Source organism: Bombyx mori, chromosome 13 (genome assembly GCF_030269925.1).
Source record: "Bombyx mori chromosome 13, ASM3026992v2".
In the NCBI taxonomy this organism is placed as follows: Eukaryota; Metazoa; Arthropoda; class Insecta; order Lepidoptera; family Bombycidae; genus Bombyx; species Bombyx mori.
Window position 1 is genome coordinate 7,353,900 of NC_085119.1, and position 56,101 is coordinate 7,410,000.

The following is a 56,101-nucleotide window of genomic DNA, read 5'->3' on the forward strand; positions in this document are numbered from 1 at the left end:
CAAATCGTATAAATTTTAGGAACTCTATGTCCGCTCGCTTATTGCCATTTCAAAGCGAACGTGTTATTGCCTTCAGACACGGAATAAGAAGGTGTTGCTTATAATTTAACTGAAGCAAGATTACGCGGTAATGTAGGCTAAGGGCTGCTCGGATTGCTGTATTTCCTTAATAGTCTGCATTTACCCGCGCCGACAATTTGTGACAAGAGCGTGAGCTAAATTGTCGTCTGAAGGAAATAAACTAATTTACTCGCGTACAATATTCGCAAGCAAAACAGTACTCGAAATATTAAAGGTCTACTGGGACTTATTAATTGATTAAACTAGAGGAGGAATGAACGAGAAAAAATATAATTTTAGAAATGAATCATTTGAATGAAACATTTATTTAAGGTTGTACGTCTACGCTTCAATGCAAATGCTGCTTACTTTAGGGAAAGCGTAATATCGCATTTCTACGAGTGAGCACGTATTAGATCTTAAATCTTCTCTCGCATTAACTAAGACAGTCGCACTCTCGGGGATATTTTAATAATGAATTCTTTTCAACGGGCACGTAGTTAATACCGTCGTTGGTGTTTTAATGAACTATGTGATAAAACGTGTCATTGTTGCGTTCGGCATCGCTGTGAGGACGCCAGTCTCCCAACGCAGAGTTTAATACTTAGCATTAACACTATCGCTCGTGCACTCCGGATTAACAGCATACTTTATGAACTTCTGCATGCATTTCACTAGAAACAATTATGATTTCAAAATAAACATTAAAAGTTTTCGTTGTGGCGCACTTTCATTGCAAAATACAACTTTCAACGTTCAAATATTTTATAGTTTATACTAAAAAAAAAGAAGCTTCATCTTTATTAACCGTTACTGAAAATAAATCGAATTAACATATTATAATATTAATACTACACTTAACAAAATTCAGTTCAAAAATAATAAGGTAAATATTAAATAAAAATAGCAAATTTCAAGGACGGTGTAATTTTCCTTCCAATTCGAAAATATTCTTTTGGAGGGATATATAAAAAAATCAAATTTAAAAACTAATTTGTTGCTGTTGGATGGTTCTAAGCTTCAGGACATTAGTCGTAAATAATCTTCAACTACAACTTCAACTTTCAACCTAATGTCTCCAATGCAATGGTTACATTTACATTGTGTTGTATAATATGTTTTGAGTGAGCGTTAGCACATCTGTCTATTTACTAAAAATAAAAGAGTACAATGTAGTATGTCCGTTTCTGTTGTTTATGTGTGATTAGTTCTATATTATATTGCTCTCACTCCAGATATATTCCATTATAAAATAATATATTATATGTGAGAGTTTTTATTTATTACTATATCATACAAAAACCAGCGACTGAAATTTACTTCAAAAATAGTTTATAAAAACCTGGATAATTAATAATTAAAAAATAAATACCTGCACACAATATACTTTTTATCATGGTAATTGACATGATCTGGACATCGCTGGGTATATTTGCTATAATAAATAAAAGAGTTGGTTAATTTATGAAATTACGCATTAACAGATCTACGAGTCCACTGGTACTTCATGGACGAGAAAGTGACACAAGGATAATAAAATACATTAATTTTTTCTAAATTAAAAGATTTAATATTACTGAAATGGCGTAGTAATTTCAAAGAAGTTTTTGAAGTCGTCGTGGCCTAAAGGATAAGACGTCCGGTGCATTTGTGTTGAAGCGATGCACCGGTGTTCGAATCCCGCAGGCGGGTACCAATTTTTCTAATGAAATATGTACTCAACAAATGTTCACGATTGACTTCCACGGTGAAGGAATAACATCGTGTAATAAAAATCAAACCCGCAAAATTATAATTTGCGTAATTACTGGTGGTAGGACCTCTTGTGAGTCCGCGCGGATAGGTACCACCGCCCTGCTTATTTCTGCCGTGAAGCAGTAATGCGTTTCGGTTTGAAGGGTGGGGTAGCCGTTGTAACTATACTGAGACTTTAGAACTTGTATCTCAAGGTGGGTGGCGCGTCTACGTTGTAGATGTCTATGGGCTCCAGTAACCACTTAACATCAGGTGGGCTGTGAGCTCGTCCACACATCTAAGCAATAAAAAAAAAAAAAAAAAAAAGCACTCAAAAATAAATCTTCCTATTTTTTTCATTTTTATGTACACATTTGAAATAATATTTCGGGAATTAGGCAAGCTAAGCTCATTCAGAAAGTAAAAAAAAATCAGTTGTCTGTAAAGTCGGTTTACTGACGATATTTGAACGTGACAACGTCATAAGAAAATACGCCTCAGAGCGAGGTAACGCCGCATGAGTTATGTTTTTTCGTGCGTGCAGCCGGCTCCATCGAATTATAAGACGTTGTCACGTCAAAAATAAATAAAAAATAAAGTGAATTACGATATTAAATATTTTGTACGCGTAAATAATACCGATATTTTGAGCCAAGGCATGTCAGTACAGTGAGATGAATCAGCAACTATTTCGTTGAAGCACCCGTAGTTTATGGATGTGCAATAATCCGTCTGCTCAGCCGCAATGCTTGCTTGGAATCCGTCTGTCTGTACCAGGGCCGTCGTAGTGCGTAACCTAGTAGTGCAATGTACATTGTACATTGTATATTAATACGGAGCTTGCATTCCTCTTGCTCTAAATTCAGTAAACAGAAAATTCTCTCATTATAATCATTTACCAAAATCTTAATCGATACATACTTCAATGACGAAATGATGTTTTTTTTTTTATATTTGACTAGCTGACCCTTGAGACTTCGTAGTGCCTCAACCGATAAATAAAAGACCTAAACTTTTGTATAAAATAAACTTAAAACAAATAAAAGGAATCCGTCCGACGAGGGACACATCAAAGGAAAAACAATATTGTTATTTTTATTTAATTCTGAGCATTTTCATATTTATCTACCTTTTAAACCTTCTCTGGACTTCCACAAATAATTCAAGACCAAAATTAGCCAAATCGGTCCAGCCGTTCTCGAGTTTTAGCGAGACTAAAGAACAGCAATTCATTTTTATATACTACATTTATATATATATAGATTAAAGATTAATAACGAATATGCCATGTGAACGATGTGTAATTATTAATAACGAATTATCGAATCAAATAATCTGTCTATTTTCCTAAATGAAATAATATTTCACTGTGTTAACTAGACGAAACATTTATGTACAAGAAATTTGGCGTAAAACAGAAGTGAAATAGGAATCGAACCCGTTCATGTTATAAATTTGTATAATTTGTAATGGTGGGGTGTATCGATCGCCTTAGATCGCTATAGTGGACAAGCGACATAGGGATTGTTTAGTGGGTTCAACTCACAGCCCCAGCTCGTGGGGGATTATCGAGCATTCCAGAATAATTTTGAATTCTGCGAAAAAGCAGTCATGCTTTACGGCTTAAATAATAAAACAGCCGTTGTAGAATATAATTCAAATATATAAAAAACAGTATTGTTAATATAGTAAAAATTATGTGTGGTGTCGTGGGACACCGGATAGGAACGAAGTTCCTTATTATAAAAATATTAATTTTAAGTTCTATTCGAGGTATAAAGAAAATAAAACTGGAGGTTTCGCAACAACCCATGGTCATTCGGTAACGTGCAAACTTATTGTGGTACACTTCATTCACGGTTGTTTGCATAAGAGTTAGTGTATTGCGCAAACGAACGCTCTGAGATCGTGGTCAACGAATGATAAAAAAATGTCATTTTTTGTACTTTATTACAAAGTTAAGTCGTACACTGTGTGCATTATTAATTTTTACGTTATTACAAAGTTAAGTCGTACAGTGTGTGCATTACTAATAAAAACCTTACGTTACGGACGTTTTTTCCCGGTTAGGGTACCAAACCGCATCGTCCCATAAGGAACTTCGTTCCAAAAAAATATAAAATATTAGCCTGAACAGTGAGTTAACATCAAAGCGAATTAACTGGAAGTTAATGTCCGAAGTACGTGTTAATTTAACTGGAGGGCCGGTGACGTTTCTGGACATCGCGTCGGCTGCCGACTGACACCGGTCGACCATAGGTTTGAAGACGGTCCGGCTCGCGGCGCCGACAATTGAATCATAAAGGTACACGTGACCCGTTCCCTTCGTCTGTCGGGCCAATTGTATCCAATACAACCAAGTGGCCACTTTGCTTTAATACTAGATACGTAATATTTTGACTCTCTTGTCTCGGCCAAGCAATATTCTTAGATTAATCGTCAAGTACCTGTTTTAAAAATAAAATTGTCACAAAATTGGTTTAATAAATAAAGTAAGGCATTATAAAACTGTCATTATTTTCCTGTATTCTAAAAAAGACGTCGACAAGTCCATTTTTATCATACTATCTGGTTAGCAACACAATGACAATAACAATACCCATTTTAGGGCCTGAGGTCAAAAGCTCTGCTGAAACTGCAACTGTTCTACGGAATATAAGTAACATAGATAAGACAAATAATAACATCTCTCTCTCTCTCTCTCTAACACTGACCTCGAATTGGACTCCGTGGACGTTAGCTACTTAGAGGAATCATAGTTTGTGAAAGTGAATTCCTCGTCGGAAAATTTGAAAGAAAAACTATGAAATACTATAATATAAAGCCTTTTTATTTCTTGCAACCAATAATTAACAATTCTTATAATACATACCCATTTTTGTGTTTGTATTACTTATTTGCAAGAACCTCTCCCCGAGTGATCGAGGCATCCTCCAACGAAAATCAATGTTCTCTATTTTGAGCCACCTCTATCCAGTTTGGGCCCGCTGTCCTCCATCTTGTGGGAGGTCTACCTCTGTGTCTCTTTCCAACTGGAGCACTCTACAAAGTAACTCTTTTGGTCCATCTTGTAACCTCGCTACGTGGCCTGCCCATTTCCATTTCAGTCTTTGGGAATGGCTTAGAGCATCGGTGGCTATTGACATATTTTCTATTATTATATCTTATTATGAGTCAACTACAGTGCTGGGGTTAGAGAGAATCGTACTATTTATTTTTGCCGCGAAGCAGCAATACGTTCTAGTTTGAAAAGGGCTTAAGCTCTTATATCATAAAATTGAGACTTCGACGAGTCTTAAGGTGAGTAGTAGTATTCGCTTTATATGATATCTATACACTCAAAACCAGGTGGATGATAAGCTCATCTACCCATCTAAGTATTAAAAATAATGACAAATGGAATAAAAGCTTAGGTATATTCGCGATAGGCAGTGATTTTGCTGTCCACTGGTATGCTGACGTCCTTAGGTGATGGTAACCACTCACCGTACGGTGGATCGTATGCTTGTCGGTTTACAAAGGCATAATAAATATAAGGTGTTTTTTTTCTTCATATCCTCTTCCCGGTGTTATGAAATCCTTTCGTAGCTGGAGTGCTAATCGAGACACACCACGCTCGACCTCCATCAAACCATGCCAAGAAACACGACCTGCGTGTCACTGCTCCCATGATAACAACAGACTTCACTCCTTTTATCACCATTTAATTTTTCCTTCCGGCACTACAAGTGAAGAAAAGAAAAAAATATTTTCTTCGCTTTCAATCCAAAGCCTTTTATTATTATACAACGTTTATAAAGAGCCATAAACGCTTATGTATAAAAATCTACTCAGTCTAGTTGAAAATGATATTCATCGTAGATTTATGTTATATCTTATAGTCTCCAAACACAAGGAAAGTTTTTAAAAAAAGTTTTTTATATGTAACTATTGCTTCTATTTTAATCCAATAAAATCACTTGTCTACCTGTACATTGAAGTAATAGTGGTAGGAGTCTTGTGAGATCGTACCGGTTAGTACCCCAACCATGTACCCGGTGGGGCTGCCGTTGTATTATAGAATTGAGCCTTAGAACTCATGTTTTAAGGTGTGTGGTGGCATTTACGTTGTCGCTGTCTACCATATAAGCTCTGGTAACTACTTAACTCCAGAAGAGCCATAAACTTATTCATCTAAGAAATAAATAAAAAACATATTTGTCAATTTTATGTAGTCCCTTTAAATAGATTTTATCATTTTCCAAACTTCAAAATTATTTTTAAAAATTCCAGACTAAGCGGAAAAGTGAAGTGACAAACGAATATATTTAAATAAATCTAGTCTTGCTATTTGATTTATAAACAAGAAAACCCAAAAATACAAGTAATTTAGGGTTAAAGAAATCGTACATATTTTTCACTAATTATTTGAAATGTAATTTTTTTGCTTCACTACATAGTATAAAACAAAGTCGCTTTCTCTGTACCTATATCTGTCCCTATGTATGCTTAAATCTTTAAAACTACGCAACAGATTTTGATGCGGTTTTTTTTAATAGATAGAGTGATTAAAAAGGAAGGTTTGTATGTATAATAATATCCATTAAATAATGGAGAAATCAATAATAAATTACAGTTTCCGAAGCGAAGCGAGGGCGGGTCGCTAGTATCTAATAAAGCGTTTGTGTACTATGACAAGACGTATTCAACAACAAAACGTTTCAAAGATTCATCCGGATTCACTCGCTTAGAGCGTTTGTCCCCTATCTGTAACATATTTCAGTGCATAAATCATAACTTTTTTTCCTCTGGCCCGTTGACGTCATTTCGAAAACGAGGTGTCTTTGAAATGGCTTAAGAGTTCCGCACTGCAATACCGCGACAAAGGACTCCGAAATTAAATTAGATGTAGATGGAGCCGAGAGACTAATATTATTTCTTAATATGCAAGAGAATGCGGCGCTCCAACTTCAATGTTGTATGTATATCAAACTAAATTAAACTAGACGTGTATTTGTTGATAATTATGATTTAAACAGGTAATTAAAAAAATATGTTATTTTTTGTACGTTATTACAAAGTTAAGTCGTACACTGTGTGCATTACTAATTTGTACGTTATTACAAAGTTAAGTCGTACACTGTGTGCATTACTAATAAAAATCTTACGTTACGGACGTTTTTCCCGGTTAGGGTACCCCTTCGCAGCGTCCCATAAGGAACTTCGTTCCAAAAACTTGTAACAGCTGTTTGTTAGACACCACTTTCTTAATGCTTTAAATTCATTCAAAAGGCATTCATGTGTAAACAAAATGAATGCCTCATAAATGTCGAGTCACGAGTGTGATATTACAATAGGGACGAATACAGGAATTAAATACTTAAGCTAACACCTTGTAAGGAATTATGAAGAAAATCAAGTTTTTACTGGTTTTACTTTTATCAAGGTTTTACTTAATTTTTTACTGTTCTCATTTAAGTTAATTTTAGGAATAATCTGATATCAATCGATACTTGGAGTCCATGGAGTCAACAACGTGACACATTATGTTAAAGTCCCATTAGTGTTGGGAAAACGACAATCTCGCTGTACGCGGTATGCGAGACTGATTCACTAGAGAAAATGGGACGGTAAGGTATTCATGATGGAACTCAAGGGAAGAAAGCTCAATAGATGGACAACGGAGAACATCTGGCGCAAGCTTGATGAAGTTAGGGTCGCGTACCCGCATTTTCTGATTAGTAACCGGAACTATTCTTACGAGCTTCCTCTGGCCTTAACTCTTGGTGAAAATCTGTCAGCTTTATACCGTGATATAAATGGTTCAGATTATATTGTCTTAATAAAGCGAAATGTTACTTTATTTTCATTTCCCAAACTAAAAAGGATAAATAGTTAACATGTAAATTATTCAACTTATAACATTATTGCTTTAAACCGTTGTTATTACAAATTTAGATTGATTTAACGCGTGCTTCGATAAAGAGAAACATTTTAGATTGTGTTAACGGGTCTTCCTGCCAATTAGCGTTGCTTAAAGAGCGTGGCTCGAAACAAAAGAAGATGGAGGCTCATGAATTTATCGTTAGGTTACTGGCTTAAGTTATTTAAGTGTTCGCGAACCGGGCGTTATTCACGTGCGCAACGCCGCGCAGAATGCAGCTTCCTACGACAATTTATCATGAATCTTTAATTAAAGTTTAGCAGCGACTGTATAGTACAGACTCGTTGCGGCTCACAATAAATACGCTATTGACTTGTGTGGTTATTAGTCTGCATTAATCACCATTCTTATTCGCATCACGTAATTACAATGTATTTTGTTCGAACAAAATTGTATTATATTTTATGTGTAAATTTGGTAAATATATATTCTGTATATGAATATACAGGTGTGAATATACAGAATTACTGGAGGTAGGACCTCTTGTGAGTCCGCGCGGGTAGGTACCACCACCCTGCCTATTTCTGCCTTGTTTTTTTTTTTTTATTGCCCTTGTAGGCAGACGAGCATACAGCCCACCTGATGGTGAGTGGTTACCGTTGCCCATGGACTTCAGCAATGCCAGGGGCAGAGCCAAGCCGCTGCCTACCGCGTAACGCATCAATAATGCGTTATGGTTTGAAGGGTGCGGCAGCCATTGTAACTATACTTGAGACCTTAGAACTTATATCTCAAGGTGGGTGGCGCATTTACGCTGTAGATGTCTATGGGCTTCAGTAACCACTTAACACCACGTGGGCTGTGAGCTAGTCCACACATCTAAGTAATACAAAAAAAAATGCAATGTAAATGTTAAACAAAAGATCACTAAAACTATGAACTGTAATAAATATAATACAAGAAGAGCACCTTTATAGATGATAAAAAAATATTCAAATAAAACGTACTACCTTTGCTCAGCTGTTTTTATGTCATTTAAAGTATTATTATAATATTTTCTTCTTCTATCGTCAGCTATAGACATAATTAAAAGTACTTTTACAAATTAATCTCGCGTTTTTATTGAAATTGGATCATTTAAGACGCTTCAAATTTAACAGTATTTATAACAGTTTTAACCCAGTTTTACCCAAAAAATCAAAGATGGGAAGATGATTTCAAAAGAATAGCTGGCGGAGAGTGGCTGCGAAAGTCAAAGGACAGGACCTTGTGGAAAACATTAGAGGAGGCCTATGTCGAGAGACAAGCTGTTTCCTAGCATTAAAATATATATATATAATATTTAGATATAAGTATTGTAAATTTTTTAACAGCAATAAAGGCTTATTATTATTATTATAACAGTTTTAAAGTACCACTTTTATAAACGTTTACAAATTATCACACCATAAGCATGTTAGAGCATAAAATATTATACAGTTAAATTAAAGGTATCCATATAAATAAAGCTGAAAAAGATTCACTCGTATATTGAGATAAAATTTCGACGGCGTTAAGATTCTATATTATCAAACGTTTCTAATTTTAATATCTATAATTAAAAGTGCACTGGCATCCACTTGAAGCTCCAACCGTGGAAAGCGCCTTCAAACCAAAATTAAATGATGAAACTTCTCAACTTATTCTTCGTTCGTTTTATATCTAGTAGAATACTTATTCCCGTCTGACTCAATTATGAACTGCCGAATGTTTTAAGCGTAATGTAAATTCCTATAGCTTTAAGCCAGTATGATTTGAAGAAAACATGGAGGGATAATTAGTTAAATAGAACGACTATGCTTTTATTAATCAAAATTGCATTACAAAAGTATATTACATCTTTATATGTATATATATTTCTTCTGTGCGTATGTTTGTCACTGAATTCCTAAACGGCTGGACCGATTTGAATGATTTTTTTTTGTATGCGTTTGGGTGGCACCCTGGATGGTTTACATTCACAAATCATCCCGGCAAATGACGTTGCAGTCGGTATTTAGGTTATTTATCTTTCCTAGAAATAATTTATATGGCAAAACAAGGTTTGCCGGGCCAGCTATGTGTTATAGTGTATGTATAATTCGGCTATAGCTTTGTTCTATATAATTTCATTCGTCGTATTAATACCAAGGAATGTAACAAAATACGGTTGCAATGAGATATTCCGACGTCATAAAATAAAACGATTAGTGATGATGATGCTTCAACGGTCTTTTGGATGAGAGTCATTTATTATATCTTTAATTCTTATTTATAAAACTAGCAGTTTAGTTATTCTTTAGGAAAAGGAGGAAAAAGAAAGATACCGCATCGTTTGAAACTTATTTTACTATTAATTATATTTACAACAACATCAACAAATGCTTACTATAATTTACATTAAATTGTAACACAATAGCTATACATCAATTTTCTAAGGGTTAATTTTATACACAAGTCCGTATATGGTGTAGCTACAGTAGTTTAATAAAATACACTGATCCCTAACAACAGGTTAGCCTGTTAAGATCCTAGAGGCTCAGAGAACATGAAACTACACGAACACGCATGCCTTAACATTTGTTACTTTGTTTTTGGGGAGAACGAAGGAAGCCTACTTAATGTTTTAAACGTATGTTATAAAAACGTAGGGTATATTTATATTTATAACCTAAAAACTGTTACTGGTTTTTGTATATATTTTATATTGCACCTAATTAAAGCGATTACAAATTGAATAGTGCGTGGCGTCAATCCAGGGTTGTCAAGGTTACATTTATCTGAATAAATAAACTGATGTAATTAAAACAAAAAAAATGCATATTCTTTTTTTGGTACACTTGCGGTTTGAGTTGTACCGTCTAAAACATCCTGGTGCTGAACAACTGGTGTTCGAGTCTCTGATGAGATAGATTTCAACTAAGCTAGTGGGGAGCAATGTGGCGCGTTCCATGTGAAGTGTATCAGTACATCACCTTACCCCCACGGAACGTAGAACCAGCGTTCGTGCCACCACCACCGGGCTTAGCGGTAGGCGGTCTATCTGGAACCTGCCTAGAGGGCACCTTCTCTCGTGTCCCTAGATACCCGGTTGGTTTGACTTAGAAAGATGTTTCCATAAGCCTGGTATCAAAGATGAAGCTCAATGTCGGGATGTCAGTCGAATTCATTGAAAATCATTGGAAGTTCATTGTCATTCAATAGAAGCTCAATGACATCCCGACTATCTTTTGTCTTGGATAGTAACTTTTTATTGCTTAAATAATTGACGTTTTATGTACCTACTATATTTATTAAATTTTTGCTTGAGGTACATTCCGACACTCAAATAATGTTAATTTATAATTTAATCTACCACAGTCATTTGATTTTAGTATCATGTAACCGAAGTAAATACTTATTTAATTATTTACCACGCATCTGTATAACGATATTCTATGAAAACAAAGTTCAAGTAATCATAATATTATTATTAAAATGCTTCAACCATGAAAACTCGGTAACGTTTTGAACATACAACATGTTATTGGTCAGAATTTTAAATTAGACCACTTAGATCGTATAAGTGTTTTGAAATTATCTCTACTACCCGCGAAAACGTTCAAAGAGTATTATAATACTATCTCGATGAAATATTTATTTATCCAGAAGGCACTAGGCTATGTAATGTTTTTTACTAAAATATTAATTTTGGTACGTTTATAAAGTCGTTGTAGTTTCACTGCTATACAATTTAAGTAAAAACATGCCTAATCATTTTAAAAGCTCCGTAATATCATTTATTTTTTATGAATTGTATTTAACACAATTTCGAAATTATATTCCCAATTTAGCTAAAATACTTAGATAACATATTTAAAATTTATTATAAAATTTAATTATATAATGAAATGAAATAACAAACAACTTAATTATAAATATATATAAAAATTTAAAGGACAAAATTAACATTTTTCATTTTCGACCAAATTCGAAAAAATAAAAGCTATAAAATTCTAAATGGTCATTACGTTCTTTACATTTATGCAAAATTCAAGCTTTCGCACACAGAATATAAACAATACACCGATATCTACACTAGAAAAGATTATCATCGACAGATGAGGCTCTCCTCCCTGGCCGCGCAGATCCCATGCGGTGGTGCTAGGAATAGTTTCCCGTTTGCACATGCACACAACTGATAAATGTTCTGGTGATGGGGATCGTGCGGGTGCTGTGCTGATGGTGGCAATGGTAGAGCCGATTTCAATTTCGGCATGTAAATACTAGGTGCGTCTAAACGTATCTGAAATAGATGAAATAGATAAAGGCTTTAAAATATATTGTATAGTTGTAATATATGTACGTGCTCAGATAAAGAGGTAGTAGTAATATTTTGAAAAAAATCTACTTTTTTGATGGTTCTGTTTCTTACCGATCCGGCTATGGATCTCAGTCTGAAGGTTGTGAGGCAGCTCGCACTTATGTCGCCAGCTCTTGACTCCAAAGCTATGTTTTGGGCTGCATGCATTTCTAATGATCTTGTAGGAGACTCCAGCCTAAATAAAAGTAAGTGTAGTTCAAAGAAATGAACAAAGAGAAGTATCTGTGGATTCTATTTTGATGGAAAAATTTTCATATAATAATCAGAGTGTTCTCTATATAGTACTTGCTGATTCTATGTAGTGCTTTTCGACACAGTGGTAAAATTGTACGTAAAAAAATAGTTTGACTTTGTTTCCGGTGAATAACAATTAGTGAACCATGAGTCGTATGTGCACTAAACCATCGCGCGAATTATCTTTTGGTATAACCTGAACTTAAAAGATATCGTTTTTTTTCATTTTCCTTTACTCAGAATTACTTATTTATGCAATATGGATTATTTAAACAAAAAAAAACTAATAAAACTTACACTAATGGTTTCGCTGGGGGTGCCTTTACAAGTGAAGTCTGGACTGCGGTATTCAGTGTCACTCCAGCTGAACTGGAAACCGTTAGTGTATCCGCTCCTATGGTGACGGAATCTTGACCGGCTCCCAGTAGCAACGCTCCTCTTGAATCTCTCACTTCAAAGCGACCAACGTTGAGTTCTAAACGGTCATGACCTAAGGAATTTGTAAATTTTTTCTATAAGTGCAGACAAATTCTATTATATATTATATTATTTTATACATATATTATTTATTTATTGCTTACATGGGTAGACGAGCTCACAGCCCACCTGATGTTAAGTGGTTACTGGAGCCCATAGACATCTACAATGTAAATGTCACCCACCTTGAGATATGAGTTCTAAGATCTCAGTATAGTTACAACGGCTGCCCCGCCCTTCAAACCGAAACGCATTGCTGCTTCACGGCAGAAATAGGCAGGGTAGTGGTACCTACCCCGTGCGGACTCACAAGAGATCGTACCACCAGTAATTACGCAAATTATATTTTTGCGGGTTTGATTTTTATTACACGATGTAATTAATTCCTTCACCGTGGAAGTCAATCGTGAACATTTGTTAAGAACGTATTTCATTAAAAAAATTGGCACCCGCCTGCGAACACCGTTGCATCGCTAGATACGAATGCATCGGACGCCTTATCCTTTAGGCCACGATGACAAGCTACAACCTTTATATACTAGGATATAGAGAGTACATGTGCAATAAATATATTGTAATTTAATTTTTAAATTCATTGTCCAATAAACATCTTTAATCACACTCAATCACAGAAACATAAATTTACAATTTTATGGTAAAACAATATGTAGTGTATACTAGTGTGTATAAGTGTGTACAACAAGTGTTGTAGTTCAAATATAAAATAGGAGCATATTCTCATATGTATCCATCAAATTCACGTCAACAAACCGCGGGCGATTCCAAAACACCTGGCGATAGGGTGGAAACAAAAAACTTCAACTCTCCCATCTTGGGTGATGTAGCGAAAATAAACTCTCAAAAAGTTTTATAGAAATTGATCGAAGCATAAGACAACACATTTTTGTACTATCCATGTTTTATATCCACTAAAAGTTTTTTTTAGTTACCTAAGAATAATCTACTTTGCAGTAATCCCTGTGCATCTCGAGTTGACACTGAGAAGTTTCTGGTAGATTCGATGGAAATCGGTTGACCTCTCCGAGATTTGATACTTGATGTAAATAGAGAATCGAGTACTAATGCTTGCCCGAGTAGCTGCAATCCTCCAGGAACTATTCTGAGCTGACCCATTCCTTCCTAAAAATTAAAAGGTATTTATTTTATTTATAAATTTTATCAGATTGTCGAATGCAAAACAAAAAAATTGACTCACCGAATTAAAATCCAAAACTTTGAGAACCCAAAGCGTGAGAGCTAGATTAATGATCATCATAAACATAAGCGCAATGACAAGTATATACAGGCATTTCTTCCTCCAACCGTAGATGCCAACTTTGAATTGGCTATTATAACTGTTTCTGATCGAGTCTGGCTTTGTGTCCCTGCCCGCATTGTTGTGCAAGATTGGCTCCGGGGTGATCTTGTCGGCGTACGGTATCCTACAAGAAAAATAAGCCTTTGAAACAATGCAAACGTGCAGCAAACGTCCAATGTTAGAAGTTTGTTTACACAACGGAATTGCACCGTAAGAAATGTGAATGTAAATGTTTTTGAACTATCCTTATGAAGTCTTCTTTGGTTTTAACATAGAAAATTACGATCAGTTTTAATATAAACTCTAAGTTGTTTTTGTTTTAATTTAATAAATTATTTAAGCTAAAGATCTCTAATTCTGTATCTCATATCTTTTTGAAGACTGATTGATTTAAAAAAATTCACTGTCGTAAGCAAAATTGTTATTCGTGTGTTTAAATTTGAAGATGACATGTCAAATTACTTTAGATTAATTATGAAAATTTATTTCAACTTGTTTTTGATAGACGATAAAAAAAAAGTAAAGCACATGATGATTAAAAAGTACTGTATATTGATCACGTCACCTCAAATGAAATATATTCATGGAATCGGTTTCACAATTCCAATTTGTCGCGGAGGTACCTCAGGTCGTCGATACCGCCGTTCTGCTGTTTCACACCCCACACACACATCGTACTAGTTAAAACAAATCCTTTTAACTTTGTATATATCAGAAATACCCTTAATCTATCTATCTATGTATATATAAAAATGAATTGCTGTTCGTTAGTCTCGCTAAAACTCTAGAATGGCTAGACCGATTTGGCTAATTTTGATCTTGAATTATTTGTAGAAGTCCAGAGAAGGTTTAAAAAATGCTCGGAATTAAATAAAAATAACAATTTTGTTTTTCCTTTGATGTGTCCCCTGTCGTAGGGATTCCTTTTGTTTATTTTATACAAAAGTTGATGTCTTTTATTTATAGATTTAGGCACTACGAAGTCTGCCGGGTCAGCTAGTGAATAATAAAATTTCCTCACCACAACCAAAAAACAATTACAAACTGCAGCTGTTTTGATTGTGAATCGTTGGGGCATGTTTTACAGGTCACCACCTCTTAAATTACAAATTAATTTACTTATGTGGTGCTACGCAGAAGATTTGTTAAGACAATTTATGTGGGTACGTAGTTAAGTAATGAATAAAGAAGAATAGAACGAAATTTCACTCGCTAAAACACCACAACCGATAAAATATAATACCTAATAATGCAGATACTAGAAACAGCGGACGGCTTTATCGCTCAGAGCGTTTGCTACTATGCAACATTTTATAGGAATGGATTGAATACAATGAATATAGGGTCTGAAGGGTAAGGCAGCCGTTGTAACTATACTGAGATCTTACAACTGATATCTCAAGGTGGGTGGCGCATTTACGTTGTAGATGTCTATGGGCTCCAGTAACCACTTAACACCAGGTGGGCTGTGAGACCGTTCACCCACCTAAGCAATAAAAAAAAAAACTGCTTGTTAAAAAAATTAATTAGTTGCCGGATTTATCAATTCAATTGAGTACTTTTAACTATTCAACAAATCTATAGGTATATGTTTAATGTATTGTTATTTATTAATGAAATTAATACACGAGTATACCTACACTAAGCATTGGGTGGTCACAGGTTGAAAAAAAAGGGTGAAATTAATATAATTCGGTATCATTCAGACATCAAATATAAAAATATTCTTCATTGAGATTTTATGAAGAATATTAAAATGGAATCAATATAATAAATGTAGCAAAGGTGAATAACGACGTACGGGGTACAAAAAAGTTCTGCCTATTTTATGAATTCTAGTTCAAAGTGTAACCTTATTCTAAAGCATTTGAGACTTTATGGTCACACACCGATTTTAGTAGCGTTACGCACGTTTTAGGCTCCAGATGGGCTACGAGCTCGTCTAATGATCCACGCTAATCATAAATCTTAAATATGATTTAAAAAATGAAGTAATTTTAAAGTAACTGGTGGTAGAACCTCTTGTGAGTCCGCCCGGGTAGATACCACCGCCCTGCCTATTTCTGCCGTGAAGCAGTAATGCGTTTCGATTTGAAGGGTGGGGCAGCCGTTGTAACTATACTGAGATCTTTAGAACTTATATCTCAAGGTGGGTGGCGCATTTACGTTGTAGATGTCCATGGGCTCCAGTAACCACTTAACACCAGGTGAGCTTTGAGCTCGTCCATCCATCTAAGCAATAAAAAAAGCATATATTTTACGACTTTGAGTTATTGTCATCATTACAAATGCAACTCATCTATTCAGTGGACGTGTATGAAAGTACAAGATCCGATAGTTGTAGAACCGGCTGGCGTCAACGAGGGTAATAAATTTAGTAGGATTCGAGTGAGACAGGAGCATTGCTTTCCGAAAAATCCCGACATGATTACCGAGGCTTCAAGACTGTTCATATATTAAGAAAATGTTTAGTTTTCGAGCATGTGCAGTAATCTATACTAATATTATAAAGCTGAAGAGTTTGTTTGTTTGAACGCGCTAATCTCAGGAACTGCTGGAAAAAATATTTCAGTGTTAGATAGCCCATTTATTGAGGAAGGCTATAGGCTATATAACATCACGGTAAGACCAATACATGTGAAGCACCAATAAAGAATGTTTTAAAATAGGGGTTTAAATAGCTCCTTGACATCATATAATTCAAAAATACTAGTGGTCCCGCAGTAGTCGAAATTCGACTATAATTAATTGAAATTATAAGTTTCAACATTATTATGGTCCTATTGTTACAGATTTCACCAAGACTACACTATAGACAAACACTCGTAATATTAAAGATAAACAATACTAACCTATTTTCAATTTGACTACAGACTTTAAGCAATAACAACAGTTTGAAAATAAACAAAGAGTATATGTGTGTGTGTGTGTCAAATAAATGGTAGTGTGTGTAATGTTTTCTTTATTAATTTAATGTATCTTTTATGCATAATTTAAAAAAAAAATAGCATTGTGCACTTCTTCTCTATATTCTCTATAAGTGTTGAAAATTTCATACTCCTCCGTCCGCGCAATTTTCGCAAAAAAGGGATACAAAGTTTTTACTTCACGTATTAATATATAGATTTTCACTTTCTACGAAAATGAAGTGGGAGTAAAATTTTGCGTTATGCCAAAGTAGCTATTCCACGCGGACGGAGTCGCGGGCAAAAGCTAGTGCTCTAATAAAACAGAAGGTAATTGACAGATGCTTAAATTTCGTTAGCGACATTTTTGAAGATATGTTTCCATATAGACAAGGTCCGAACAATAACGTTTGGATCGTCGATCTACCAAATAATGTCATCCGCTCGGTAAAAGATTTTTCCCTTATCGGTGACCTTACACATGTAATCTATATTTTTTACAATTTACCCGCAGAAACTCATGACACAAGAGTAGCTACTAAATATTCTAAAGTTGAGAAGGTTACAGTAATAAAAAGACGATCAGCTCAATCAAGTATGGCAAAATTTTGATTTTAACATAAATAAAGAATATTATATAAAATAAAATTAAAATAAACATGTTGCAAAATACGAAAGACGGTATATATATTTTTATATAGTAAGTGCTAAGTTTTGTAGGTAGTTTAGTAGGTGCTAAGCTTTACGATTTACAATTTTTTTTTGAGATGCACCTACCTTTAGAACGAAAGACTTACGTGGAGATCGATAGTAAAATAGCGCGAGAATACTACTAATTTAATGGTCAACTGATGACGAAGTCGCCTTCTGATCGATGCCCGGTCAGATAAAGATTTAAGCATATAAGAGTCAGAATTTTCATATTGGAAGCAAAAGACAGGTTTTAATGGAGCTAAATAAACTAAACTCCCGGTCACTCAACAACCCGCCTTGGATGATGCAGACGGGAAGCAAGCTGACGATGGTTGGAACACATCTACGGTACGGCTGGATTGGCAGGCTGTCCCAAACGACCGACTGTATCCTACAAGATACATGTCGAGGAGTGTTTTATTATTAGTGTGTCAAATACACTTTGAAATCTTAAACTTTAACACTATTATTTAAGGCAGTAAAATATAATAATATTCAAATCACGTTTCAAAACGTGTCAAAACCGTTCAATGTTTTATATGTTTTGTTTTTGAATTGCGTAGTGTTTAGTATCTTTCCAAAGTTATTTGTCGGAGTAAAGTCCCTGATTTCGACGCAAACATTACACGGAGTTTTCGGAGCGAGTGCTCATGTAGGATTTACGGTAATCTAAATACAATAAGAAGGGAGAGTAACGAATATATGCTTAAATTCTCTTGAGAATTGATACGTGTTTATTGAAAAATTTAAATTATTTAAATTTGCAAACTACTAGAGCAACTTCGAAATGAAAAACTCATAGGGACCACTATGAGAATGCCTCTAGTCTAATGTAGAACATAAAATCATCTTAATTTTATAGAGAGGTAACTTTCTAACTGTAATTGTTAAAATTGGGACCTAAATGATTGGAACCGTGGGTACTGGCGATTTTGGCATTAAGCAGACCGCGAGTTTGTCTTCCAATAAAGGCCAAAAAAAATGTAATTACATACCTACATGCAATCACATATGTATATTTTTCTTGGGATGATGATGGTGATGGGATCGATTCATAAGATGAAACAATTGATAAATTCCATAATTGAATCGGAAAAAAATATGTAGATTTTGTTTCCGTAATCTTTTACTCAGCAACGGAAAATAAAACAAAGTTTGTCAGAAGATGCGCTTTGTAAAGTAATTCGCTAAAATTCACCAGAGAAACAAAAAAAAAGCAGTTACAAAAATAACGATAGCGAAATCGGGCACAAAGCATTCGTGCACTTTATCTCTCCGTCCAGTCTCCGAACACGTTTGGAGGGTTTACGCGGCATTAGAAACCAATTACAGGACCAATACCTACTTATTGGTTTCCCCTATCCTACGGATGGGTGAATTATATTTTCAACATATTTAAATACGTCCAATATTTTAATTTTTGGAACGAAGTTCTTTATCGGACGATGCGGTGGGGTACCCTACAGGGAAAAAGCGTCCGTAACGTAAGATTTTTATTAGTAATGCACTCAGTGTACGACTTAACTTTGTAATAATGTACAAAAAATAACATATTTTTATTAGGTTTTTTTTTAAATCATTGTGATAAAAATAAAGTTTATAATTTTGTAAAGTAGTTTCTTTTTATCAATAAAAAAATCATAATAAAAAATGTATACCCGACATACCTCTTACCTCTTTATACCTCGAATAGAATTTAAAATTGATATTTTTATAATAAGGAACTTCGTTCCTGTCCGGTATTTATTAGATGTGTAGACGAGCTCACAGCGCACCTGGTGTTAAGTGGCTACTGGAGCACATAGACATCTACAAGGTAAATGCGCCACCCACCTTGAGATATGAGTTCTAACGTCTCAATGTAGTTACAACGGCTGCCCCACCCTTCAAACAGAAACGCATTACTGCTTCACTGCAGAAATAAGCAGGGTGGTGGTACCTACCCATGCAGACTCACAAGAGGTCCTACTACAATCCATTTCTTTATTTAGCTTATTTAGGCAAGCTATGTCACAGTTCTCCTTACCAAAGCTCAAAAGGAAGATTAAGGCCTTGAGATATTTAAGAAGTCTCTATTGATTTTGAATTACTGGTACTCTAACCATAATTACTACAGGTTTGTTAATAATATTTACGAACGAATAACACCTATAACTCTCAATTTGAGGGACTAACTTTGAAACATTTTCCATCTGAGTGCCTTTAGGCAACATTTTGTTATTGACGTTTAATGAACGAATATTCGTAACCGTTAACAATTAATTTACATTAGACTAAAATGCGTACAGGAACATTGTAGTATTGCATTTAATACATAATGGAGATAAAAGGTAGGAATGGGGTGGAAACTAATAAATTCTCAGTGCGGAAGCGTAAACGATGTACGCAGAGAGAGCACGTAGCGGCGCTCCGTAGCGGCTACGAAGCTACGTAGTCCGTAGCCGTCTGTGTAGCCGCGTACCGCAAATGAGCCATATTAATCATTCCCATTACGGCACCTTGACTTCTGAGCTTCCTCTGAAGCCAGATTTCGTGTAATGAGCCAATCGTTTTTTTTTTCTTTTTCAAATCTTACATTAGAGGTTCTAGTAAAATATATGCGATTATTCTTAAAGACAAATCATACTGTGTCGACATGAAAAATAAGCAGTCTAAAAGTCAGTAAAAAGAAAAAAACATGACTTGATTTTCGTCGCCAAGTATGACAATTTTAGTTGGCAACGATGCAAGTTACTATGGTGTGAATAAAGATTTTCACAGAAAGACTGTCAAAACATAAATCCTAAACTAGGAATAATTCTTAAGCAGAGGACATTTAGTTACAGCAACGTGATAAATGCGGTCACACTGTTTTACATTTGTCAGAACTATACACAATGGTGTCGAATGCGAAATTTTATCGATAGCCGCATTGGATGTCCGACAATATTGATTGGGTTATGTAAACATAATATGGACATTTGTCAAAGTGTCATAATATACTGTTATAGCATTGTTATTGTAGTCACTGGTATACATTTTACATTGCAATTTGTCTATCAATATATCAAATTAGTTGTCTCTTGGCAACAGTAACCCTACTCAAGTTAGTTGATACGAAATGTTTATTTATTACAGTGGCAAACTGTGCCTTATATTTTGAAGGGTGGATAATTATCTTAATCTAATTGCAATTCAACAGCATTTTTCAAGGTCGTACCACTAACAATATGGTTAAGAATCGAATCAGGACCAAATCGTGTTCAAAAAAAGGTATACAAGTCTTTCTTACCACCATCGACGCAAGCCGGATAAAACTTCGAGAGAAAAGGCTCACTAGTTTACAATTATGAATATAAAATTGTATCATTCATTTATTTGATACCTTAATAGTGATGCGACTAGTGCGTACTTTATTTGAGATAGAGTTGTACAAGACTTGATTATATTGTATATGATTACAGCGCTGCTCAGTTTAACAAACAAAACTATATTTATGTAGTATTTGATTTGTTGATTAAATACTTAATAAATAATAACTCTAACATTCTGTCTAACTCATTGAGTGTTGGCAGTAAAGACTGTTCTTGACTTTGGCGTTGGTATCTCGTCCTATATATTTCTACCGCGAAGGGAGTTCGTGAAGCTATTTAAGTTGTGACTTCTACCTAATATTCATAAAGGATAAGAGAATTATTCGCAATGCGTCTATGTGGTTCCGGTAAGCACTTGCGACCTGGTACCCACCAGCTCTTCTCCCGGGGTTATCTAATCAATATTAGGAAAAAAATATATTTTATTGTGAATCACTATTTAAATTTTATAAGCGTACAGGGTTAGTAAGAGTTAGAGTATGTGCTAATTGACCGATACACCGCACGCCCGATGTCGGAATACGCGGCCGGTCCACGTTCGTCAGCGATATTCCACTAACGAACCAAAATAATGGCTATTAAGTTGAATAACGTAGCATTTCGCTTTACATTACGCAGCGTCGCTAACGGATCATTCCCGGTGCATAGACACACTGTCCATTGCAGTTTTCATGAATATATTTTACAACAAGCAATAAAACGTATACGCGGACACAGGTATAAAAGAGTAAAAGGCTTTTATACATTTTTTTTTATTTTCGAACGGAAATTTACAGCTCAGTTTTGACTGTTTACGACTTATTAATAGCACAGTTGGATGACAGAATATCAGATATGTTGAATGATGATTTTCTAGTACAATCGTTTTATTAAAGACTAGCGTCCCGTTCCAGCTCCGCTCGGTTCTTTTACAAAAATTTCAACGATATTTTGCGTTGTTTTTTTTTTAAATAAAAGTACACTTATTGCGGCATAACTATAATAGTTAGACATATGCTGTCGCGACACTTTTTGGAAATAATAATGTATTCTACAAAGTCGTAGTACATTATTTTATTTTATTATCAATAATTTTCGCAGGGCACGCGATGTAAAGAATATGTTAGGTAATTTTTTTAGTAAGGATTTTTAGGAATAAGTTATAGTAAGGATGCCTAATTTTTTTCAAAAAAGACTATAATATAAGCCTATGTCACTCGGGGATAGCGTAGCTTCCAAACACTGAAAGAATTTTTCAAATCGGTTCAGTAGTTTCGGAGCCTATTCAATACAAACAAACAAACAAATCTTTCCTCTTTATAATATTAGTATAGAAATACAAAATGACACACAGTTGAAGCTGTTAAAACTTTAAAGATTTTATATGATTTTCATTAAATACATATTTTAATACGGACCGATGTATCACGAGGAACTGAAACTGTCAGTCTCCAGGCGGCTGCGTAAGCTCAACTGATGGCTCCACCATAAATCGAGTTTTCAATTTACCAATGACGCATTGCGAAGACAATGCGCGTTTAGACACTTTCGGCTTAGTTCCTAAGAACACATTTATCTCATATATTTCTAGTGAAACCTACAAATAATATATTTTGCATAAATAAAATAGCTTGTGGCATTGCTGATGTAAATAAACAATAGTCACTACTTTCCATCAGGTGGACCATATGCTTACGAAAACAATTACAAGAAAACTTGCGTATATTTATCGAATTATAACCAATATTAGCAATTATTACAAAAGACATCAATATTAACTAACCAACGAGTATAATTAAATTTATATTATAAATAACAATTGAAAGTGTCATGTTTGGCGGCTTAGAACAATTTCTTCCATGCAACTGTGGAGGAACTGTGTGTGTGTGGAGAGAAAGTGTGAAAGTGGCCCCGGTGAGCAACAAATTAAGGAGCGGACGGTTAGCGTGGTATGGACATGTGATGCGTAGAGCGAAGATGCACGTGACTAGAAGATGTATGGAAATGGTAGTGCAAGGTAGAGGGGGAAGAGGTCGACCGAAGAAGACATGATTGGAGTGTGTGAATGACGATATGAGAGAGAGAGAGGAGTGAGTGTTGAGATGACGGCTGATAGAAGAGAATGGAAGAGAAAAATTGGCTGTGCCGACCCCACCTAGTGGGATAAGGTGGAGTTTAGTTTATATCATCTCATTTATCAAGCTGGGTGCCATCTAAATATTTGTGTAATAATTCTGTAAATATAAATAAATGCATTCGTTATTTCGTGAACTCGAATGACCAGACAATTGAAACTGTAATTTATTAAACACACAAAGTCGATATAGAATAGTAAAAACGCATGAAGTTTTAAAAAAATATATCTAATAAACCATTACAGTACATATTCGTTTTCGTATGAGAATTATTCTCTGTTATTACTTTAAATTTTTGTTCAATGGGGAAAACGGTCGGTCGCATGCAGCAAAATGCAGCCTAGCTCCCATTACATCGACCATAAATCAAAAGCATTGAAACGTTCTTCCTCCTTCGTGTCGGAACACCTTTGATGAAAGACCGATGTATGAACTATGAAGTAATAAATACAGGATTTCGGACGTATTACGACTGTCTGTTGTTTAATTTCAAACTACACAAATTCCAACAAAACACAATCATCATCATCATCAGCAGCCTTTATCTGCCCACTGCTGGACATAGGCCTTCCCCAATGCCTTCCACATAATGCGGTCCTCCGCCTTCCGCATCCAACGACTTCCCGTAATTCAACAAAACATAACACACGTTTTAAATTTAAAACAAGAGAATCCTCTCAAAAGCGTGGCCTATTTATTTTCCTTGATATATGTAGCGAATTGTTTCTACGATTTGTAATTCTTCGCGTACGTCTTGGCAAGTCCGCGACGTTACGGAACAAACTGCTTAGAATTATCGCTTGAAAAATACGAGCCGAGTTCCATTGTGTTATAAAGTACGCTAACATATAGGTTCTATATAAAATATCTATGTATCGATTTAAGCCGAAGCGGGAACTGATCTAGTCCGTAATTTAAATTTCTGTTTACGGCATTAAATTTAAATTGATTCACTTTGATTATTAATGAATATTTTAAATCATTATTTTGACAGCTTTCCACGGTGCCAAAAAAATATAATTCCATGTAGATTTAGTAGAAGTTTTACATGTCATTTTGGTAGTGAATCAAAACATTACTTTGCCATAAATGCTTTGGACAACTTGTGAATATGGAGAATTGAGGCACAATGTTATTCTGCAACATTTTTATTTCAATTCGTGCACTAAGTAATACATAACTACGACTAAGTTCGGAGAGGGTATGATAATTGAGATTTACACAGTGGTTGGACTAACTCTGCAACGCGACACCGATACAAGCACCTCGTTCATTCATTTTATACGTTTTGTTCCCTATCTGTAGTTACAATCGAATTTACGCTATCACTGTGACTATATCTACAATAAAATGAATACAATTATAGATTTGGTTAACGACAAAAACTGTTTACTTAAAAATGGTTTTAAAAATTCAATAATTTAATTTAAGCGAAACCAAACATGTTGTGTTAGTTAAAAAAAACATTTGTTTTTTTTTTATAACATTTAAAGTTATCGCAGTTCGGACTAAATGCATCATATATATTTTCTATAACATAAAAAAATCTCGCAGCTACGAGATTTTAATATATTTTCTATAATATAAAAAATTCTTGCAGTTCGGACTAAATGCATCATATAATATAGGTATATACAAATTTCGACGACATAGTCAAACAGGCTGCAGAGATTCAGTGCAGGCAATAGGCACAGGGCGTCATGTTCGGTTAATACCTTGCCTCGGAGACATGCCCGCTCGGCTCAGCAAAACGTCAAAGGCAAATTGAAAATTAATTTATGCTTCAGAATTATTACACACAGCTCTCTAGGGAGCTGCAAATTAGCTCAGTTTAATTATATTCTTCTGAAAGTAACAATTTGTATTTTGCGCAGTTCAATAACATTGTATTTGAATCGGCCATTTGTAACTTCTGCTCACGGTTTTCTGTTGCGCGACTAAATAATGTGTTAATTTGGCTAATTATGTGCAGTTGCATCGGTTGCAGTCCAAAAACAAGTTCTAATTTTGTGAAATTACACGTTCGATGATTGATTATGAATGAGTTCAAATTCGGAATGTACATGTAGCCAGCGCGATCGGAACCCACTCGCGGGAGGGTTGAGAAAGAGTCGTAAATACACTTCGTGGCGCTCACTTATAAATTAGGATCATAAAGCAGTTGCCAAAGTTTGTTGGCGGCACGACGACCATAAAACAACGCTTTCGTCTCGGAGGGGATCGACGCTGCGACGCTTGTCTCTTGCAACGCTTGTGATCTTTCAATTTGAATGGATTATTATGAACGCCGCGCGCGATCGTTTATAAGGTTTAAAATTGAAATTGTAACGTATTTTGTCGGAGCACGCGTCGTATGAATATTTGTACGTTTTAACAAGCATAAGTACATACTCGTATTATTTTAAATTAGTATCTACTATACAATAACTGGACTCAATAATGAATCCGGTCATCGTTCTCGTCGAACCCGTCGCTTGCGACGAAGGGCTCGGCGAGTAAATTAACCCATAGACACAGCCCACTGAGTTTCTCGCCGGATCTTCTCAGTGGATCGCGTTTCCGATCCGGTGGTAGATTCTGCGAAGCACTGCTTTTGCTAGGGTTAGTGTTAGCACCGTCGTCAGGTTTGAGCCCCGTGAGCTCACCTACTTGTTAAGGCAACGCTGATATAGACACTCAAGACTATCAGCTTAACTAAGAAAAAAAAAATAATAATAAGGAACATTGATTTAAAAATATGAAATATATTTACTAATATCGTAAACGTAACACCTAATTAATTAATGACTTCTGAAAAATATTTAGGTATCAGTTAGTATATAAATCCACCTAAGGATCGTAATAATAATGGATGGATGAAGGTTTTTTTAAGGTGGACTAGTCTACCAGTAGCCGTAGCTACTACCGGTTGTAGAGCATATTGAGTCAGCACGGATACGTCCTACCAGCATGGTCCTCCCTACGGCAAAAAAGCTATACGTTATATTTTAAAGAATGAAACAGATACGATATTCCGGACTCCTGTCTCAAGATAGGTGGCATCATTCACGTCATGATGCCCATGGACTCCGCTAACCATTTATTTATTAAGCGTATTTGAGGCTCGACATAGTAACTACGACGACTAAAGCACTGGGCGCCTTACGTATTAGCCATGAACGTTACAAGGGTTCAGAAATTTTGATGCAAATCGTTTTTTTTTTTTTTTTTTTTTTTTATGATTGAAACTTTACTGGTGGCCCGAAGGCCCCTCCAGTTTCACCAGGACAGGTGGGCGAGCAAAGGCTCAGCCAAGAGGGGCGGGATTTGCTAACAACTGCCCGAGCGCCTCCGAAGGAGACCCAACAACTCAAGAGCAATTGCTTCGCGAATGAATCTACCACCGGATCGGAATCGCGACCCGCTGAGAAGATCCGGCGAGAAACTCAGCGGGCTGATGCATGGGTTAGGTTGCACGTCGACCTCTCTGTCGAGTTCGACGAGTACGGTCACCGGGGTCCCCAAGCCTGCCCCTAGTATTAGAGCTGAAGGCATCTAATGCAACGGTCACTGGATCTGATGGATCCGTAAGGACGTGTTGCAAATCGTTTCATTCTGCTTTGATTATTCAGTATTATCATATGTCCACTGTGTGTGTACAACAGTTGTTTTATCAGAATTTGTCTAAATAATATACATTCGGGGATATAAAAATTATGTCATAACATAAAATCATCCAAAATACCAATGAACATCACCGAATATGAAACGTGTGGCCTGTCAATGTTCAATTAGTCATTGTATAATGAACAGTGTGACATAATTCTGGTGCTTATTCTCACTTATTTGTATTCAGTTTGGCTGACTAGCAAAACGCATACAATCCATTGTGTTTCAATTAGCTTTTCGAGTAATAGGTAAATTGGATCTTAAACCACTACAAAATAAGTAATAAGTGAAGCAGTAATGCGTTTCGGTTTGAAGGGTGGGGCAGCCGTTGTGACTATACTTGAGACTTTAGAACCTATATCTCAAAGGAGGGTGGCGCATTTACGTTGTGGATGTCTATGGGCTCCAGTAACCACTTAACACCAGATGGGCTGTGAGCTCGTCCACACATCTAAGCAATAAAAAAAAATTATTCTAGAGTATTTCAGAGATTAAAATTGTCTTCATTATACGCAATTATAAATGTCTAAGCTGACCTTAAGTAGTTCAATAAACAGCACTAAAAATCAAACGGTCTCTCAAAAACTTCTTTCTATACATATTTTTTTCAATTACTTCCCTAAATTATAAATTGAAGAGCCCGGCCGCAGTGCTCTGATAAATTGTTCAATACTGTTTCATAACACGACTTATTGTAAAGTTAATTATTATTAATTACTAAATGGCACTACGCCGGCATACGAAGTTCGCTGTTGGCCATTAAATTTTTATGTTTAAAATTTTGTGCATTCAATTAGTTCAAAAGAATAATATAAAACTCAATGAGTCATCCGTGACTACGATAACTGTGAAGTATTCGAAATGTCGAAAATAATTTTATATAATATAATAATAATGTAAAAACAAACGCAAATAATAACAAAAAAAAGTTTTGATTCAAAAATTTAGGCGAAAATTCAGCTTTACTGTTTTCTTCAAAAGAATGTGGCTCTTTTTGGAACCGGGGCCATAATTTGCACAGGGACAGGATAATAGTCTCACCTCATGTAAAATCACAATCCTACTCACATTCCCACTACAAGAATAGAAATAATTACTTAAGAGAATAACATAACGATGCTACCACTTGGACGGGTGATGACGTTAGAGGTAGCTTGAAGATGTTGTCGGCATACTTATATTTCCTTAATAGCCAAGCAGATTAAGATAAATTCTCACATACTTGTTGATACGTAAATAAAACTACACAATATGAAAACACATTCCAGCCGATATGTTAGTTTCTTCGTCATTTCGAAATCGTGAAATCGCTTGGAAGTAATTCGCGAAGGCGGGTTTTCCACAGACGCTTTACTTACAGCACTCGAAGTAAGTTGGAGGCAAACTTAGCCGTCTCCTTCCATTCAAACACTCGGTAACGACAGATCGTTTTTTATTCATCCCCTGCTTTTGAATGCATGAGTGGCATTCCAATATTTCAAACTAATTCTTAAATAAAACTGCACTTTTAATTTTGATTTTCAGATAAGTAAGTTATCGTTATCGGTCTTAAGTAGTTTTACTAATTAGATATTCATAGTAAAATAGTTATTTTTGTAAAACAATTTTAAACAAAGACGAACGCAACAAGCTCTTCTTAACTAATCGAAAACACTTGCATAATTTACATTAAAATTCTCTTTTTTTTAATATTTCTCTATCGAACTGATCTGGAAGAGATCGTTGTTAAAATCAACATCCTTTTTTTGCGTCTTTCCAATTCAAAAAATAAAAAAAAGTTTTTTCTGTAAATTAATGCATAAGATATTTTTTAAATATTTATGCATAATAAATTTTAATAAAATATTACCGTAAAATACAATTTAAAAATTAACTTTGATCTTCAAATTGAAAAAACATGAAACGCACTCATGAAGCAAAGAAACTAAAGCCTGTATATATTTAACAAAGTTTTACAGCTATAATTTTCTGATATCAGTGAAATACAGGCCGAGGGTAACATTATTTTAAGTAGGGTCACTATAATCTCCTGAATGACGGAAATGGTAAGAAATAAAGGAACTGTCAGAGTATAATAGGATATTGAAACTAACCCGTGAAATTGAATTGTAAATTTTCATTTCCGAGCATAGTAATTTATCAAATGATTAATTTTACGTAAATTACTCATGTAGAAAATATTTGAATCATTAAACTTTTTTTCCAATTCCAACGGTTAAAAGCTTTCAGTTCATTCTTATACATATAGTTCGTAAGTTTTGTTATGATTGACCGAACATAATCTATACTAATATAAAATTGAAACAGTAATGACTGTTCCAAAATTGCTGTCAAAAATGTTACAAAAACATTGAGATAAATTTTCCCACAAAGATAATTTATGTGGATAATGGCTGTTACACATAAGATGCTCTTTGATTCTTCTTTCAATTAACTGGCAATCAATAGGCCAGACACATTGTTGAATGACACATTTTAAAACCTTTTAATTTAACCTGTTTTAACCAGACTGAAAACACTGGACATATTTAGAGCGAGAATATAAGGTCAGATCAGTTTTGCACTAAGCTTTTCGAATTTCAAATTGTTGTTGGTTGTACCGTATATTATGCTTGGAACATTTTTAGTATACTCGTATGAACCAATGTTCGCCTAATGATCGAAGTTCGACCATAATGACTAGATACTCTAAAACTTAGATTGATTTTATGTATTATATATTTTTACTGTTATTAATATTTTGTAAATATAATTTTTTTTTTTTTTTATCATTTTTTTTCCGACCCCACTGAGTCAGAACCAGCCTGCCGGGTCGGAACACAATACACTGCCGACCGAATTGCTCTTCCACAGTAACATACATACGTACCTCAATCTACTGAATTTCTCGCCGGATCCTGTTAGCGGGTTGCGATTCCGATCCGGTGGTAGATTCAGCGAAGTACTATTCTTGTTAGGGCTAGTGTTAGCAATTCTCTCAGGTTGAGCCCGTGAGTTCACCTACCGGTACGAACGTAGCTAGAATAGCCCCTTAGGTTATCAATGATTGGGTAGGCAAAAAAAAGATACCATCGTCTTATCTATTTCTGCTATGATGCACTCATGGCTTTGAAGAGTAAAGCAACAATATAAAAGTAAAACAAGACCTTAACTATCTAACTACTTAACTACCTTACTTCTATCTAACTATTGAACTTAACCTTAACTACCTTAAAATCTATAGACGGGTCACGGTATGCGTGATGTGATATGGGCATGATATGGGCTTCAATAGGTATCAAAATAGATACTATGATAGATAGATATACATATTTATAATATGACTATATTAAGGTTACGTAATATTTAAAATGTTAAAAAGACTAAAAATCATGGATTTATCTTTTACGAACTAAATCTGTTGTCTATTGTAAATAAAAATTGTTATACTCAGAATATTTTAAGAGAACCAAATTTTTTTTTCTACAGCTTTGTGCAGTACTGATGTCATTCTTCGTGGGAGTAGCATTTGTATGAATAATTGAGTTGAGACGAGCTTGCTCTCCGGGGCTTTCGATAGAATACTAGGATCTGATCAGTGATTGTGTACGATAAATCTGTGTCTCTCAACATCCAGGCTGTTTATTCTGTGTAAATATTTTATATGTAGTGTATAGGAACTGGGTGAGATCATTCAATAAAGCTGTCATGGTTTCTTAAGATTATATTTTTACAAAAAATCTAGAAAACACGAACGCTTTCACTGATGAAAATAATAATAATAATAATGCCCGTATAGTTCGCCGGTTTCTCTCCCAATATCCCCTTAGCTTGTGATGTGTATTGTGAGCCTAATAAAATAAATAAATCAATAACGCTCCGGCTGATTGTTGCCCACCTCGCCGGAGTGTGTCCTGTCGTCTTCTCAGGCGAGGCAGTGTGTAATAAAAATATGTAATAATAAATTTTTATTTCAGAATTAAATTCCATATAAAGTGTTAGTAATTCATGTATAAAATATCATAACGTGCCACGCGGTGTTTTACACGAAAAAACATTAGGTAACTCAATATTCAAATTTCATGTTGGAAAATGAAATGTATGTTTGCACAAGTACTGACTGAATAAACAATTCAAACTCCTGCGAAGACGTGAGGTGCAACACAAATCGCCGAAACTCGCCGAAATGAACCAAGCGCATATCGACCATCAGATTCTTTCTGACATTAGAAATCTTTCTAACATTAAACTTTGTGCGTTATCAATTTACCAGTCATACATTTTTTTAATCATATAATCTATACGTATAAATAAAATTGGGGTGTCTGTTTGTAGTATTGAAATAACCGCTTTTTGCTACATGCATATCAACGGTACATAACCAATACGGTACATACACCAAAATAACATTTTTTACAATTTTTGTCTGTCTGTCTGTTTGTTCCGGCTAATCTCTGGAACGGCTGGACCCATTTTGATGAGACTTTCACTAATAGGTAGCTGATGATATAAGGAGTACCTTGGGCTACTTTTTTTAGACTAGCTTCGGCCCACGGCGTCACCCACAGTTATTGTCGTACCGCGCGCAACATGGTGGGCTTCGCCTCTCAATAATAACATTTAATGTTTCCGAAGCGAAGCGGGCGGGTGGGTCGATAGTAGTTAATATGATTATTGAGTACAATAAACAAATTTGTAAATATATAAATATACAGCTAAAAAGCATAGCATACATGCATCGGAAAATGAATAATAAATTGCAATTAACTGCCTTTTATGAAGTTTTCCGAATAATGAAATAAACTGCTACCGAACTGATTTCGTGATTCCAAATATTTTAATTGACAAACAGAAATGGCCGGAACGTAGCGCTTAAATTGTGCTTGCATTTGCGGGATGTTAATTCAATGAATAAACATCATGTCGGAACAACATCAGAATCTACTTTCTACTTCCAAATGGCGAAGGGACCTATCACTACCACTACTCGAATATCTTAAGATGCGGTAGTCTCTATGCTATATAGTGCTGTATGTACATTAAAATACTACATTAGAATTGGAACTCTAAAATATACTGTATAGTTATAACAATAATTTGAGGGGCACACACATACTGATACTGACACATAATAGTTGATTTTTTCTTAACAGCAGTTCCAAAGAATTTTTAAAAAATTCTTCTATTGTATTATCATACCATATCTCTAGCCTAGTGTGCCCTAAATGTAAATATTTTTTTATTTCAATGAAAGTTTAAAGTAAATGGAGCAGAATGAAAAGTCCTATCCATGTTCAGCCAAATTTTATTTTGTCAAAGAACCACATCATCCGAATTTCTTTAAATTAATAAGCGAAGACAAAAAAAAAAACAGTTAAGTACCATTGCATCCATATTTTGCTGGTTTTGAAGAATTTTTTTCTAGCTATATTTATGTTTTCTCTTTTTTTTTAATAGTACTTTTAGATCTTTGGAAATATCAATAACATTTTAAGAAATAACATCTTTTTTCTGTGCGTTAAATAGAATACCTTTTCGGAGATAACGACAGAGGGAAGATCTTCCACCAAACGGGTAATATGCTCAGTAAGCCGACAATGTTATTGTTACGAGCTTGTATTTGCAAACTTATTTCGAAAATTTGAGAGATTCAGGCATTTGTCAAATATCTTGTGTTCTATGATAGCTGTCCGCCGCAACGCTAACCCCCAAAAGCTAAACATAAACAAAATATTAGGCATAAAATGAATCTCACTGCAGTCCAAATTGATGGCATTATGCGAAAACTATATAAAGCATCCAAATATAATGACAATGTTGCATAACACTTGTAACAGCTTTATGACACTTTATGACAACTTTATGACATACCCACGCCTTACATTCGAATTTCTTTTTTCGAATGACTATTTCCGCACAGACGTACCAATATAGATATCGATTTTCGTTTTATTATTAGTGACTTAAAAAGATCGTAGTGTTAGCGTCATTAATTTAAACTCACTCCATTAGTCTGGGCCTTCACAAAGACTGTGTGAATATTTATATTAAGCCTCCGACATCGTAATGAAATATAAAATGTAAATCTTAATTTAAAATGAGGATTGGAATTAAATCAACTTATAATTTTTTTACTAGTTGCTAGCGGTCCATTACCGGCTATAGGCTTTGTCATAATGACCGGTGCGGCATTTGCTGCATCCAGCGCACTTCCATTTCATCCATCTTTAACAGACCACCTTGTGGGCGGTACGCTGTCGTCACTCGAGAACTATTATTTTCCACACTTTTTTTTAAAGCTCGGGAATCCATTTACCGGTACCCCGTCGAGGGGGGGTAACGGACCAGGTTATGTGGGACTCCGGCGCCTCCTGTGAGGAAGAAGGGGAGAAGAGAAGGACTGAGGTCCTTCACCTCCCCCAATTTCTCACAGGAGACTACGCCTTGAAAAAGGCGCACGAAGCACTTGCCCCGCAGAACTGACTACCGACTAAACCCCATCGAGCTCCACCACACCGACTGCACGAAGTTTACGGTACCTCAGTGCGCGCCAAAAGACGATTTGCCCCCTGCGTCCTTGGGCTATATCACAGTTCTCCTGCAAATCTCCTCATTAGTGATTCGACCACCCAGGGAAACTCCCAGCGTAGCCCTATCCATTGCATCATATGTTGTGATTATATTGTGAACGCCACGGTTGAAGTGGCAGTGGGCAGGACACATTACTCGTAGAACAGATGGGCTACGCTGGGGCCAAATAGTTCTCGAGTGACGATAGCGTACCACAATATTTTTAAGGAAACTCCTTACCGTAATGTTCTATCTAGAAACTTATTTATATTTCTGTTTAACATTGCCTAAAACACCGTTCGCGTGACTTGATATAATTATCAGGAAAATACCCACATTTACTCTGATACAAAGCATTCAGATTTCATAAAGCAAATTGTCGGTTTTACTTAAAACTTTGCTTCGAACTTATAACTTAAAATTGATCACTAATGCTCTTCGAATTCCTCGTCATCATTAACCTTGTTTTTTTTGAGTATTTTTATAATTACGCCTTGAAGATATTCCATGCCATAAACAAAACTTAACAACAATGTTCTCAAAATATATTATACAGATATTTTCGAATTTTTTATTCATTTAACTATATTCATTTAACATTCATTACTGGTGGTAGGACCTCTTGTGAGTCCGCGCGGGTAGGTACCACCACCTCGCCTATTTCTGCCGTGAAGCAGTAATGCGTTTCGGTTTGAAGGGTGGGGCAGCCGTTGTAAGTATACTGAGACCTTAGAACTGATATCTCAAGGCGGGTGGCGCATTTACGTTGTAGATGTCTATGGGCTCCAGTAACCACTTAACACAAGGTGGGCTGTGAGCTCGTCCACCCATATAAGCAATAATAAAAAATTTAAAAGTATATTTATAACTATGTTTTGAATTTGTAGTGATTTTCGTCTAAAGCCTTAAAATCTTAAAATTCAAATCGGCTGAAAGAACAGGAAATATAAACTGATAAATCTTTTCTATCTTAGCCATGGATATGAGCAGTAAATACAAGTGCTTGTTTCCACGAGGCAAAAATTTACATGTACATAAGTTATTTGAGTCGGAGGTGCGTTGGCTCGTAAATCTTGCGACAAGGGGATTTCTGTTTGTGAAGTTTCTTTTTTATTTCCACTTTATCTGTGTAACGCAAAGAACTGCGAATACTCAGGCGCAACTCGGTAACATGTTCAACTTCGATAAATCAATTTGTACACTTACTCGTACTTATAATGTACTTATTGTATTGAGTTACGTAGGGTACGTGCTGAAGATGAATCCGAATTTTCGTTGATATAAACATTCTGAATTTTCTTTTTTCTTATTAAATTTTATTATTGTCCTACTATATTTATTTAAAATCTTATTAAGTATACTTTTGTTGTGTCTATGACACAAGCCACCAGTGGTTAAGACTCCAGAGTAAGAAGCCTCTTCACAATGCGCGCCGTATCGAGGATAACTGCCTTCTATACCAGGCCCCTAACCCTGCAGGATAACGATAGTTTGTAAGGTGTTGATCAAAACTTTTTGCTATCAAACCGTGTACCGACACAACTATTGAAAAAATAATGATTGAATCAACATGCTACATGGCAGTATTTATTACTGTCATTGTTAAGGAATTATATTTCATACTAATAATTAAGTAAAGTAGTTAATAAACAAGTAAATTATCATTCATACGATAGCTTAACTCACCTTACTAATGGATTATAATAATACAAAATGTACAAGATATTGTTACAGTTCATCAATAAATTCGAATACAATTATAATATTAAAATGGATGTAATTTATTTTGAAAAACATTAAAGGGATAATTAAAAATAAACCTTCGTTACGTTAACGTCCGCGGGCCTGACTCGTTTTGTCCGTTTTGCATCACAAAGTTAGATGTGTTTGTCGTTCTATTTTAAACGCGATAAGGCCAACTTTCTAGTCCTCGAAATGTGAATACCTTGTTGCGAAAATGTGACTAACGGAAACTGTATACAAGTAACTGTACTGTCCTTGCTCGACACACAAATATAGGGGGTCCCTCGAAGCCCGTCTGCCCCTCGCCTCCCCCCCACACACCGAGAGCGGTTCGGACCATTTATATTCAAATTTCTTTACTATAACGACATATTCACGTGAGTATTGTAAAGTTTTCAATAATTTCGAAGTTGAATATTTTCTGAAGATCTGAAAGTAACAAATAAATATTGCGGAGTTTAAGTGAAAATAGAGCGGCTTGATTTAAAAAATTCGATTATTAATATTTTGGCCTATTTAAGAGGTGAAAAATTGTCATAAGATGAAAAAGCAAAATACACATGAGCCATCGTACTAAACAACATACAACCTAGATTTATAGATTTTTGCAAACTCATCAGTTTATTGGTCATCCTCAAGTTATTCTCCGTGGAATTTCCACATCAATTGCAAGAATTATTTTTTTCATAAAAAATTTACTTTTCACTACTGGCACCTTTTTATGTTTAAGAACACTCCAAATCCATTATGTCTTCTAATTTTTAGGATTTTGTTTTCCTTGTCAGGTTTTTAAAATACGGGTCAGAGGTAGTTGACAACCACAATTTATTTCTTTAAAGGTTTTTTAAAATTAAAATTTTAGCGACTTAGTATAACGTATAATATCATGTTACAATAGATTCTTAGCTTCTTAAAATAACTTAGCTACAGTTGTAAAACTTAGTTTTCCATTTTTTATTCGCAGATGAATGGACAAGCTTATGGCCCAACTTGTGTGAACGGCAACCGGGGTCCAAGGACACCATACCGTGAATGCCACAATCTTGAGACAGTAGGTCGAAGCCTCAATTGCATAACGGCTGTCTCATCCATGAAAATAGACCTCATTACTGGGTCGCCGTCGAAGCTGACAGGATGGTACCAATCCATGCTAGCTTACACAGCACTCACACCAAAGCTGAAAAAGTTATTACTAATTCCTTAAGCTGGAAAGTATTCGAAACGTCAGAAATAATAAAAATAATTTAATCTCAAAGGTATAGTTAGTAAATCCGTATATAAGATCCTCTATTTCTGAGCCGAAATTAAGCAATTTCACTTTCATGATTAACGCTTAAAGAGCCCATACAGTTGAAACTGAGAAGCACGTGCAACAAATATGATATTAAATAAATAAAATACTACTAATTTAAATAATAATGTCATAAAAAAACTACATTGCACTCGGGCCGTACTTTAAAAAAATTCGTGAGCAAGAAAGAAAAAAATTATAAAAAAATGGATGCTATTTATTTCAGAGGTTAATTAAATACATTAAGACCTAAGCCTCGGCACGGTCGGTTATTAACAAATATTACTCACAATATTCATCGTTAGAACAGTTCAGGGTAGATTACGTTTTATTATTTCCTGCAAAGGTTGCCTTGGGATACGGTACAGATATAAACAGTGTTAAATAATTACGATTATCTTCCTAAAAATGTTCCTTTGGTTATTTCGTTATTAGTTTAAATTTTATACATGAAGATTACTGATTTCACTGTTTATCTTGTTTTGACTTTTGATCCCAAACAGCAATCCTCATATAATTTTACTTAACGTTTTGACGTTAATATCTCATGATAAAAATGGTAAAGTATGATACTCAGTGATTCTCCTAAATATCTAATGGTACATTTTTGATAAATACTATCAATTTTAAAACTATTTTAATACTCATTAACGGATTATCAATAATATGCATGTTTGTCGTTCTAATATATGTTTTGATTGGCATTACGTATAATACGTACGTGATAATACTTACTGATGAATTCTTTCGTATATTGAAAATGAGTAAATGATTCAGTGCTATGCATTTTCATTTTCATTCACTATACGAAAATAATGTGTTTGTTGCGTTTTCTTGAGGAGAACTAAAGAGTTTAAGAGAGAGAGAATTAAAGACTAAAGAGTTTAAGAGAGAGAGAATTAAAGAACATAGAGGATTTAGAGATAGCAGAACGTCTTACTATTTATTTTACCTTAGGAGAACTAAAGAGTTTAAGAGAGAGAGAATTAAAGACTAAAGAGTTTAAGAGAGAGAGAATTAAAGAACATAGAGGATTTAGAGATAGCAGAACGTCTTACTATTTATTTTACCTTAGGAGAACTAAAGAGTTTAAGAGAGAGAGAATTAAAGACTAAAGAGTTTAAGAGAGAGAGAATTAAAGAACATAGAGGATTTAGAGATAGCAGAACGTCTTACTATTTATTTTACCTTAGGAGAACTAAAGAGTTTAAGAGAGAGAGAATTAAAGACTAAAGAGTTTAAGAGAGAGAGAATTAAAGAACATAGAGAATTTAGAGATAGCAGAACGTCTTACTATTTATTTTACCTTAAAAATGAGAAGTTAGCATTTCGAATCTTTTTTCAAGGATTTTTGGAAATTAAAAACTATTGAAATGAAGAAAATTGAAATGTAAGCAATTATATTTTAAACAGAACTGAATACTTTTGAAGATTTTTTGTTAATTTTATTAAGGACGAGTTCTACTTTGAGAGTAACAATAGAAACTAGTATGTACTTAATTTGCAATATTCTCTTTTAAGAGAATTTATTTGTGCTTAAAAACCGAATCAAACTCCAGTGTTTGGGTTTCCTAGAAACGCAATCCGTCACATGGCGAAACTTATTATGACGAATGTAGAAGTTGGCCATCAAAGAAGTTCAACAATTACGGTGTCCAGGTTACCAACGAACAAAACCTAAATCTATATATAGGTATATAAAAATGAATTGCTGTTCGTTAGTCTCGCTAAAACTCAAGAACCGCTGGACCGATTTGGCTAATTTTAGTCTTGAATTATTTGTGGAAGTCCAGAGAAGGTTTATAAGGTAGATAAATATGAAAATGCATTTTGTTTTCCCTTTGATGTGTCCCCCGTCGGACGGATTCCTTTAGTTTGTTTTATGTTTATTTTATACAAAAGTTAAGGTCTTTTATTTATCGATTGAGGCACTACGAAGTCTGCCGGGTCAGCTAGTCCTAAATAAATATGTTTGTTCTTGTAGATCAGTACGACAATGTAGCATATCAGATACCACAACTTCGTAGCTGAAGTGAAATGGGTGACGCGGTAAAACTTACAAATATTGCGAATCGATTGTTTATTGCTTAATGATGTCGTTTCATAACTAAACATGAACTAACTATTGAATTGTTTTTTATCCTACTCAAAGGTCAAATTTAATAAAACTATTTATTGTTATCGGTTTTATAAACGTGTGCAAATTTTCAAGTTCGTCGGCCGTCTTGATGTTGTTGAAAACTATGTTAATAGAGTTGCGGGACTCAGTAGTATGATAGAAACTCGCAATACGTCATACCATCGGTACTTATGATTATAATTAAGGCCGCAGTTGGATAAGGAAACGAAGGTGAAGATACTACGATACCCCATAGATGGAAGATAAATTCATGCTTTTAATGACGATGGATTCTTAAATATATTGCACGTAAATAATTACTTGTAAACGGCTGAACCGGATCACATGTCTCATAATTAACCATGGACGCCAAACAAGCCCTGTCTTGAAATATAGTTTGCATCATTTCATAGCAATTTTAATCTATCGATAAAAATTACTGTTTGTGTGTCTGGAATCTAAAAGAAACACGTTCGATGAAGTTACTCGTAGTATAATCTTTCGAGGTTATTAGCATAGGTAGAAAAGTAGAAGAAAATGTTCGATAATTTTAGATACAAGCGCCACTAATGAACGATAAGTGGCACGGGAGTCTCAACAATTGGATCACCTCCATACTATGTATTAGTGATAATATATAATCGTAGCGGAGCGTGATCAAATATTGATAGTTTAGAATCAAAATGAAACTTATGCAACATAAGATTTTGGACGGTTCATAGGGCAGATTTTAGTCTTTCAAACTAAGCCTCGTGAGCTCATCCACCAGTCATGTCCAAGCCAGAACAGACCATCGAAGATGTTGGCAGAGAGTTAGAAAAAAAAATGGCTGGCCTAATGTTATTTCTTCAAAAAATGTATGCCGTTATTCTGACGCTTTTCAATTTACTGTCGATTTATAAATACGTCGCTTCAGGACTATATACTATACACTCATGAATTGGCCAATCAAGTTTGTAACCTTAAAATACAATGACAATAGAACTATCTCTTTTGCAATAAGAACAAGTGACATAATAACGAGACGACGTAATAAAAGAGTCTGCAGTGAATTTAAATGTTTCAGGAAAAGTTCAGTCGGTCGAGATTTCTTCTTACAATGGTGTTAGAAACTTTTTACACCTCATTTATATGAAAATTTCTTTTGCAGTTACCTAACCATATGCTTCATATTTTACTGGACGAGTTGTAATAGTAGATCTCGAACTTACGGCTATTTAACTGTAAAGTTAGTTAACTAAAACTGAACTTTATGTCGCAGAAAAGTAAATGTACATTTCATTGGCATTCATACTTACTTTGTACATTAATGTTCCTTGGGCAAGTTAATAAGAAATATCGTCTTAATATTAAGCAGATTCTAAAATAAAATTAAGAACTTAGCAGCAGTGAAAGGTCAATATTGTAACGTTTTATACAGTTTAGTAAAATTAAACGGCACGTTAAGTACGCCGAATTCAAATTAATAGAAATTGAAGTAGGAAGACTAAAGTTAACTTTCGGTTGAAATTAATGAAGATTACAAAATTCACGGCCATTGAGTTCTCCGCCCCGGCGAACCTTTGACTCTAAGTTACTTGTTAGAACAAATTGAGAGAAATAATAAGGCTCATTTGTTTGGTTTAAACGGTAACGACGGGATATTATTATTTAACCACGTTCAAATTTCAGAATACATTTTTATTTTAGTGTAAACGTCATTGAGTTATAAATTTGACGGAAAGCTATTTCCTTTAAAGCCTTGTATTATGTATTATTGTCTTGTATTGTGGTTCTTCAATAATTTGATACGTATTTTAAGCTATATTTATAAACCTCTTCAAGTCGTTTTTTCTTTTTATTAAAATAATTTTATAGGCTTGGTTAAATACTCACTTTCTTCCCTTGTGATCGGTGTAAACTATGTGGTTCCTGACAGCAGGAGCCTGGCGACTCCTCCCTAGCGATTGCGTCTCCATCATCCGATTTGCATCATATTATAGCTTAACGACAGCGCATGTGGATCTACCAGTCCGCACTGTTAGTCGAGGCGAGCCGCCAACACTTCCAAACTGTCCGTTCAGTTAGCGACCGCTTTGCCGGAATTATTCTCCCGCAACTCACTCGGCTTCGTTTAACAACTTCGGATGGCCGGCTTGTTAGAGCTCACTGTTCGGCGTCGACATTATGCACACAGTCTAGACTTCTTAGCTGTGAAACTTTCATCCACTCCGTTGATTTTGTTTGTTAACACATTGTCTTCTTGTGAAATTGCGGGAGCAAACTGTTTTGTCAAGCAAGTTTCATTGTAGCTATTTCAACAAAATAATTTCTAATTTTATTGAAACATTATTTTGTTGAAGCGTTACTATACGAATACTTTTTTTTCAGAACTATTTATATTAATTATGAATTGATATGTTTAAAAATTACTTCAGAGCTATAAATTATAGTCTATATCTGAAATGAAAACTATTATGGAACACTATGTAAAAGCGTACTATGTAAGAGAGGAAAGACAAGTAATACTGGGTCACGAGGTCTCCTTAATATCTTCCGGAGTAACAGGAAAATGTGAGTATGTATTCAGTGAGTATATAAAACTGTTTACATAAACACTTATTTACCTTCCACGGGTAGGCGGAGCTTGGGATCGAGGCGGGCTTATTTGGAATCGACAAGGAGGTGGAGTGGAGGCTCCTACTTATTTATCAATACGTTATTTAAAATACAATTTCGTGTACATCATTTTCACAACAAATTAGAAGAAACACCTTTCAAACTGTCTTTCAATTACAAGGAATTAATACAACAAATCAGCCGACAAACAAATCATTGCCGCGTCAAAAATATTTCCACGACTCGAACATTTACTAAACGCTGAAATGTTTTCTCATTTCATAAATTATATTTCTGAAGACAGAGTACAAATGGCCTTTAATTAACTGGAGAATGTCGGCAAAACGGCAAATATGCCAGGATCGCCGGCACCCCGTGCCCTTCCATAACACCGCTAACTACGATTTACACTCGCTGTTATTTATATTCAAGATACAGTAACACAATTTAATTTAATTTACAAGGACGCTTAATGTTATTAACGTCGGGAAAGGAATGAATTCTTCAAGAGAAATGAGTTTGAAATTAAAATTAAATTTATGGTTATTTTTCTCTGGATTCAAACCTTATCATAGAGTACGACTCGTTTGTGAAATATTTAATTTGACGATACTTTAAAATCGTTCACATTTGTTTTTATTTAAGCTCGTTTTTGCATACTTACTATGCTTTATATATTTTATATTTTTTTAATTTAGTTTTGGAATTATTTTCGGAAAAACTATTTCCAAAACGCGTTTGAACAATTTAAATAAACTTTTCTTGACGTTCGAACCCCTATACTTCATTTGATTGATCACTTCGTAAAGTTTTGTACCGATCTATCGGTCGGTCTTCATTGCGAAGTAAGTTACGAAAGCGCCGCGAAGGCAATTTAAATGAATTGCCCACTCACCCTGGAGGCTCGCAGCCGACTAAAGGCTTCGCCCGTCTGTCGTGCCACTTCACCCCTTCAAACTCAATTTCTCCAAATGAATATCTACCTTAACACTGTGGATAATAGTTCAGTTTACCATAAGCCGAATTTCGGGGACTTCAGAGTGAAGGAGTAAGAAAACAGGAGAATACGTCACGAAAATCTAATTCTTCCTGCGTGAACATAATGACGGCTTTACAACCGAAGATGATATGGGCCTCAAATTTTCGCGCGTTGACGAGCTAGCAAATTCAAAGTCCTTATTCTTTAGGTTTGAGGGTTCAGTTTTCAGGTGATATCTTTGGCACGGAGGCGGTCGTAGGGCTTAGGGGTGGCGCGTAAAATAAGCGCATGCGTAAGTCTCTTTAATAACTTCCAAATTCTGAAGTTGTCACAATCGAAAAGATTAGTTTAAAACGATGACAACGACGACCTAAAAATAATTTTTATTTTTCGATATGAATGCTAGAAAATTTACAGAAAATTTCATTTTCAATCACACTCAGATTTTAAAAACATTTTATTTCAAAAAAAAAAAAAATATGTAGGAACTTTTTTTTTCTCAAATAGTTTCCTGACTTTCCTGAATATTAAGGTACTCACCACATATGACTGAAAACCAGTGCCATAGAACCAACAATATTTGTATGCCATTATCGAATCTGCACTTCGGTATATGGACTATTTCGCTTCAATGTAACTCTCAATATGAGCTTTGTTACCGCTTTGTGCCGCCATTTCTTGTGTCACTGCATTGAATATATCGGGTGCTTTCCTTTGTGCACGGAATATTGTTCGTCTTTTGTCGAAATGAACGTTACCTCTCCGCGAGTTGTTTCAGAGAAGAATTTCCCGATTGCAAAGTAATATTTCCCCTTAAGAATTTCGATGTGTTTCTTTCATGTCGTAGATGACTTTACTTGGGATTATATTGTGTCGGAAAATGTTATTTCAACTTTGGTTTTTGAGGTCAGACGTTCTTTTTTATTATTATATTTTTGCGTCTTAATAATTTGACACTATGATTTTCAAGAGCTTTGAATTCAATATTGTGTTTTGTTGTAATGGTAAAATACGTAGCTTTTAATGAAAAACATATTTTCGTTTTGTGCATTTTGTTGTTTTTAAGATAAATTTGTAGGGCAACGTTGTTTTTTTTTGCTTCTATAAAACAATTTTGACAAGAACCGCCCGATGTACTATGTACTCATATCAACTAATGCGACCATGCCAGTTTCAAATCCCGCAGACAAGTACCAATTTTTGTGAGGAAATACGTACTTAGCACATGCTCATGAAAACTTTCACGATGAAAGAATAATATTTTTTACTATATAACAATCGTATTTGAAATGATCTTAACTTCATAATATTTCCGATGCGCTATGAAATCTTCTTCTTCAAACAGAGGCTTGGCTGAGCCCATAGCATTGTGGATGTCTACAAACGTCTGTGTAACAACTAGCAACTACTTATCATCAGAGAGGCCGTAAGCTAGCCTATCTGCAATGGCAATAACATTCTACAATATTCAATATGGTCACAAGTTTTGATACTAAATATATAATTTTTTTCTAACTCCATTGCCTTCAACAACATTTAAAAAAATCGAGGCATTAGTTTGAGCGTCATGACTGTAGTTATTATTATCATAGTTATTCAAGAAATAATCAAATGATACGTCGAAAAGAAACGCCAGTGACCTAACAGTTAAAGTAGTCATACAACTCAAATCATCACAATGCAAGTACCAATTTGCTCAAGCAATTATACAGTTAACCTGTGTCTTATAGATACGATCCATCAAAGCTTGGTGCACATGTCACGTATCCAAATTGGTTCCCCTCAAACGTTACAATCCCGATTTCTTAGTTAATTGTCAAATGATCTAGATCTCCATCCCATCCGTAGCGACATGACGACAACTTCGTAACGCTGATATCAATGCGACACGATAAACCGCTTAGCGCTGACCCGGCTAATGCAATAGCATACTATCGACTGCGCCCTGCACGCGTTCTGACGGATACCCTCCATTCACTTTAGATTTTTTTAATACTACTAGTAAGTAGTATTCATTCTAGAACTAGTAAGTTCTAGAAGTTAGCAGAAACCAAAGCATGGATCATCAATCCCGCCGATTTTGATGAGACTTTGACGTTTTTTTTATTGCTTAGGTGGGTGGACGAGCTCACCACGCATCTGGTGTTAAGTATTTACTGGAGTCCATAGACATCTATGACGTAATGCGCCACCCACCTTGAGATATAAGTTCTAAGGTCTCAGTATAGTTACAACGGCTGCCCCACCCTTCGAACCAAAACGCATTACTGCTTCACGGCAGAAATAGCCGGGGTGGTGGTGGTACCTACCCGTACGAATGCAAAAGAGGTCCTACCACCAGTAAGTAGATTCACTCGCGAAACAGAGCTGCTCTTGAACTGATCGCCATTTAAAATAAGTAAAAAAATGTTTCTTCTAAGAAATAGTAACACCGCATTAGTTAACCACTAATCTTGTGTTGGACTGGTTTTATGTGATTGCATTGTGCTTCCTCTTTTCAAGTCCAATACTCGTCTGACCACCAATTAGATTAGAATTAGTGTCTCCGACAAAACAATTAAGCTCTTTACTCTTGAGATTGTCAATTATTTTCAAAGTGAGCAAAATGTGAACAGGATGTAATGCAAAACATACAACATTGTTTTAGATTATATACTCGTACTGATAGAATTTGAAAATTATTTTAAAATAATAATCTTATTAATTTTAATTTTCTAGAATGAAATGGTCGCGTGGAGCCAAATTAGAAAATTTATTGGCCCTTTGTCTATGGTATCATATAATAAGTACCACGAAACATGATATAGATATTTGTTTAAACTATGCAATGAAAAATTTTCGTTTCAGTTTAATCCTAGATCTATGTTAATATCACGAAGTTAGTGTCTTTATTAAGATTTATAATTAAAAAGTATTCAAGTCTTAGATCCACTTGTTCTTGTCTCGGAAATGTTTTCTTGATACCCTTAACATAGGAAAATTCTATCTTGGGGACATTCCGGCTCATGCAGGTGCTAACTGAGCATGGTTGCTTCGGAGAGTTCCTGCACCGGATCTGAGCCGAGCCGACGGCAGAGTGCCACCATTGTGGTTGCGACTTGGACACGGCAGAGCATACGCTCGTCGCCTTCCCCGCATGGGAGGGGTGGCGCCGTGTCCAAGTCGCAAAAATAGGAAACGACTTATCGTTGCCGAGTGTTGTGGTATCGATGCTCGGCGACGAGTCGTGGAAGGCGATCTCGCCCAAGCCCTAGCCCTCTAAGTGTTTCGGGCCGCTTTACATGTCGGTCTGGGGACCGGCGAAGGAAGCCTAAGAAGACGACGTGCAAGCTGCTCTGCACGTATTTTACGCAAGAGCATCCGGGTGATGGAAGGCCGGCTATTCTCGACCCACGCTGGTTCTAACCTAGCGGGGTATTCCGTTAATTGCCGTTCCATGTAGCTTAATTTGCATGCAACAAATTCAGAAGAAATTTTCGTCTTCACATTAAATGTTGAAAACTGAGCTTTATTTATTAGATATATTTTTATTTGAATTAATAAAATGCACCCTATACATATGCTAATATCGGAAAAGGCAGTTAGTTTTTTTTTCAAAAATGATATTTCGAAAACTAAAAGAGTAGGGTTATTTCAACTGAAACACAAATTGAACTGAAAATACTTATTGCGACAACCTAAATATAGGCCACTGTGTGACATAAGTTTATGCGACATGAAACGTATCTAATATATATTTGATATTATTTAAAGAGCATTTCAAGCTATTTCAATGATTTGTTCCAAATTATAGAAAGAGTGAAACTGCGAGTACACCTACTACCGACATGAGACTCATGAACGTACAATTAAACCAACCAATTACTTGTACATTATACAAGCAATTAACAATTAACACATCTACAACGTTTCGGTACCGCTACGGAACCCTATCGGTATAATTTATACGCCCTGTAATTATGAATTCACAGCACACTGCGACCCGGCAACAATTTAAAGTAGCACAAGACGCGTTGCTTTTCGCACAGTAAATTTAAACAATCAGAAGTATTTATGAATTCACATAGTTATTTTTTATTGCTCTAGTTAAGAACGAGCTCACTTTGTGTTTAGTGTAAGAATCCACAGACATCACAACGCGATTAGAGGCACAAACTTTGAGAAATGAAGACGTATTTCTATTGGCAGTAGAGCCTCTTAGGAGACGACCACCACCATTAAGTAGTATATGTTATGACTAACAGAATATGCTTTTCTCTCAGCTCACTGACGTCCACTGCTGGACATAGGCCTCCCCCAAGCCTCGCCACAACGACTGGTTCTGCGCTGCCCGCATCCCTTTGATCCCCGCGAACCTCAATAGGTCGTTGGACCATCTTGTGGGAGGCCTACCCACACTACGTCTTCCGGTACGCGGTCGCCACTTAAGAACTTTTCAGCCCCAACGGCAATCCGTTCTACGAGCAATGTGCTCTGCCAACTACCACTTCAACGTCGCAATCCTTTGGCCTATGTCGGTTAATATGATTAAAAATAAATAAACTCAGATTCAAGTTCGAAAACTACTATTAAATTTATCACTAACTTGCTGACTTGATAGCCATTAATAACCATGTCGAAATTTTTACTATGTATTATTTGTATAATAATAATACATAATAGATGTAAGCCAAGAAGGGTTAAGACCTTATCCCTACTTTTATGAACGTTTTAAAAATATTCAAAATGCTTAAAAAAAGAACAGGATTGTGTTTATTGATCAATGAACGAAACAACAAAACCGTCAAAATAAATTTTAAAATAAATCTGCAGCGACAATTAGCATCAGTTCGTTAGATAGAAATGCTAAATATATGTTTTTCTTGTAGTCTGAACCAAGAACGTGATAAAGTAAAGTCGTATGCCGCACACGTTGTTCTGTTACATTATAAAGAGACCCAAAAGGTAGGAGTTTTCTAGTTCAGCCAACAGTTACAGATTATAATACAGTGTAATACTAATTAGTTTTTCGTGTACACTCATGGAAGTGACTATTGGAGAAAAGCTTAACTTAAGGATGAAAATAGATCAGATCCATTCTTTTTGTGGTTATAACCGACTTCATAAAAGGAGAAATTCTCAATTCGACTATATTTTTAGGTGTGTTAGCTCTAGTTTTTTCCAGGTGAACTGAATTTTTTTTTGTATTAGTCTTTATGCGGCCACATTTAAAATTTATCAAATACCAGTAGTATTTGAGTTATTGTTAATAATGCATGATTAATTGATGACAGTCAGACTTTATTGATAATATTATTCTTATTTTATTTTGTGTGTGTTAATTTTGTTAAAATTATTTTACAAGATTTTATGTTCCACCGATGTCACACAGTAACGAGTATTGAAGTCAATATCCGTGTATACGTAATCCTTATTAATCTCAAACATAGAATATCTGTGTTAAATACATTTTTAATAAACATGGCGCATGGCGGTAGTCTCGTGGCCCAGGTCTAAATGTTTGAATATAATAATAATAACTGGAAACAATTCACACACGGTCATCAGGCTCTAATTTAAGATTCCTAGTGTTATGAGTACCAAAGACTGATAAACATACTTAAACACGTTTGTTCATATACATACTGGGTTTGAGGAGACCGCTTCCGAAAACGAAGATAGACGATAGTACTAATGACATCTTTGATCACGGGACGGAAAGAAATCGATCCTGATATAAAAAAAACATATTTTTAAAATGTTTTATTAGCATTATTTACGCTCCGCTGTGTTAGTACAGCTAAATGAAACGATAGTTTCATAAAAAATACATTACTTTACAAAAAAAAAAACCAGCAATGAAACACAAAATCGAAAACAGCTGATGCTCGGATCAACGAACGCCCTGGCGCGGCGTTTCTTTTACACGCACAACGGCGCGGCGCGGCCCAAAATTTACAACTTTGTATGTACAAAATTTTGGTGTTCGAAAGCAGTCTCCTAACACCCAATCCAACCCAAAACTCCCAACAACTGAAGGGTTAGCATTACAGGCTGATTTACAGGATCAGGAGGAGAGCCAAAAAAGCAGAGCTCAGCTCCGTGAATTCAGAGGCCTGTATAGAGCAGACAACTGTTAACTTATGATTATTACATTGCACTATTTCTCAGACCGTTCACAAAATAGTTTAGCTGTAGAAATGAACTAGACATTGGAATTCACCAGTGTAGGCTCAATTACTATACAAAAATAGGATTTATTAAATGAATTTCAAGGTTTCTGTTTCATAGCACACAAATGCATTAAAGTCTGTTGCAATTCCGTATTAACAGTGTGTCTCAGCGGTGCGTCCCACTGCTAATTACGGCCGGATTACCGGACAGACCCGTCCAGCACTACTTACTGTTTCACAACTATGTTCTAAGACAAAGCGAATAATGCACCCAACAATACCTTCCATTAACACTAAATGAGACTTTTGTACTGAAGTCTTATTTGTTAACAATTATGCTATGCTAAATATAATACAAAGTTTCCTAATTACTCCGACTAACCAGACAATTTTAATCAAGCAAACTGTTATCATTATTAATAGTTTTCTTGAAAAATATATCAGCTAAACGAGTTACGTGAAAATCGGTATTATTCGGTATTTACTAGTGGTAGGAACTCCTGTGAGTCCGCGCGGGTGGGTACCACCACCCTGCCTATTTCTGCCGTGAAGCAGTAATGCGTTTCGGTTTGAAGGGTGGGGCAGACGTTGTAACTATACTTGAGACCTTAGAACTTATATCTCAAGGTGGGTGGCGCATTTACGTTGTGGATGTCTATGGGCTCCAGTAACCACTTAACACCAGGTGGGCTGTGAGCTCGTCCACCCATCTAAGCAATAAATAAATAAAAAAAAATAAAAAAAAAAAATGTCACTAACAAAACAACTCTAATAACATCGAGTCAATAATATAAGGATATCGAGTGGTATTTGAAACTGTTTGTGTATTCTACGAGCAGCGAGTGCGGTAGCCGCAAATAACAGAAAGAGCAAGTCCTCGGGGCATCGCTTTAGCTTTTCAATTTCCCTTTCGGAATTATTCGTGCTAATCGAATACGACCGCCAGACCGGGATCCGATCGCGATGATTCATTCATGAGACTAATGTCGCACGCTCCGAACTACATAAAATTTTGCTATTTACACTATTTATTAGTTTAGAGCAATATGAGAAAAGAACCATAAATATATACATTATCCATTTCACAATATAATCGAAAATCATAGATTTTAGTAGAAACTTATTAACTCGTTGAAGTCGTCGTGGCCTAAAGGATAAGACGTCCGATGCATTCGTGTTGAACGATGCACCGGTGTTCGAATCCCAGGTGTGTACTAAATTTTCTAATGAAATATGTACTCAACAAATGTTCACCATTGACTTCCACGGTGAAGGAATAACATCATCTAATAAAAATCAAACTCGCAAATTTTAATTTGCGTAATTACTGGTGATAGGGCCTCTTGTGAGTTCGCGCGGGTAGGTACCACCACCCTGCTTATTTCGGCCGTGAAGCAGTAATGCGTTTCGGTTTGAAGGGCGGGGCAGCCGTTGTAACTATACTTGAGACCTTAAAACTTATGTCTCAAGTTGGGTGGCGCATTTACGTCGTAGATGTATATGGGCTCCAGTAACCACTTAACACCAGATGGGCTTTGAGCTCGACCACCCATCTAGGCAATAAAAAAAATAAAAAAAACATCGCTTATTATTTGAATGGATCAATTTTTAAAAACTTATTGCACAACATCTATTGGACTATGACAAAATCCTTCCTGAAGTGCCAGCAACAACTATACCAAGTTTCATCATAATAATTACCCGATATAAAGTAAATATAGAATATAGGAATAAATAAATGAATAATCATGAACAAATCACATACGTTCATCGGGTCTAGTAATATAATAAAGTAGTATTCTCTCTAGTACGGCAACCAGGGACTAAAATACTAACTTTTGGACGCTAAATAATAAATAGGCAAATTCGTAGGCAAATTTCCAATATATACATAAAAATATAGATACACGAAGATAAAGAGCAAATTGCACGAATATTCTCCGTGGAAGTTGAATTCTCGACCTTCGACCCTGTCAGGACGGCTAACTACTGCGTGTCAGTCTAAATTATTAAATACTAGCTGACCCGGCAGACTTCGTAGTGCTTCAATCGATAAATAAAAGACATAAACTTTTGTATACAATAAACTTAAAACAAACCAAAGGAATCCGTCCGACGCGGCGACGGGGGACACATCAAAAGAAAAACAAAATTGTTATTTTTATTTAATTGCGAGCATTTTCTTAATTATCTACCTTTTAAACCTTCTCTGGACTTCCACAAATAATTCAAGACCAAACTTAGCCAAATCGGTCCCGCCATTCTCGAGTATTAGCGAGACTAACGAACAGCAATTTATTTTTAGATATACATAACTAGTCAGGTCATAAGTATTGTCACACAGTAAAAACTTTTCTTTTAGAATGCTGGCCACAAAAAGTTTATTGAATTCGAATTTCGAATTGTTCATGAAAATAAAAATGTATTCTTTTAGAATTTTTACTCATTTTTAAATATGGAGTGGACGCTTAAAGAAGACCGTGTTGCAGTTATTGCGTTGCATCGTTGCGGTTACGCGCCAATTCAAATTTTTAACATACTGAAAAATTTGAATATAACTAAAAGATTCGTTTATCGTACCATCAAACGATACAATGAAGACTCTAGTGTAGATGACAGGTCAAGAAGTGGTCGCCCTCGGTCTGTTAGGACTCCAGCAGTGATAAAAGCTGTGAAGGCGCGAATTCAAAGAAATCCCAAACGTAAGCAGAAACTGTTGGCCCTTCAGATGGGGTTAAGCAGAACCACGGTGAAAAGGGCGTTAAATGAAGACTTAGGGCTTCGGGCATATCGAAGAAAAACAGGACATCGTTTGAATGCTCGTCTAATGGACCTGATACTGAAGAGATGCCGCGCTTTGTTGAAGCGGTACGCGGGAAAAAAATATCGGGAAATTCTTTTTTCGGATGAAAAAAATTTTACCGTAGAAGAGAGCTACAACAAACAAAATGATAAGGTACACAAGGCACACAGTAGTGAAGAAGCGAGCAACCGTATTCCGCGTGTCCAACGAGTTCATTTTCCATCCTCGCTCATGGTATGGTTGGGAGTTTCTTATTGGGGCTTAACAGAGGTACATTTTTGTGAGAAAGGTGTAAAAACGAATGCAATTATGTATCAAAATACAGTCCTGACGAACCTTGTGGAACCTGTTTCTCATACCATGTTCAATAACAGGCACTGGGTATTCCAACAAGATTCGGCGCCAGCTCATAGAGCGAAGAGCACACAAGACTGGCTGGCGGCGCGTGAAATCGACTTCATCCGGCACGAAGACTGGCCCTCCTCCAGTCCAGATTTGAATTCGTTAGATTACAAGATATGGCAACACTTGCTGGAAAAGGCGTGCTCAAAGCCTCATCCCAATTTGGAGTCACTCAAGACATCCTTGATTAAGGCAGCCGCCGATATTGACATGGACCTCGTTCGTGCTGCGATAGACGACTGGCCGCGCAGATTGAAGGCCTGTATTCAAAATCACGGAGGTCATTTTGAATAAGCTTTAGTGTCATAATAATCTATGTTTGTTAAGTTCATTTTGGTATATGAATGGTTACATAATGAATAAACTTGTTTCAATTATTTTACATTAAACATGTGACAGAATTTATGACCTGACTAGATTATTTAAAACTCAAATGATTTAATTGTAAATCAATAGAAATTTTTCCAAACAATTTTATATTTTATTTATCTATAAGAACAAATAGTAGAGTGGCCACTTAATGCCAAAGGTATTTATTTTCTAGAAGTTAACCAAGGGTAGTGTAGAGAGTACCTGACATAGGTGCATTACTTTATTGAACAAAAAAAAACCAAATACTTCAGTGCCTGGTAATTTTTTTTTTTAAATATTCAATTCAATCTATAAATTACACCCGGCACGTAGGTACTTTTTTAAATTAACTATTGGACCATTAATAACTGTACGACCATGTCGGGTGGATTATCATTAAACATGCTGAAATTTAAAATTAAAAAAGATGTGTGGTGTCGTGGGACACGGGATAGGATCGAAGTTACTTATTATAAAAATATTAATTTTAAGTTCTATCCGAGGTATCATTCGGTAACGTGCGAACTTATTGTGGTATTGTTATTTTTTGGACGTTATTACAAAGTTAACTCGTACACTATGTGCATTAATAATAAAAATCTTACGTTACGGACGTGTTTCCCCGGTTGGGTACCCCTCCGTATCGTCACATAAGGAAATTCGTTCCAAAAAAAATTATAACCAAAACGTATGCCATTTTTCGGAACATTAGGAATACGTCATCACCTTCACGAGACACCGTGGCGCGCAAATGATGAGTCGCCTGCTAGGTGGAGTATTGTCGCGGCATTAATGAGCGCGGACCGGCCGGGACAGCGCTGCGGAAGAGGAAAATTAAACTCCTGGGCCCCGGGCTCTTATTCATTACTCCACACCCGATTGCTTCGTGGTTTGTTTATGCAACTTTAAAACTACACTCCAGCGACAGATGAATAGGAGATTAAAAATTGCCTGTCTAATAAGCAGTAACTTTGTTTGCTCGTAATGAAATAATTAATATGACTTTTTCGCAATGATATTTAATCACTACTGCTAGAAACTATTCCAATTTTATTCTTACAGCGTCATAAACACAAAAGTAATTTCTTTGCTTAGATGGACGGACGAGTACACGGCCCACCTGGTCTTAAGTGGTTATCGGAGCCCACACACACCTATAACGTAATTGCCGCCACCCATCTCGAGACATGAGATCTAAGGTCTCCGTTTTTACAATACAACGGTTGCCCTACCTTTCAAGCCGAAACGCATTACTGCACCACGGCAGAAATAGGCAGGGTGGTGGTACCCATCCGTGCGGACTCATAGGACATCCTACCGTCAGTAAAAATAAAAGTAAAATATACCTAATCGGACAGGCAATTCAACATTATACGAATTGAAAAAATACATCAATAAATTTCCCAGAGCACATAACAATGTTTGTTCTTCTTTATTCTTGATTCGAAAGTGAACATAAAATCCGCGGGGCATTGCTTTAAGATTTCAATTTCCTTTCGGAATTACTTGTATTCTAATCGAACACGCGTCAGAGGACACAGGAGGGGGACGCGTCACAACCGCAAATTACTCCGGCACTCTGCGTACGAATGTTTAAAATGTATCCAGATAATACGTACGTGTTCACTCGATCTTCCTGGTACGACCACTTGATTAATGCGTAATGATATTTATTTATTCATTCACTAGAGATCGAAGGAATGCCAAATATTGTTTGTACTTTAACTTAAGCAAAAACTTATTTAGTACTTAATAAATGATTGTCTATACTAATATTATAAAGAGGAAAGATTTGTTTGTTTGTTTGTTTCGAATAGGCTCCGAAACTACTGGACCGATTTGAAAAATTCTTTTTCCATTAGAAGCCGACATTGTCCCTGATGAACATAGGCTACTTTTTTTTATTTTATTTTTTATTTTATTTTTTTGGTTTCATGTGTGTTTTAATGTTTCCGAAGCGAAGCGAGGGCGGGTCGCTAGTTTGTTATAAAAAGCATATTTTAAATTCAGTAGTATATATTGTGGTACTTTTTAGATCCATATAGCAATGAACGTTTCTAAGCAATTTAGTACTACAAATAAAAACTTGTATAATATAATTGATGAGGAAAACCACAATACTTATCTTTGACATCAGTACCTCTACTCACCTTTAAATATGCGAATATTATAAAGTGAATATCATATTAGAAAGCTAAATCTACTACGAATAGGCAGTAGATTTTATCAATATTAGGCTAGAGGCTAGACCGTGAGAACGTACTAACCCGTGAGATGTAGTTAAGAAGCAATATATAACGTATGAGATATGTGGCGACGTTCAAGCTTTGATGGGTTCTGGTAACCAATTAACACCAGGTAGGCCAAGAGCTCCATTATATATATAAGATAATAAGATCAAGACAAAATAGCTTTCCAATAAAATGGTAAAATTGATTTACAAAAATTATTTTTGACAACAACTAAAAATTTGTTCTTATTATGCCACAGAAATATTGAATCTCATTTTCATCTTTTTCAAAACACACAATTAACTACAAGACTTACACACGCATCAAGAACCGACGACAATACAATAATTTTATAGCTTCGCTCTAATATCCTGACCAGTATCACATGAAAAAATTAAAAATGCTTTTTTTGATTTTTAAACTTCGTATATTATTAAGTTTTTTATAATATTGCAGAAACTTGAAATAACTACACGTTATCACAGATGATGAAGTCATAATACAGAGCCGGAGACAAAAGCGCAGAGCGCACGACAGCCGACTGCTGATTGTAAAACGCTCACAGACGGAGCCTATTCGATTTCACGGCTCGTCGCTTCCGATATTTATTGTCATCGGTGCAGTTGTACGACACGGCGCCTACTGAATCGCGCGGAAAAATCTCCATTCCCTAAATCGGACGAAAACATTCCGCTGTTACCAGACCGAACAATGAAGTTTCGAACAAAAACAAAACAAAAAAAGTACCGCGTCGAATTGATAAAACGACACAGGTTAACAATCTCACTCGTATGTAAGCAGACTCATGACACCTTGTCTCGTTAGTAAAAAGTGACGGCCGTATGCGATTTATCACCTGCACGCGACGTGGCAATTCCCACAGTGCGTCGCTACCCTGCTAGGTATTGTGATTCTACAAATAATAAAAACAAACATGAAATTTGAACGAAATGTTAACAAGCGGAATGTTTACTAAAAGATCACCGTTTTAAGTCATAATTTTAACATATTCTCGAATCGTACAATATAACGAATTATTTTTAATTAAATCCACTATAGTAATATACGTGTGAGAGGTCTATTCTGGTCTGGTCCATTCAATTTTCATTCAGAAATTGAATGGACCAATAAAATCATTTTCAGCTAAGAGCGTAAATTGTAGCGCGGTAACTCAATAGCGGCAGAGATAGTTAATTGGTACAATGCCAACTTTGTGGATATCGTTGTTTTAACTCAATTGTCTTGAAACTAATGCAGTCGGAAGAACAATCTTAACCCTGCCCCTGTTGATTACACGAATTTTCAGTGTATATTATTCTAAGTACTCCGTTATTTCATTTGGAGCCTCTGGGTCTGCGGAGGGACTTCGGTTCCCTCTGTATTTTGTACCGTATGTTCCATGGGGAGTGCTCTGAGGAATTGTTCGAGATGATACCAGCATCTCGTTTTTACCATCGCACCGCCCGCCACCGGAGTAGAGTTCATCCATACTACCTGGAGCCACTGCGGTCATCCACAGTGCATTTCCAGAGATCTTTTTTGCCACGTACCATCCGGCTATGGAATGAGCTCCCCTCCACGGTGTTTCCCGAGCGCTATGACATGTCCTTCTTCAAACGAGGCTTATGGAGAGTATTAAGCGGTAGGCAGCGGCTTGGCTCTGCCCCTGGCATTGCTGAAGTCCATGGGCGACGGTAACCACTCACCATCAGGTGGGCCGTATGCCCCTCTGCCTACAAAGGCAATAAAAAAAATTAAAAAAAAATTATCTTGATAAACTTACAGATCCAATCTCTTTCGTTGTGTTGATTTTAAGCAAACAGGATGCAATAAAACCAGTACGATGAAAATGTTTTTCGATAAAGTACCTACAGAACATTTTTACATTATTGTTAGCTTCGATAGCTGATTTGACGGCTAATCTGATGTTAAAATATTACAAAGCATTATTAAAATAAACATTAAAATTTGGGTGCCACTGCTCACTTTAAGACTTGAGATTGAAATCACATTTCCATCGATTATACTACTATTCCACATGGTTTGCGTGATTGCTTTACGGCAAATATGGAGCCAAAATACAAAATAGAATGGCGGTACTT

At 35.6% G+C, this 56,101-nt stretch overlaps 1 protein-coding gene across 1 annotated transcript; it reads right to left on the bottom strand.

The window, feature by feature from the left end:
• Positions 1-10,006: 10,006 nt before the first annotated feature.
• On the bottom strand, positions 10,007-40,837 carry LOC101737066 (delta-sarcoglycan). The gene is made up of 6 exons (XM_012691741.4): positions 40,359-40,837; positions 13,966-14,191; positions 13,700-13,889; positions 12,570-12,762; positions 12,090-12,213; positions 10,007-11,960 (listed from the first exon to the last, which is right to left on the bottom strand). The coding sequence occupies exons 1-6, from the start codon at positions 40,442-40,444 to the stop codon at positions 11,766-11,768; spliced, it is 1,014 nt and encodes a 337-aa protein (XP_012547195.2). The 5' UTR covers positions 40,445-40,837; the 3' UTR covers positions 10,007-11,765.
• Positions 40,838-56,101: the final 15,264 nt, after the last annotated feature.

Bases quoted from the DNA above. Each gene is read 5' to 3' on its own strand.
- LOC101737066 (XM_012691741.4), bottom strand. From the start codon at position 40,444: ATGATGGAGACGCAATCGCTAGGGAGGAGTCGCCAGGCTCCTGCTGTC. The intron at 12,763-13,699 runs GTAACTAAAAAA...CAAATTCCTTAG, and splicing joins GCAAAGTAGATTATTCTTAG to GTCATGACCGTTTAGAACTC. The intron at 12,214-12,569 runs GTAAGTTTTATT...ACTTTTATTTAG, and splicing joins CCCCCAGCGAAACCATTAGT to GCTGGAGTCTCCTACAAGAT.